Here is a 70742-nt window from a genome sequence, read left to right on the forward strand (position 1 = left end):
GCTATTGCTTCCAAATAAAGCTGTTGGACTATACGCTGGTGTTATGTGGTTTTTAAACATTGTCCACTCCAGTCCAACACCGGCTCCTCCACGTCATCATCCAAGATAGTCATCATGGAATTGTTAAGGGAAGGGAGTGTCGGATGAACTTGACTGATTTGCTTTAAAGGATAAAGAGAAGGAAGTGTTTGTGATGTAGACCAACCTGATGATAAGAAGAATACTGCATGTGTTTTGAAATAGTTGAGTTCCTCAAGGTTCAGAAACTGAACAGAAATTGCCGGAGAATCTGAGCAGTGTTGCACCTTCAGTGGGGAGAAAGCAGTGTTGCCATTTTGGGTTTGGTATGCCCCATTTGATGAAGTTTCGCAATTCTTTGATTTTTCCCCAGGCTTCAGTATTAGTCACCTGTTTGTCTGGTGTATCTATCACTGATGTGGAATTGGTGTCGGATATCAAATTTGCAGATGATAAACATTAGTCATTGGTTTTGGGGAAGCTGTCTGCAGACTGTGGAATGCAATTCCCAGTTTGTTTAAATGGACCATTGATTTATTAGTGAGGGACTGGGGGAGGTACGTATTGTGAAAAGCATTGAGATGGATCTTTGATTTACTGTTGCGTGGACAGGGGGATTATGGATTTATAAAGAAATGAGGGACAATTTTTTTACACATCGAGTGCTTGGTGCGTGCAATGAACTGTCAGAGAAAGTGGTGGACGCAGGTACAGTTACAACGTTGAAAAGACGCTTGGATAAGTTCACGAATAGGAAAGGTTTAGAGAGATATGACCAAATGCTCGCAAATGGGAAATGTTCAATTGCATGCAGTGGTTACAGTTGTGTTTGGGAAATGGTCAGCATAAACTGGCTGGACCTAAGGATCTGTTTCCATGCTGTATGACACTCTGATTGTAAAACTTTGAAAATCAGCCTGGTTTCTCTCCCTCCCAGCTGCGACTCCACCCTCCCCTCTTCTACAATGTAACAGAGAAAACTACAAATCGATCAAGAGAATGGAAGTGCGGATTAATACAGATTTCTCGAGAGATTTCTGCTTCGTGAACTGTTACCAGGAGTTTCCTCTTCTCCAGAATTACTGCAGCATGTACTCAGTCTAAGAGTTCCTTCTTTTTGCCTTTTTGTTTGTGGAAACCCTTCAGAAATGTTAAAAAGCGGAAAGTAGTACAGATGCGGTAAATCAGAAAGAAAAAAAAGTTGGTGGGAAAAGTGTATGAAGAGAAAGGCGAAAGTGGGTAGTGCCACTGGTGGAGATGAGAGTGGTGGTGGAAAAGCAGAGCAGGTCAGACAGCATCCGAGGAGCAGGAGAATGGATGTTTGGGGCAAAAGCGTTTGTGAGAAGTTGACAAGTTTTGATTGTGTGACAGATCCCGGGTTGCGGTGAGATTTTGTTGATATTTTAGCTGTGGATTTATCTGAGATGATGATAAATGCTGGTTTGTGTGCATGAGAAAGTGTGAATGAAAAGGCATAATGAGAAGTATGGAAGGAGTAAAAGTCAGTCTTTTATTAGTGGTGAATTGCAATATTTTCAGCGTAAAATTTGCAAGAAGACTGAATTTCGAGTGAAGAACTATTGGTCGAATTGCACATTAGCTGATGTGTGGAGGACACGTCCCAGTTGCGATGGTGGTATAGTGGTGAGCATAGCTGCCTTCCAAGCAGTTGACCCGGGTTCGATTCCCGGCCATCGCATGAGCTGTGGCTTTTAAACCGCTCAACACCAAAAAACCACTTTCCGCAGTGGAATGAAACACTTCGATATGCACAGAAGCTTGAGTCAGCCACACGAACGGCGCCAAACCTCTGCAGTGCGGTTTCCCACCACTTTGAATTGAGGAGGGACCCTAGAAGATTAGGAGTCAGGGCGATACCCGTTTCAAATAAACTGGCGTCTTGACAGAAATCCTGAGTTTTTCATTTTTATTTCTAGATTCCCTCCTTTCAACATTACTCGCAGTGTTTTTGTGAAATACAGCCTAATATCAAGTGAAAACTGTCTGGGCAGTCCATTGTTTATGGGCACAGCATTACTTATATCAGGTCGGTTATTTTATTTTTGAATCGAAATGTACACCAATCTGATTGTGTCGTGCACAGACAGAATCTGTTTGCTGACTTCATTCACCCTGACAGACTCTTGAGTATTTCTGCGGGTTGGTTTGCAATTCCCACTTGTGGTCAGTAGCGGTCACTAACTTGTGCAACAATGAAGTTCCCAGATCAGAGAGAAAAGAAAACAGACAATAATTGTTGCCCTTGTGTTGGACGGTGCAGGTCAGAAATAGGAGGAGTGGAGACCAGCTGCTTTTATATTTCCATTAATGAGCAAATGACTCGGTAAAACTCTGAGAGATGATAGAAATAACCACACGGTGAGTGAAAGTTCAATCCAAGATGAAGCTGAAAAGGAATCACACGTTGTTACCTGATGAAGGAGCAGCTATTGCTTCCAAATAAAGCTGTTGGACTATACGCTGGTGTTATGTGGTTTTTAACATTGTCCACTCCAGTCCAACACCGGCTCCTCCACGTCATCATCCAGATTGTCATCATGGAATTGTTAAGGGAAGATAGTGTCGGATGAACTTGACTGATTTGCTTTAAAGGATAAAGAAGAAGGAAGTGTTTGTGATGTAGACCAACCTGATGATAAGAAGAATACTGCATGTGTTTTGAAATAGTTGAGTTCCTCAAGGTTCAGAAACTGAACAGAAATTGCCGGAGAATCTGAGCAGTGTTGCACCTTCAGTGGGGAGAAAGCAGTGTTGCCATTTTGGGTTTGGTATGCCCCATTTGATGAAGTTTCGCAATTCTTTGATTTTAACCCCAGGCTTCAGTATTAGTCACCTGTTTGTCTGGTGTATCTATCACTGATGTGGAATTGGTGTCGGATATCAAATTTGCAGATGAAAAAACATTAGTCATTGGTTTTGGGGGGGAAGCTGTCTGCAGACTGTGGAATGCAATTCCCAGTTTGTTTAAATGGACCATTGATTTATTAGTGAGGGACTGGGGGAGGTACTTATTGTGAAAAGCATTGAGATGGATCTTTGATTTACTGTTGCGTGGACAGGGGGATTATGGATTTATAAGGAAATGAGGGACAATTTTTTTACACATCGAGTGCTTGGTGCGTGCAATGAACTGTCAGAGAAAGTGGTGGACGCAGGTACAGTTACAACGTTGAAAAGACGCTTGGATAAGTTCACGAATAGGAAAGGTTTAGAGAGATATGACCAAATGCTCGCAAATGGGAAATGTTCAATTGCATGCAGGTGGTTACAGTTGTGTTTGGGGAAATGGTCAGCATAAACTGGCTGGACCTAAGGATCTGTTTCCATGCTGTATGACACTCTGATTGTAAAACTTTGAAAATCAGCCTGGTTTCTCTCCCTCCCAGCTGCGACTCCACCCTCCCCCTCTTCTACAATGTAACAGAGAAAACTACAAATCGATCAAGAGAATGGAAGTGCGGATTAATACAGATTTCTCGAGAGATTTCTGCTTCGTGAACTGTTACCGGACAGTTTCCTCTTCTCCAGAATTACTGCAGCATGTACTCAGTCTAAGCTCCTCTTCTTTTTGCCTTTTTGTTTGTGGAAAACCCTTCAGAAATGTTAAAAGCGGAAAGTAGTACAGATGCGGTAAATCAGAAAGAAAAAGCAAAGTTGGTGGGAAAAAGTGTATGAAGAGAAAGGCGAAAGTGGGTAGTGCCACTGGTGGAGATGAGAGTGGTGGTGGAAAAGCAGAGCAGGTCAGACAGCATCCGAGGAGCAGGAGAATGGATGTTTGGGGCAAAAGCGTTTTGTGAGAAGTTGACAAGTTTTGATTGTGTGACAGATCCCGGGTTGCGGTGAGATTTTGTTGATATTTTAGCTGTGGATTTATCTGAGATGATGATAAATGCTGGTTTGTGTGCATGAGAAAGTGTGAATGAAAAGGTATAATGAGAAGTATGGACGGAGTAAAAGTCAGTCTTTTATTAGTGGTGAATTGCAATATTTCAGCGTAAAATTTGCAAGAAGACTGAAATTTCGAGTGAAGAACTATTGGTCGAATTGCACATTAGCTGATGTGTGGAGGCCATGTCCCAGTTGCGATGGTGGTATAGTGGTGAGCATAGCTGCCTTCCAAGCAGTTGACCCGGGTTCGATTCCCGGCCATCGCATGCTGTGGCTTTTAACCGCTCAACACCAAAAAGACCACTTTCCGCAGTGGGAATGAAACACTTCGATATGCACAGAAGCTTGAGTCAGCCACACGAACGGCGCCAAACACCTCTGCAGTGCGGTTTCCCACCACTTTGAAATTGAGGAGGGACCCTAGAAGATTAAGGAGTCAGGGCGATACCCGTTTCAATAAACTGGCGTCTTGACAGAAATCCTGAGTTTTTCATTTTATTTCTAGATTTCCTCCTTCAACATTACTCGCAGTGTTTTTGTGAAATACAGCCTAATATCAAGTGAAAACTGTCTGGGCAGTCCATTGTTTATGGGCACAGCATTACTTATGATATCAGGTCGGTTATTTTATTTTTGAATCGAAATGTACACCAATCTGATTGTGTCGTGCACAGACAGAATCTGTTTGCTGACTTCATTCACCCTGACAGACTCTTGAGTATTTCTGCGGGTTGGTTGCAATTCCCACTTGTGGTCAGTAGCGGTCACTAACTTGTGCAACAATGAAGTTCCCAGATCAGAGAGAATAAGAAAACAGACAATAATTGTTGCCCTTGTGTTGGACGGTGCAGGTCAGAAATAGGAGGAGTGGAGACCAGCTGCTTTTATATTTCCATTAATGAGCAAATGACTCGGTAAAACTCTGAGAGATGATAGAAATAACCACACGGTGAGTGAAAGTTCAATCCAAGATGAAGCTGAAAAGGAATCACACGTTGTTACCTGATGAAGGAGCAGCTATTGCTTCCAAATAAAGCTGTTGGACTATACGCTGGTGTTATGTGGTTTTTAACATTGTCCACTCCAGTCCAACACCGGCTCCTCCACGTCATCATCCAAGATAGTCATCATGGAATTGTTAAGGGAAGATAGTGTCGGATGAACTTGACTGATTTGCTTTAAAGGATAAAGAAGAAGGAAGTGTTTGTGATGTAGACCAACCTGATGATAAGAAGAATACTGCATGTGTTTTGAAATAGTTGAGTTCCTCAAGGTTCAGAAACTGAACAGAAATTGCCGGAGAATCTGAGCAGTGTTGCACCTTCAGTGGGGAGAAAGCAGTGTTGCCATTTTGGGTTTGGTATGCCCCATTTGATGAAGTTTCGCAATTCTTTGATTTTACCCCAGGCTTCAGTATTAGTCACCTGTTTGTCTGGTGTATCTATCACTGATGTGGAATTGGTGTCGGATATCAAATTTGCAGATGATAAAACATTAGTCATTGGTTTTGGGGAAGCTGTCTGCAGACTGTGGAATGCAATTCCCAGTTTGTTTAAATGGACCATTGATTTATTAGTGAGGGACTGGGGGAGGTACTTATTGTGAAAAGCATTGAGATGGATCTTTGATTTACTGTTGCGTGGACAGGGGGATTATGGATTTAAAAGGAAATGAGGGACAATTTTTTTACACATCGAGTGCTTGGTGCGTGCAATGAACTGTCAGAGAAAGTGGTGGACGCAGGTACAGTTACAACGTTGAAAAGACGCTTGGATAAGTTCACGAATAGGAAAGGTTTAGAGAGATATGACCAAATGCTCGCAAATGGGAAATGTTCAATTGCATGCAGGTGGTTACAGTTGTGTTTGGGGAAATGGTCAGCATAAACTGGCTGGACCTAAGGATCTGTTTCCATGCTGTATGACACTCTGATTGTAAAACTTTGAAAATCAGCCTGGTTTCTCTCCCTCCCAGCTGCGACTCCACCCTCCCCCTCTTCTACAATGTAACAGAGAAAACTACAAATCGATCAAGAGAATGGAAGTGCGGATTAATACAGATTTCTCGAGAGATTTCTGCTTCGTGAACTGTTACCAGGAGTTTCCTCTTCTCCAGAATTACTGCAGCATGTACTCAGTCAAGAGTTCCTTCTTTTGCCTTTTTGTTTGTGGAAAACCCTTCAGAAATGTTAAAAGCGGAAAGTAGTACAGATGCGGTAAATCAGAAAGAAAAAGCAAAGTTGGTGGGAAAAGTGTATGAAGAGAAAGGCGAAAGTGGGTAGTGCCACTGGTGGAGATGAGAGTGGTGGTGGAAAAGCAGAGCAGGTCAGACAGCATCCGAGGAGCAGGAGAATGGATGTTTGGGGCAAAAGCGTTTGTGAGAAGTTGACAAGTTTTGATTGTGTGACAGATCCCGGGTTGCGGTGAGATTTTGTTGATATTTTAGCTGTGGATTTATCTGAGATGATGATAAATGCTGGTTTGTGTGCATGAGAAAGTGTGAATGAAAAGGTATAATGAGAAGTATGGAAGAGTAAAAGTCAGTCTTTTATTAGTGGTGAATTGCAATATTTCAGCGTAAAATTTGCAAGAAGACTGAAATTTCGAGTGAAGAACTATTGGTCGAATTGCACATTAGCTGATGTGTGGAGGACATGTCCCAGTTGCGATGGTGGTATAGTGGTGAGCATAGCTGCCTTCCAAGCAGTTGACCCGGGTTCGATCCCGGCCATCGCATGCTGTGGCTTTTAAACCGCTCAACACCAAAAAGACCACTTTCCGCAGTGGGAATGAAACACTTCGATATGCACAGAAGCTTGAGTCAGCCACACGAACGGCGCCAAACCTCTGCAGTGCGGTTTCCCACCACTTTGAAATTGAGGAGGGACCCTAGAAGATTAAGGAGTCAGGGCGATACCCGTTTCAAATAAACTGGCGTCTTGACAGAAATCCTGAGTTTTTCATTTTATTTCTAGATTTCCCTCCTTTCAACATTACTCGCAGTGTTTTTGTGAAATACAGCCTAATATCAAGTGAAAACTGTCTGGGCAGTCCATTGTTTATGGGCACAGCATTACTTATGATATCAGGTCGGTTATTTTATTTTTGAATCGAAATGTACACCAATCTGATTGTGTCGTGCACAGACAGAATCTGTTTGCTGACTTCATTCACCCTGACAGACTCTTGAGTATTTCTGCGGGTTGGTTGCAATTCCCACTTGTGGTCAGTAGCGGTCACTAACTTGTGCAACAATGAAGTTCCCAGATCAGAGAGAATAAGAAAACAGACAATAATTGTTGCCCTTGTGTTGGACGGTGCAGGTCAGAAATAGGAGGAGTGGAGACCAGCTGCTTTTATATTTCCATTAATGAGCAAATGACTCGGTAAAACTCTGAGAGATGATAGAAATAACCACACGGTGAGTGAAAGTTCAATCCAAGATGAAGCTGAAAAGGAATCACACGTTGTTACCTGATGAAGGAGCAGCTATTGCTTCCAAATAAAGCTGTTGGACTATACGCTGGTGTTATGTGGTTTTTAACATTGTCCACTCCAGTCCAACACCGGCTCCTCCACGTCATCATCCAAGATAGTCATCATGGAATTGTTAAGGGAAGATAGTGTCGGATGAACTTGACTGATTTGCTTTAAAGGATAAAGAAGAAGGAAGTGTTTGTGATGTAGACCAACCTGATGATAAGAAGAATACTGCATGTGTTTTGAAATAGTTGAGTTCCTCAAGGTTCAGAAACTGAACAGAAATTGCCGGAGAATCTGAGCAGTGTTGCACCTTCAGTGGGGAGAAAGCAGTGTTGCCATTTTGGGTTTGGTATGCCCCATTTGATGAAGTTTCGCAATTCTTTGATTTTACCCCAGGCTTCAGTATTAGTCACCTGTTTGTCTGGTGTATCTATCACTGATGTGGAATTGGTGTCGGATATCAAATTTGCAGATGATAAAACATTAGTCATTGGTTTTGGGGAAGCTGTCTGCAGACTGTGGAATGCAATTCCCAGTTTGTTTAAATGGACCATTGATTTATTAGTGAGGGACTGGGGGAGGTACTTATTGTGAAAAGCATTGAGATGGATCTTTGATTTACTGTTGCGTGGACAGGGGGATTATGGATTTATAAAGGAAATGAGGGACAATTTTTTTACACATCGAGTGCTTGGTGCGTGCAATGAACTGTCAGAGAAAGTGGTGGACGCAGGTACAGTTACAACGTTGAAAAGACGCTTGGATAAGTTCACGAATAGGAAAGGTTTAGAGAGATATGACCAAATGCTCGCAAATGGGAAATGTTCAATTGCATGCAGGTGGTTACAGTTGTGTTTGGGGAAATGGTCAGCATAAACTGGCTGGACCTAAGGATCTGTTTCCATGCTGTATGACACTCTGATTGTAAAACTTTGAAAATCAGCCTGGTTTCTCTCCCTCCCAGCTGCGACTCCACCCTCCCCCTCTTCTACAATGTAACAGAGAAAACTACAAATCGATCAAGAGAATGGAAGTGCGGATTAATACAGATTTCTCGAGAGATTTCTGCTTCGTGAACTGTTACCAGGAGTTTCCTCTTCTCCAGAATTACTGCAGCATGTACTCAGTCTAAGAGTTCCTTCTTTTTGCCTTTTTGTTTGTGGAAAACCCTTCAGAAATGTTAAAAGCGGAAAGTAGTACAGATGCGGTAAATCAGAAAGAAAAAGCAAAGTTGGTGGGAAAAGTGTATGAAGAGAAAGGCGAAAGTGGGTAGTGCCACTGGTGGAGATGAGAGTGGTGGTGGAAAAGCAGAGCAGGTCAGACAGCATCCGAGGAGCAGGAGAATGGATGTTTGGGGCAAAAGCGTTTGTGAGAAGTTGACAAGTTTTGATTGTGTGACAGATCCCGGGTTGCGGTGAGATTTTGTTGATATTTTAGCTGTGGATTTATCTGAGATGATGATAAATGCTGGTTTGTGTGCATGAGAAAGTGTGAATGAAAAGGTATAATGAGAAGTATGGAAGGAGTAAAAGTCAGTCTTTTATTAGTGGTGAATTGCAATATTTCAGCGTAAAATTTGCAAGAAGACTGAAATTTCGAGTGAAGAACTATTGGTCGAATTGCACATTAGCTGATGTGTGGAGGACATGTCCCAGTTGCGATGGTGGTATAGTGGTGAGCATAGCTGCCTTCCAAGCAGTTGACCCGGTTTCGATTCCCGGCCATCGCATGCTGTGGCTTTTAAACCGCTCAACACCAAAAAGACCACTTTCCGCAGTGGGAATGAAACACTTCGATATGCACAGAAGCTTGAGTCAGCCACACGAACGGCGCCAAACCTCTGCAGTGCGGTTTCCCACCACTTTGAAATTGAGGAGGGACCCTAGAAGATTAAGGAGTCAGGGCGATACCCGTTTCAAATAAACTGGCGTCTTGACAGAAATCCTGAGTTTTTCATTTTATTTCTAGATTTCCCTCCTTTCAACATTACTCGCAGTGTTTTTGTGAAATACAGCCTAATATCAAGTGAAAACTGTCTGGGCAGTCCATTGTTTATGGGCACAGCATTACTTATGATATCAGGTCGGTTATTTTATTTTTGAATCGAAATGTACACCAATCTGATTGTGTCGTGCACAGACAGAATCTGTTTGCTGACTTCATTCACCCTGACAGACTCTTGAGTATTTCTGCGGGTTGGTTGCAATTCCCACTTGTGGTCAGTAGCGGTCACTAACTTGTGCAACAATGAAGTTCCCAGATCAGAGAGAATAAGAAAACAGACAATAATTGTTGCCCTTGTGTTGGACGGTGCAGGTCAGAAATAGGAGGAGTGGAGACCAGCTGCTTTTATATTTCCATTAATGAGCAAATGACTCGGTAAAACTCTGAGAGATGATAGAAATAACCACACGGTGAGTGAAAGTTCAATCCAAGATGAAGCTGAAAAGGAATCACACGTTGTTACCTGATGAAGGAGCAGCTATTGCTTCCAAATAAAGCTGTTGGACTATACGCTGGTGTTATGTGGTTTTTAACATTGTCCACTCCAGTCCAACACCGGCTCCTCCACGTCATCATCCAAGATAGTCATCATGGAATTGTTAAGGGAAGATAGTGTCGGATGAACTTGACTGATTTGCTTTAAAGGATAAAGAAGAAGGAAGTGTTTGTGATGTAGACCAACCTGATGATAAGAAGAATACTGCATGTGTTTTGAAATAGTTGAGTTCCTCAAGGTTCAGAAACTGAACAGAAATTGCCGGAGAATCTGAGCAGTGTTGCACCTTCAGTGGGGAGAAAGCAGTGTTGCCATTTTGGGTTTGGTATGCCCCATTTGATGAAGTTTCGCAATTCTTTGATTTTACCCCAGGCTTCAGTATTAGTCACCTGTTTGTCTGGTGTATCTATCACTGATGTGGAATTGGTGTCGGATATCAAATTTGCAGATGATAAAACATTAGTCATTGGTTTTGGGGAAGCTGTCTGCAGACTGTGGAATGCAATTCCCAGTTTGTTTAAATGGACCATTGATTTATTAGTGAGGGACTGGGGGAGGTACTTATTGTGAAAAGCATTGAGATGGATCTTTGATTTACTGTTGCGTGGACAGGGGGATTATGGATTTATAAAGGAAATGAGGGACAATTTTTTTACACATCGAGTGCTTGGTGCGTGCAATGAACTGTCAGAGAAAGTGGTGGACGCAGGTACAGTTACAACGTTGAAAAGACGCTTGGATAAGTTCACGAATAGGAAAGGTTTAGAGAGATATGACCAAATGCTCGCAAATGGGAAATGTTCAATTGCATGCAGGTGGTTACAGTTGTGTTTGGGGAAATGGTCAGCATAAACTGGCTGGACCTAAGGATCTGTTTCCATGCTGTATGACACTCTGATTGTAAAACTTTGAAAATCAGCCTGGTTTCTCTCCCTCCCAGCTGCGACTCCACCCTCCCCCTCTTCTACAATGTAACAGAGAAAACTACAAATCGATCAAGAGAATGGAAGTGCGGATTAATACAGATTTCTCGAGAGATTTCTGCTTCGTGAACTGTTACCAGGAGTTTCCTCTTCTCCAGAATTACTGCAGCATGTACTCAGTCTAACAGCTCCTTCTTTTTGCCTTTTTGTTTGTGGAAAACCCTTCAGAAATGTTAAAAGCGGAAAGTAGTACAGATGCGGTAAATCAGAAAGAAAAAGCAAAGTTGGTGGGAAAAGTGTATGAAGAGAAAGGCGAAAGTGGGTAGTGCCACTGGTGGAGATGAGAGTGGTGGTGGAAAAGCAGAGCAGGTCAGACAGCATCCGAGGAGCAGGAGAATGGATGTTTGGGGCAAAAGCGTTTGTGAGAAGTTGACAAGTTTTGATTGTGTGACAGATCCCGGGTTGCGGTGAGATTTTGTTGATACTTTAGCTGTGGATTTATCTGAGATGGTGATAAATGCTGGTTTGTGTGCATGAGAAAGTGTGAATGAAAAGGTATAATGAGAAGTATGGAAGGAGTAAAAGTCAGTCTTTTATTAGTGGTGAATTGCAATATTTCAGCGTAAAATTTGCAAGAAGACTGAAATTTCGAGTGAAGAACTATTGGTCGAATTGCACATTAGCTGATGTGTGGAGGACATGTCCCAGTTGCGATGGTGGTATAGTGGTGAGCATAGCTGCCTTCCAAGCAGTTGACCCGGGTTCGATTCCCGGCCATCGCATGCTGTGGCTTTTAAACCGCTCAACACCAAAAAGACCACTTTCCGCAGTGGGAATGAAACACTTCGATATGCACAGAAGCTTGAGTCAGCCACACGAACGGCGCCAAACCTCTGCAGTGCGGTTTCCCACCACTTTGAAATTGAGGAGGGACCCTAGAAGATTAAGGAGTCAGGGCGATACCCGTTTCAAATAAACTGGCGTCTTGACAGAAATCCTGAGTTTTTCATTTTATTTCTAGATTTCCCTCCTTTCAACATTACTCGCAGTGTTTTTGTGAAATACAGCCTAATATCAAGTGAAAACTGTCTGGGCAGTCCATTGTTTATGGGCACAGCATTACTTATGATATCAGGTCGGTTATTTTATTTTTGAATCGAAATGTACACCAATCTGATTGTGTCGTGCACAGACAGAATCTGTTTGCTGACTTCATTCACCCTGACAGACTCTTGAGTATTTCTGCGGGTTGGTTGCAATTCCCACTTGTGGTCAGTAGCGGTCACTAACTTGTGCAACAATGAAGTTCCCAGATCAGAGAGAATAAGAAAACAGACAATAATTGTTGCCCTTGTGTTGGACGGTGCAGGTCAGAAATAGGAGGAGTGGAGACCAGCTGCTTTTATATTTCCATTAATGAGCAAATGACTCGGTAAAACTCTGAGAGATGATAGAAATAACCACACGGTGAGTGAAAGTTCAATCCAAGATGAAGCTGAAAAGGAATCACACGTTGTTACCTGATGAAGGAGCAGCTATTGCTTCCAAATAAAGCTGTTGGACTATACGCTGGTGTTATGTGGTTTTTAACATTGTCCACTCCAGTCCAACACCGGCTCCTCCACGTCATCATCCAAGATAGTCATCATGGAATTGTTAAGGGAAGATAGTGTCGGATGAACTTGACTGATTTGCTTTAAAGGATAAAGAAGAAGGAAGTGTTTGTGATGTAGACCAACCTGATGATAAGAAGAATACTGCATGTGTTTTGAAATAGTTGAGTTCCTCAAGGTTCAGAAACTGAACAGAAATTGCCGGAGAATCTGAGCAGTGTTGCACCTTCAGTGGGGAGAAAGCAGTGTTGCCATTTTGGGTTTGGTATGCCCCATTTGATGAAGTTTCGCAATTCTTTGATTTTACCCCAGGCTTCAGTATTAGTCACCTGTTTGTCTGGTGTATCTATCACTGATGTGGAATTGGTGTCGGATATCAAATTTGCAGATGATAAAACATTAGTCATTGGTTTTGGGGAAGCTGTCTGCAGACTGTGGAATGCAATTCCCAGTTTGTTTAAATGGACCATTGATTTATTAGTGAGGGACTGGGGGAGGTACTTATTGTGAAAAGCATTGAGATGGATCTTTGATTTACTGTTGCGTGGACAGGGGGATTATGGATTTATAAAGGAAATGAGGGACAATTTTTTTACACATCGAGTGCTTGGTGCGTGCAATGAACTGTCAGAGAAAGTGGTGGACGCAGGTACAGTTACAACGTTGAAAAGACGCTTGGATAAGTTCACGAATAGGAAAGGTTTAGAGAGATATGACCAAATGCTCGCAAATGGGAAATGTTCAATTGCATGCAGGTGGTTACAGTTGTGTTTGGGGAAATGGTCAGCATAAACTGGCTGGACCTAAGGATCTGTTTCCATGCTGTATGACACTCTGATTGTAAAACTTTGAAAATCAGCCTGGTTTCTCTCCCTCCCAGCTGCGACTCCACCCTCCCCCTCTTCTACAATGTAACAGAGAAAACTACAAATCGATCAAGAGAATGGAAGTGCGGATTAATACAGATTTCTCGAGAGATTTCTGCTTCGTGAACTGTTACCAGGAGTTTCCTCTTCTCCAGAATTACTGCAGCATGTACTCAGTCTAAGAGTTCCTTCTTTTTGCCTTTTTGTTTGTGGAAAACCCTTCAGAAATGTTAAAAGCGGAAAGTAGTACAGATGCGGTAAATCAGAAAGAAAAAGCAAAGTTGGTGGGAAAAGTGTATGAAGAGAAAGGCGAAAGTGGGTAGTGCCACTGGTGGAGATGAGAGTGGTGGTGGAAAAGCAGAGCAGGTCAGACAGCATCCGAGGAGCAGGAGAATGGATGTTTGGGGCAAAAGCGTTTGTGAGAAGTTGACAAGTTTTGATTGTGTGACAGATCCCGGGTTGCGGTGAGATTTTGTTGATATTTTAGCTGTGGATTTATCTGAGATGATGATAAATGCTGGTTTGTGTGCATGAGAAAGTGTGAATGAAAAGGCATAATGAGAAGTATGGAACGAGTAAAAGTCAGTCTTTTATTAGTGGTGAATTGCAATATTTCAGCGTAAAATTTGCAAGAAGACTGAAATTTCGAATGAAGAACTATTGGTCGAATTGCACATTAGCTGATGTGTGGAGGACATGTCCCAGTTGCGATGGTGGTATAGTGGTGAGCATAGCTGCCTTCCAAGCAGTTGACCCGGGTTCGATTCCCGGCCATCGCATGCTGCGGCTTTTAAACCGCTCAACACCAAAAAGACCACTTTCCGCAGTGGGAATGAAACACTTCGATATGCACAGAAGCTTGAGTCAGCCACACGAACGGCGCCAAACCTCTGCAGTGCGGTTTCCCACCACTTTGAAATTGAGGAGGGACCCTAGAAGATTAAGGAGTCAGGGCGATACCCGTTTCAAATAAACTGGCGTCTTGACAGAAATCCTGAGTTTTTCATTTTATTTCTAGATTTCCCTCCTTTCAACATTACTCGCAGTGTTTTTGTGAAATACAGCCTAATATCAAGTGAAAACTGTCTGGGCAGTCCATTGTTTATGGGCACAGCATTACTTATGATATCAGGTCGGTTATTTTATTTTTGAATCGAAATGTACACCAATCTGATTGTGTCGTGCACAGACAGAATCTGTTTGCTGACTTCATTCACCCTGACAGACTCTTGAGTATTTCTGCGGGTTGGTTGCAATTCCCACTTGTGGTCAGTAGCGGTCACTAACTTGTGCAACAATGAAGTTCCCAGATCAGAGAGAATAAGAAAACAGACAATAATTGTTGCCCTTGTGTTGGACGGTGCAGGTCAGAAATAGGAGGAGTGGAGACCAGCTGCTTTTATATTTCCATTAATGAGCAAATGACTCGGTAAAACTCTGAGAGATGATAGAAATAACCACACGGTGAGTGAAAGTTCAATCCAAGATGAAGCTGAAAAGGAATCACACATTGTTACCTGATGAAGGAGCAGCTATTGCTTCCAAATAAAGCTGTTGGACTATACGCTGGTGTTATGTGGTTTTTAACATTGTCCACTCCAGTCCAACACCGGCTCCTCCACGTCATCATCCAAGATAGTCATCATGGAATTGTTAAGGGAAGATAGTGTCGGATGAACTTGACTGATTTGCTTTAAAGGATAAAGAAGAAGGAAGTGTTTGTGATGTAGACCAACCTGATGATAAGAAGAATACTGCATGTGTTTTGAAATAGTTGAGTTCCTCAAGGTTCAGAAACTGAACAGAAATTGCCGGAGAATCTGAGCAGTGTTGCACCTTCAGTGGGGAGAAAGCAGTGTTGCCATTTTGGGTTTGGTATGCCCCATTTGATGAAGTTTCGCAATTCTTTGATTTTTCCCCAGGCTTCAGTATTAGTCACCTGTTTGTCTGGTGTATCTATCACTGATGTGGAATTGGTGTCGGATATCAAATTTGCAGATGATAAAACATTAGTCATTGGTTTTGGGGAAGCTGTCTGCAGACTGTGGAATGCAATTCCCAGTTTGTTTAAATGGACCATTGATTTATTAGTGAGGGACTGGGGGAGGTACTTATTGTGAAAAGCATTGAGATGGATCTTTGATTTACTGTTGCGTGGACAGGGGGATTATGGATTTATAAAGGAAATGAGGGACAATTTTTTTACACATCGAGTGCTTGGTGCGTGCAATGAACTGTCAGAGAAAGTGGTGGACGCAGGTACAGTTACAACGTTGAAAAGACGCTTGGATAAGTTCACGAATAGGAAAGGTTTAGAGAGATATGACCAAATGCTCGCAAATGGGAAATGTTCAATTGCATGCAGGTGGTTACAGTTGTGTTTGGGGAAATGGTCAGCATAAACTGGCTGGACCTAAGGATCTGTTTCCATGCTGTATGACACTCTGATTCTAAAACTTTGAAAATCAGCCTGGTTTCTCTCCCTCCCAGCTGCGACTCCACCCTCCCCCTCTTCTACAATGTAACAGAGAAAACTACAAATCGATCAAGAGAATGGAAGTGCGGATTAATACAGATTTCTCGAGAGATTTCTGCTTCGTGAACTGTTACCAGGAGTTTCCTCTTCTCCAGAATTACTGCAGCATGTACTCAGTCTAAGAGTTCCTTCTTTTTGCCTTTTTGTTTGTGGAAAACCCTTCAGAAATGTTAAAAGCGGAAAGTAGTACAGATGCGGTAAATCAGAAAGAAAAAGCAAAGTTGGTGGGAAAAGTGTATGAAGAGAAAGGCGAAAGTGGGTACTGCCACTGGTGGAGATGAGAGTGGTGGTGGAAAAGCAGAGCAGGTCAGACAGCATCCGAGGAGCAGGAGAATGGATGTTTGGGGCAAAAGCGTTTGTGAGAAGTTGACAAGTTTTGATTGTGTGACAGATCCCGGGTTGCGGTGAGATTTTGTTGATATTTTAGCTGTGGATTTATCTGAGATGATGATAAATGCTGGTTTGTGTGCATGAGAAAGTGTGAATGAAAAGGTATAATGAGAAGTATGGAAGGAGTAAAAGTCAGTCTTTTATTAGTGGTGAATTGCAATATTTCAGCGTAAAATTTGCAAGAAGACTGAAATTTCGAATGAAGAACTATTGGTCGAATTGCACATTAGCTGATGTGTGGAGGACATGTCCCAGTTGCGATGGTGGTATAGTGGTGAGCATAGCTGCCTTCCAAGCAGTTGACCCGGGTTCGATTCCCGGCCATCGCATGCTGTGGCTTTTAAACCGCTCAACACCAAAAAGACCACTTTCCGCAGTGGGAATGAAACACTTCGATATGCACAGAAGCTTGAGTCAGCCACACGAACGGCGCCAAACCTCTGCAGTGCGGTTTCCCACCACTTTGAAATTGAGGAGGGACCCTAGAAGATTAAGGAGTCAGGGCGATACCCGTTTCAAATAAACTGGCGTCTTGACAGAAATCCTGAGTTTTTCATTTTATTTCTAGATTTCCCTCCTTTCAACATTACTCGCAGTGTTTTTGTGAAATACAGCCTAATATCAAGTGAAAACTGTCTGGGCAGTCCATTGTTTATGGGCACAGCATTACTTATGATATCAGGTCGGTTATTTTATTTTTGAATCGAAATGTACACCAATCTGATTGTGTCGTGCACAGACAGAATCTGTTTGCTGACTTCATTCACCCTGACAGACTCTTGAGTATTTCTGCGGGTTGGTTGCAATTCCCACTTGTGGTCAGTAGCGGTCACTAACTTGTGCAACAATGAAGTTCCCAGATCAGAGAGAATAAGAAAACAGACAATAATTGTTGCCCTTGTGTTGGACGGTGCAGGTCAGAAATAGGAGGAGTGGAGACCAGCTGCTTTTATATTTCCATTAATGAGCAAATGACTCGGTAAAACTCTGAGAGATGATAGAAATAACCACACGGTGAGTGAAAGTTCAATCCAAGATGAAGCTGAAAAGGAATCACACGTTGTTACCTGATGAAGGAGCAGCTATTGCTTCCAAATAAAGCTGTTGGACTATACGCTGGTGTTATGTGGTTTTTAACATTGTCCACTCCAGTCCAACACCGGCTCCTCCACGTCATCATCCAAGATAGTCATCATGGAATTGTTAAGGGAAGATAGTGTCGGATGAACTTGACTGATTTGCTTTAAAGGATAAAGAAGAAGGAAGTGTTTGTGATGTAGACCAACCTGATGATAAGAAGAATACTGCATGTGTTTTGAAATAGTTGAGTTCCTCAAGGTTCAGAAACTGAACAGAAATTGCCGGAGAATCTGAGCAGTGTTGCACCTTCAGTGGGGAGAAAGCAGTGTTGCCATTTTGGGTTTGGTATGCCCCATTTGATGAAGTTTCGCAATTCTTTGATTTTACCCCAGGCTTCAGTATTAGTCACCTGTTTGTCTGGTGTATCTATCACTGATGTGGAATTGGTGTCGGATATCAAATTTGCAGATGATAAAACATTAGTCATTGGTTTTGGGGAAGCTGTCTGCAGACTGTGGAATGCAATTCCCAGTTTGTTTAAATGGACCATTGATTTATTAGTGAGGGACTGGGGGAGGTACTTATTGTGAAAAGCATTGAGATGGATCTTTGATTTACTGTTGCGTGGACAGGGGGATTATGGATTTATAAAGGAAATGAGGGACAATTTTTTTACACATCGAGTGCTTGGTGCGTGCAATGAACTGTCAGAGAAAGTGGTGGACGCAGGTACAGTTACAACGTTGAAAAGACGCTTGGATAAGTTCACGAATAGGAAAGGTTTAGAGAGATATGACCAAATGCTCGCAAATGGGAAATGTTCAATTGCATGCAGGTGGTTACAGTTGTGTTTGGGGAAATGGTCAGCATAAACTGGCTGGACCTAAGGATCTGTTTCCATGCTGTATGACACTCTGATTCTAAAACTTTGAAAATCAGCCTGGTTTCTCTCCCTCCCAGCTGCGACTCCACCCTCCCCCTCTTCTACAATGTAACAGAGAAAACTACAAATCGATCAAGAGAATGGAAGTGCGGATTAATACAGATTTCTCGAGAGATTTCTGCTTCGTGAACTGTTACCAGGAGTTTCCTCTTCTCCAGAATTACTGCAGCATGTACTCAGTCTAACAGCTCCTTCTTTTTGCCTTTTTGTTTGTGGAAAACCCTTCAGAAATGTTAAAAGCGGAAAGTAGTACAGATGCGGTAAATCAGAAAGAAAAAGCAAAGTTGGTGGGAAAAGTGTATGAAGAGAAAGGCGAAAGTGGGTACTGCCACTGGTGGAGATGAGAGTGGTGGTGGAAAAGCAGAGCAGGTCAGACAGCATCCGAGGAGCAGGAGAATGGATGTTTGGGGCAAAAGCGTTTGTGAGAAGTTGACAAGTTTTGATTGTGTGACAGATCCCGGGTTGCGGTGAGATTTTGTTGATACTTTAGCTGTGGATTTATCTGAGATGGTGATAAATGCTGGTTTGTGTGCATGAGAAAGTGTGAATGAAAAGGTATAATGAGAAGTATGGAACGAGTAAAAGTCAGTCTTTTATTAGTGGTGAATTGCAATATTTCAGCGTAAAATTTGCAAGAAGACTGAAATTTCGAATGAAGAACTATTGGTCGAATTGCACATTAGCTGATGTGTGGAGGACATGTCCCAGTTGCGATGGTGGTATAGTGGTGAGCATAGCTGCCTTCCAAGCAGTTGACCCGGGTTCGATTCCCGGCCATCGCATGCTGTGGCTTTTAAACCGCTCAACACCAAAAAGACCACTTTCCGCAGTGGGAACGAAACACTTCGATATGCACAGAAGCTTGAGTCAGCCACACGAACGGCGCCAAACCTCTGCAGTGCGGTTTCCCACCACTTTGAAATTGAGGAGGGACCCTAGAAGATTAAGGAGTCAGGGCGATACCCGTTTCAAATAAACTGGCGTCTTGACAGAAATCCTGAGTTTTTCATTTTATTTCTAGATTTCCCTCCTTTCAACATTACTCGCAGTGTTTTTGTGAAATACAGCCTAATATCAAGTGAAAACTGTCTGGGCAGTCCATTGTTTATGGGCACAGCATTACTTATGATATCAGGTCGGTTATTTTATTTTTGAATCGAAATGTACACCAATCTGATTGTGTCGTGCACAGACAGAATCTGTTTGCTGACTTCATTCACCCTGACAGACTCTTGAGTATTTCTGCGGGTTGGTTGCAATTCCCACTTGTGGTCAGTAGCGGTCACTAACTTGTGCAACAATGAAGTTCCCAGATCAGAGAGAATAAGAAAACAGACAATAATTGTTGCCCTTGTGTTGGACGGTGCAGGTCAGAAATAGGAGGAGTGGAGACCAGCTGCTTTTATATTTCCATTAATGAGCAAATGACTCGGTAAAACTCTGAGAGATGATAGAAATAACCACACGGTGAGTGAAAGTTCAATCCAAGATGAAGCTGAAAAGGAATCACACATTGTTACCTGATGAAGGAGCAGCTATTGCTTCCAAATAAAGCTGTTGGACTATACGCTGGTGTTATGTGGTTTTTAACATTGTCCACTCCAGTCCAACACCGGCTCCTCCACGTCATCATCCAAGATAGTCATCATGGAATTGTTAAGGGAAGATAGTGTCGGATGAACTTGACTGATTTGCTTTAAAGGATAAAGAAGAAGGAAGTGTTTGTGATGTAGACCAACCTGATGATAAGAAGAATACTGCATGTGTTTTGAAATAGTTGAGTTCCTCAAGGTTCAGAAACTGAACAGAAATTGCCGGAGAATCTGAGCAGTGTTGCACCTTCAGTGGGGAGAAAGCAGTGTTGCCATTTTGGGTTTGGTATGCCCCATTTGATGAAGTTTCGCAATTCTTTGATTTTACCCCAGGCTTCAGTATTAGTCACCTGTTTGTCTGGTGTATCTATCACTGATGTGGAATTGGTGTCGGATATCAAATTTGCAGATGATAAAACATTAGTCATTGGTTTTGGGGAAGCTGTCTGCAGACTGTGGAATGCAATTCCCAGTTTGTTTAAATGGACCATTGATTTATTAGTGAGGGACTGGGGGAGGTACTTATTGTGAAAAGCATTGAGATGGATCTTTGATTTACTGTTGCGTGGACAGGGGGATTATGGATTTATAAAGGAAATGAGGGACAATTTTTTTACACATCGAGTGCTTGGTGCGTGCAATGAACTGTCAGAGAAAGTGGTGGACGCAGGTACAGTTACAACGTTGAAAAGACGCTTGGATAAGTTCACGAATAGGAAAGGTTTAGAGAGATATGACCAAATGCTCGCAAATGGGAAATGTTCAATTGCATGCAGGTGGTTACAGTTGTGTTTGGGGAAATGGTCAGCATAAACTGGCTGGACCTAAGGATCTGTTTCCATGCTGTATGACACTCTGATTCTAAAACTTTGAAAATCAGCCTGGTTTCTCTCCCTCCCAGCTGCGACTCCACCCTCCCCCTCTTCTACAATGTAACAGAGAAAACTACAAATCGATCAAGAGAATGGAAGTGCGGATTAATACAGATTTCTCGAGAGATTTCTGCTTCGTGAACTGTTACCAGGAGTTTCCTCTTCTCCAGAATTACTGCAGCATGTACTCAGTCTAAGAGTTCCTTCTTTTTGCCTTTTTGTTTGTGGAAAACCCTTCAGAAATGTTAAAAGCGGAAAGTAGTACAGATGCGGTAAATCAGAAAGAAAAAGCAAAGTTGGTGGGAAAAGTGTATGAAGAAAAAGGCGAAAGTGGGTAGTGCCACTGGTGGAGATGAGAGTGGTGGTGGAAAAGCAGAGCAGGTCAGACAGCATCCGAGGAGCAGGAGAATGGATGTTTGGGGCAAAAGCGTTTGTGAGAAGTTGACAAGTTTTGATTGTGTGACAGATCCCGGGTTGCGGTGAGATTTTGTTGATATTTTAGCTGTGGATTTATCTGAGATGATGATAAATGCTGGTTTGTGTGCATGAGAAAGTGTGAATGAAAAGGTATAATGAGAAGTATGGAAGGAGTAAAAGTCAGTCTTTTATTAGTGGTGAATTGCAATATTTCAGCGTAAAATTTGCAAGAAGACTGAAATTTCGAATGAAGAACTATTGGTCGAATTGCACATTAGCTGATGTGTGGAGGACATGTCCCAGTTGCGATGGTGGTATAGTGGTGAGCATAGCTGCCTTCCAAGCAGTTGACCCGGGTTCGATTCCCGGCCATCGCATGCTGTGGCTTTTAAACCGCTCAACACCAAAAAGACCACTTTCCGCAGTGGGAATGAAACACTTCGATATGCACAGAAGCTTGAGTCAGCCACACGAACGGCGCCAAACCTCTGCAGTGCGGTTTCCCACCACTTTGAAATTGAGGAGGGACCCTAGAAGATTAAGGAGTCAGGGCGATACCCGTTTCAAATAAACTGGCGTCTTGACAGAAATCCTGAGTTTTTCATTTTATTTCTAGATTTCCCTCCTTTCAACATTACTCCCAGTGTTTTTGTGAAATACAGCCTAATATCAAGTGAAAACTGTCTGGGCAGTCCATTGTTTATGGGCACAGCATTACTTATGATATCAGGTCGGTTATTTTATTTTTGAATCGAAATGTACACCAATCTGATTGTGTCGTGCACAGACAGAATCTGTTTGCTGACTTCATTCACCCTGACAGACTCTTGAGTATTTCTGCGGGTTGGTTGCAATTCCCACTTGTGGTCAGTAGCGGTCACTAACTTGTGCAACAATGAAGTTCCCAGATCAGAGAGAATAAGAAAACAGACAATAATTGTTGCCCTTGTGTTGGACGGTGCAGGTCAGAAATAGGAGGAGTGGAGACCAGCTGCTTTTATATTTCCATTAATGAGCAAATGACTCGGTAAGACTCTGAGAGATGATAGAAATAACCACACGGTGAGTGAAAGTTCAATCCAAGATGAAGCTGAAAAGGAATCACACATTGTTACCTGATGAAGGAGCAGCTATTGCTTCCAAATAAAGCTGTTGGACTATACGCTGGTGTTATGTGGTTTTTAACATTGTCCACTCCAGTCCAACACCGGCTCCTCCACGTCATCATCCAAGATAGTCATCATGGAATTGTTAAGGGAAGATAGTGTCGGATGAACTTGACTGATTTGCTTTAAAGGATAAAGAAGAAGGAAGTGTTTGTGATGTAGACCAACCTGATGATAAGAAGAATACTGCATGTGTTTTGAAATAGTTCAGTTCCTCAAGGTTCAGAAACTGAACAGAAATTGCCGGAGAATCTGAGCAGTGTTGCACCTTCAGTGGGGAGAAAGCAGTGTTGCCATTTTGGGTTTGGTATGCCCCATTTGATGAAGTTTCGCAATTCTTTGATTTTTCCCCAGGCTTCAGTATTAGTCACCTGTTTGTCTGGTGTATCTATCACTGATGTGGAATTGGTGTCGGATATCAAATTTGCAGATGATAAAACATTAGTCATTGGTTTTGGGGAAGCTGTCTGCAGACTGTGGAATGCAATTCCCAGTTTGTTTAAATGGACCATTGATTTATTAGTGAGGGACTGGGGGAGGTACTTATTGTGAAAAGCATTGAGATGGATCTTTGATTTACTGTTGCGTGGACAGGGGGATTATGGATTTATAAAGGAAATGAGGGACAATTTTTTTACACATCGAGTGCTTGGTGCGTGCAATGAACTGTCAGAGAAAGTGGTGGACGCAGGTACAGTTACAACGTTGAAAAGACGCTTGGATAAGTTCACGAATAGGAAAGGTTTAGAGAGATATGACCAAATGCTCGCAAATGGGAAATGTTCAATTGCATGCAGGTGGTTACAGTTGTGTTTGGGGAAATGGTCAGCATAAACTGGCTGGACCTAAGGATCTGTTTCCATGCTGTATGACACTCTGATTCTAAAACTTTGAAAATCAGCCTGGTTTCTCTCCCTCCCAGCTGCGACTCCACCCTCCCCCTCTTCTACAATGTAACAGAGAAAACTACAAATCGATCAAGAGAATGGAAGTGCGGATTAATACAGATTTCTCGAGAGATTTCTGCTTCGTGAACTGTTACCAGGAGTTTCCTCTTCTCCAGAATTACTGCAGCATGTACTCAGTCTAAGAGTTCCTTCTTTTTGCCTTTTTGTTTGTGGAAAACCCTTCAGAAATGTTAAAAGCGGAAAGTAGTACAGATGCGGTAAATCAGAAAGAAAAAGCAAAGTTGGTGGGAAAAGTGTATGAAGAGAAAGGCGAAAGTGGGTACTGCCACTGGTGGAGATGAGAGTGGTGGTGGAAAAGCAGAGCAGGTCAGACAGCATCCGAGGAGCAGGAGAATGGATGTTTGGGGCAAAAGCGTTTGTGAGAAGTTGACAAGTTTTGATTGTGTGACAGATCCCGGGTTGCGGTGAGATTTTGTTGATATTTTAGCTGTGGATTTATCTGAGATGATGATAAATGCTGGTTTGTGTGCATGAGAAAGTGTGAATGAAAAGGTATAATGAGAAGTATGGAACGAGTAAAAGTCAGTCTTTTATTAGTGGTGAATTGCAATATTTCAGCGTAAAATTTGCAAGAAGACTGAAATTTCGAGTGAAGAACTATTGGTCGAATTGCACATTAGCTGATGTGTGGAGGCCTTGTCTCAGTTGCGATGGTGGTATAGTGGTGAGCATAGCTGCCTTCCAAGCAGTTGACCCGGGTTCGATTCCCGGCCATCGCATGCTGTGGCTTTTAAACCGCTCAACACCAAAAAGACCACTTTCCGCAGTGGGAATGAAACACTTCGATATGCACAGAAGCTTGAGTCAGCCACACGAACGGCGCCAAACCTCTGCAGTGCGGTTTCCCACCACTTTGAAATTGAGGAGGGACCCTAGAAGATTAAGGAGTCAGGGCGATACCCGTTTCAAATAAACTGGCGTCTTGACAGAAATCCTGAGTTTTTCATTTTATTTCTAGATTTCACTCCTTTCAACATTACTCGCAGTGTTTTTGTGAAATACAGCCTAATATCAAGTGAAAACTGTCTGGGCAGTCCATTGTTTATGGGCACAGCATTACTTATGATATCAGGTCGGTTATTTTATTTTTGAATCGAAATGTACACCAATCTGATTGTGTCGTGCACAGACAGAATCTGTTTGCTGACTTCATTCACCCTGACAGACTCTTGAGTATTTCTGCGGGTTGGTTGCAATTCCCACTTGTGGTCAGTAGCGGTCACTAACTTGTGCAACAATGAAGTTCCCAGATCAGAGAGAATAAGAAAACAGACAATAATTGTTGCCCTTGTGTTGGACGGTGCAGGTCAGAAATAGGAGGAGTGGAGACCAGCTGCTTTTATATTTCCATTAATGAGCAAATGACTCGGTAAAACTCTGAGAGATGATAGAAATAACCACACGGTGAGTGAAAGTTCAATCCAAGATGAAGCTGAAAAGGAATCACACGTTGTTACCTGATGAAGGAGCAGCTATTGCTTCCAAATAAAGCTGTTGGACTATACGCTGGTGTTATGTGGTTTTTAACATTGTCCACTCCAGTCCAACACCGGCTCCTCCACGTCATCATCCAAGATAGTCATCATGGAATTGTTAAGGGAAGATAGTGTCGGATGAACTTGACTGATTTGCTTTAAAGGATAAAGAAGAAGGAAGTGTTTGTGATGTAGACCAACCTGATGATAAGAAGAATACTGCATGTGTTTTGAAATAGTTGAGTTCCTCAAGGTTCAGAAACTGAACAGAAATTGCCGGAGAATCTGAGCAGTGTTGCACCTTCAGTGGGGAGAAAGCAGTGTTGCCATTTTGGGTTTGGTATGCCCCATTTGATGAAGTTTCGCAATTCTTTGATTTTTCCCCAGGCTTCAGTATTAGTCACCTGTTTGTCTGGTGTATCTATCACTGATGTGGAATTGGTGTCGGATATCAAATTTGCAGATGATAAAACATTAGTCATTGGTTTTGGGGAAGCTGTCTGCAGACTGTGGAATGCAATTCCCAGTTTGTTTAAATGGACCATTGATTTATTAGTGAGGGACTGGGGGAGGTACTTATTGTGAAAAGCATTGAGATGGATCTTTGATTTACTGTTGCGTGGACAGGGGGATTATGGATTTAAAAAGGAAATGAGGGACAATTTTTTTACACATCGAGTGCTTGGTGCGTGCAATGAACTGTCAGAGAAAGTGGTGGACGCAGGTACAGTTACAACGTTGAAAAGACGCTTGGATAAGTTCACGAATAGGAAAGGTTTAGAGAGATATGACCAAATGCTCGCAAATGGGAAATGTTCAATTGCATGCAGGTGGTTACAGTTGTGTTTGGGGAAATGGTCAGCATAAACTGGCTGGACCTAAGGATCTGTTTCCATGCTGTATGACACTCTGATTGTAAAACTTTGAAAATAAGCCTGGTTTCTCTCCCTCCCAGCTGCGACTCCACCCTCCCCCTCTTCTACAATGTAACAGAGAAAACTACAAATCGATCAAGAGAATGGAAGTGCGGATTAATACAGATTTCTCGAGAGATTTCTGCTTCGTGAACTGTTACCAGGAGTTTCCTCTTCTCCAGAATTACTGCAGCATGTACTCAGTCTAACAGCTCCTTCTTTTTGCCTTTTTGTTTGTGGAAAACCCTTCAGAAATGTTAAAAGCGGAAAGTAGTACAGATGCGGTAAATCAGAAAGAAAAAGCAAAGTTGGTGGGAAAAGTGTATGAAGAGAAAGGCGAAAGTGGGTAGTGCCACTGGTGGAGATGAGAGTGGTGGTGGAAAAGCAGAGCAGGTCAGACAGCATCCGAGGAGCAGGAGAATGGATGTTTGGGGCAAAAGCGTTTGTGAGAAGTTGACAAGTTTTGATTGTGTGACAGATCCCGGGTTGCGGTGAGATTTTGTTGATATTTTAGCTGTGGATTTATCTGAGATGATGATAAATGCTGGTTTGTGTGCATGAGAAAGTGTGAATGAAAAGGTATAATGAGAAGTATGGAACGAGTAAAAGTCAGTCTTTTATTAGTGGTGAATTGCAATATTTCAGCGTAAAATTTGCAAGAAGACTGAAATTTCGAATGAAGAACTATTGGTCGAATTGCACATTAGCTGATGTGTGGAGGACATGTCCCAGTTGCGATGGTGGTATAGTGGTGAGCATAGCTGCCTTCCAAGCAGTTGACCCGGGTTCGATTCCCGGCCATCGCATGCTGTGGCTTTTAAACCGCTCAACACCAAAAAGACCACTTTCCGCAGTGGGAATGAAACACTTCGATATGCACAGAAGCTTGAGTCAGCCACACGAACGGCGCCAAACCTCTGCAGTGCGGTTTCCCACCACTTTGAAATTGAGGAGGGACCCTAGAAGATTAAGGAGTCAGGGCGATACCCGTTTCAAATAAACTGGCGTCTTGACAGAAATCCTGAGTTTTTCATTTTATTTCTAGATTTCACTCCTTTCAACATTACTCGCAGTGTTTTTGTGAAATACAGCCTAATATCAAGTGAAAACTGTCTGGGCAGTCCATTGTTTATGGGCACAGCATTACTTATGATATCAGGTCGGTTATTTTATTTTTGAATCGAAATGTACACCAATCTGATTGTGTCGTGCACAGACAGAATCTGTTTGCTGACTTCATTCACCCTGACAGACTCTTGAGTATTTCTGCGGGTTGGTTGCAATTCCCACTTGTGGTCAGTAGCGGTCACTAACTTGTGCAACAATGAAGTTCCCAGATCAGAGAGAATAAGAAAACAGACAATAATTGTTGCCCTTGTGTTGGACGGTGCAGGTCAGAAATAGGAGGAGTGGAGACCAGCTGCTTTTATATTTCCATTAATGAGCAAATGACTCGGTCAAACTCTGAGAGATGATAGAAATAACCACACGGTGAGTGAAAGTTCAATCCAAGATGAAGCTGAAAAGGAATCACACATTGTTACCTGATGAAGGAGCAGCTATTGCTTCCAAATAAAGCTGTTGGACTATACGCTGGTGTTATGTGGTTTTTAACATTGTCCACTCCAGTCCAACACCGGCCTCTCCACGTCATCATCCAAGATAGTCATCATGGAATTGTTAAGGGAAGATAGTGTCGGATGAACTTGACTGATTTGCTTTAAAGGATAAAGAAGAAGGAAGTGTTTGTGATGTAGACCAACCTGATGATAAGAAGAATACTGCATGTGTTTTGAAATAGTTGAGTTCCTCAAGGTTCAGAAACTGAACAGAAATTGCCGGAGAATCTGAGCAGTGTTGCACCTTCAGTGGGGAGAAAGCAGTGTTGCCATTTTGGGTTTGGTATGTCCCCATTTGATGAAGTTTCGCAATTCTTTGATTTTTCCCCAGGCTTCAGTATTAGTCACCTGTTTGTCTGGTGTATCTATCACTGATGTGGAATTGGTGTCGGATATCAAATTTGCAGATGATAAAACATTAGTCATTGGTTTTGGGGAAGCTGTCTGCAGACTGTGGAATGCAATTCCCAGTTTGTTTAAATGGACCATTGATTTATTAGTGAGGGACTGGGGGAGGTACTTATTGTGAAAAGCATTGAGATGGATCTTTGATTTACTGTTGCGTGGACAGGGGGATTATGGATTTAAAAAGGAAATGAGGGACAATTTTTTTACACATCGAGTGCTTGGTGCGTGCAATGAACTGTCAGAGAAAGTGGTGGACGCAGGTACAGTTACAACGTTGAAAAGACGCTTGGATAAGTTCACGAATAGGAAAGGTTTAGAGAGATATGACCAAATGCTAGCAAATGGGAAATGTTCAATTGCATGCAGGTGGTTACAGTTGTGTTTGGGGAAATGGTCAGCATAAACTGGCTGGACCTAAGGATCTGTTTCCATGCTGTATGACACTCTGATTCTAAAACTTTGAAAATCAGCCTGGTTTCTCTCCCTCCCAGCTGCGACTCCACCCTCCCCCTCTTCTACAATGTAACAGAGAAAACTACAAATCGATCAAGAGAATGGAAGTGCGGATTAATACAGATTTCTCGAGAGATTTCTGCTTCGTGAACTGTTACCAGGAGTTTCCTCTTCTCCAGAATTACTGCAGCATGTACTCAGTCTAAGAGTTCCTTCTTTTTGCCTTTTTGTTTGTGGAAAACCCTTCAGAAATGTTAAAAGCGGAAAGTAGTACAGATGCGGTAAATCAGAAAGAAAAAGCAAAGTTGGTGGGAAAAGTGTATGAAGAGAAAGGCGAAAGTGGGTACTGCCACTGGTGGAGATGAGAGTGGTGGTGGAAAAGCAGAGCAGGTCAGACAGCATCCGAGGAGCAGGAGAATGGATGTTTGGGGCAAAAGCGTTTGTGAGAAGTTGACAAGTTTTGATTGTGCGACAGATCCCGGGTTGCGGTGAGATTTTGTTGATATTTTAGCTGTGGATTTATCTGAGATGATGATAAATGCTGGTTTGTGTGCATGAGAAAGTGTGAATGAAAAGGTATAATGAGAAGTATGGAACGAGTAAAAGTCAGTCTTTTATTAGTGGTGAATTGCAATATTTCAGCGTAAAATTTGCAAGAAGACTGAAATTTCGAATGAAGAACTATTGGTCGAATTGCACATTAGCTGATGTGTGGAGGACATGTCCCAGTTGCGATGGTGGTACAGTGGTGAGCATATCTGACTTCCAAGCCGTTGACCCGGGTTCGATTCCCGGCCATCGCATGCGGCGGCTTTTAAACCGCTCAACACCAAAAAGACCACTTTCCGCAGTGGGAATGAAACACTTCGATATGCACAGAAGCTTGAGTCAGCCACACGAACGGCGCCAAACCTCTGCAGTGCGGTTTCCCACCACTTTGAAATTGAGGAGGGACCCTAGAAGATTAAGGAGTCAGGGCGATACCCGTTTCAAATAAACTGGCGTCTTGACAGAAATCCTGAGTTTTTCATTTTATTTCTAGATTTCCCTCCTTTCAACATTACTCGCAGTGTTTTTGTGAAATACAGCCTAATATCAAGTGAAAACTGTCTGGGCAGTCAATTGTTTATGGGCACAGCATTACTTATGATATCAGGTCGGTTATTTTATTTTTGAATCGAAATGTACACCAATCTGATTGTGTCGTGCACAGACAGAATCTGTTTGCTGACTTCATTCACCCTGACAGACTCTTGAGTATTTCTGCGGGTTGGTTGCAATTCCCACTTGTGGTCAGTAGCGGTCACTAACTTGTGCAACAATGAAGTTCCCAGATCAGAGAGAATAAGAAAACAGACAATAATTGTTGCCCTTGTGTTGGACGGTGCAGGTCAGAAATAGGAGGAGTGGAGACCAGCTGCTTTTATATTTCCATTAATGAGCAAATGACTCGGTAAAACTCTGAGAGATGATAGAAATAACCACACGGTGAGTGAAAGTTCAATCCAAGATGAAGCTGAAAAGGAATCACACGTTGTTACCTGATGAAGGAGCAGCTATTGCTTCCAAATAAAGCTGTTGGACTATACGCTGGTGTTATGTGGTTTTTAACATTGTCCACTCCAGTCCAACACCGGCTCCTCCACGTCATCATCCAAGATAGTCATCATGGAATTGTTAAGGGAAGATAGTGTCGGATGAACTTGACTGATTTGCTTTAAAGGATAAAGAAGAAGGAAGTGTTTGTGATGTAGACCAACCTGATGATAAGAAGAATACTGCATGTGTTTTGAAATAGTTGAGTTCCTCAAGGTTCAGAAACTGAACAGAAATTGCCGGAGAATCTGAGCAGTGTTGCACCTTCAGTGGGGAGAAAGCAGTGTTGCCATTTTGGGTTTGGTATGCCCCATTTGATGAAGTTTCGCAATTCTTTGATTTTTCCCCAGGCTTCAGTATTAGTCACCTGTTTGTCTGGTGTATCTATCACTGATGTGGAATTGGTGTCGGATATCAAATTTGCAGATGATAAAACATTAGTCATTGGTTTTGGGGAAGCTGTCTGCAGACTGTGGAATGCAATTCCCAGTTTGTTTAAATGGACCATTGATTTATTAGTGAGGGACTGGGGGAGGTACTTATTGTGAAAAGCATTGAGATGGATCTTTGATTTACTGTTGCGTGGACAGGGGGATTATGGATTTAAAAAGGAAATGAGGGACAATTTTTTTACACATCGAGTGCTTGGTGCGTGCAATGAACTGTCAGAGAAAGTGGTGGACGCAGGTACAGTTACAACGTTGAAAAGACGCTTGGATAAGTTCACGAATAGGAAAGGTTTAGAGAGATATGACCAAATGCTCGCAAATGGGAAATGTTCAATTGCATGCAGGTGGTTACAGTTGTGTTTGGGGAAATGGTCAGCATAAACTGGCTGGACCTAAGGATCTGTTTCCATGCTGTATGACACTCTGATTGTAAAACTTTGAAAATCAGCCTGGTTTCTCTCCCTCCCAGCTGCGACTCCACCCTCCCCCTCTTCTACAATGTAACAGAGAAAACTACAAATCGATCAAGAGAATGGAAGTGCGGATTAATACAGATTTCTCGAGAGATTTCTGCTTCGTGAACTGTTACCAGGAGTTTCCTCTTCTCCAGAATTACTGCAGCATGTACTCAGTCTAAGAGTTCCTTCTTTTTGCCTTTTTGTTTGTGGAAAACCCTTCAGAAATGTTAAAAGCGGAAAGTAGTACAGATGCGGTAAATCAGAAAGAAAAAGCAAAGTTGGTGGGAAAAGTGTATGAAGAGAAAGGCGAAAGTGGGTACTGCCACTGGTGGAGATGAGAGTGGTGGTGGAAAAGCAGAGCAGGTCAGACAGCATCCGAGGAGCAGGAGAATGGATGTTTGGGGCAAAAGCGTTTGTGAGAAGTTGACAAGTTTTGATTGTGTGACAGATCCCGGGTTGCGGTGAGATTTTGTTGATATTTTAGCTGTGGATTTATCTGAGATGATGATAAATGCTGGTTTGTGTGCATGAGAAAGTGTGAACGAAAAGGTATAATGAGAAGTATGGAACGAGTAAAAGTCAGTCTTTTATTAGTGGTGAATTGCAATATTTCAGCGTAAAATTTGCAAGAAGACTGAAATTTCGAATGAAGAACTATTGGTCGAATTGCACATTAGCTGATGTGTGGAGGACATGTCCCAGTTGCGATGGTGGTATAGTGGTGAGCATATCTGACTTCCAAGCCGTTGACCCGGGTTCGATTCCCGGCCATCGCATGCGGCGGCTTTTAAACCGCTCAACACCAAAAAGACCACTTTCCGCAGCGGGAATGAAACACTTCGATATGCACAGAAGCTTGAGTCAGCCACACGAACGGCGCCAAACCTCTGCAGTGCGGTTTCCCACCACTTTGAAATTGAGGAGGGACCCTAGAAGATTAAGGAGTCAGGGCGATACCCGTTTCAAATAAACTGGCGTCTTGACAGAAATCCTGAGTTTTTCATTTTATTTCTAGATTTCCCTCCTTTCAACATTACTCCCAGTGTTTTTGTGAAATACAGCCTAATATCAAGTGAAAACTGTCTGGGCAGTCAATTGTTTATGGGCACAGCATTACTTATGATATCAGGTCGGTTATTTTATTTTTGAATCGAAATGTACACCAATCTGATTGTGTCGTGCACAGACAGAATCTGTTTGCTGACTTCATTCACCCTGACAGACTCTTGAGTATTTCTGCGGGTTGGTTGCAATTCCCACTTGTGGTCAGTAGCGGTCACTAACTTGTGCAACAATGAAGTTCCCAGATCAGAGAGAATAAGAAAACAGACAATAATTGTTGCCCTTGTGTTGGACGGTGCAGGTCAGAAATAGGAGGAGTGGAGACCAGCTGCTTTTATATTTCCATTAATGAGCAAATGACTCGGTAAAACTCTGAGAGATGATAGAAATAACCACACGGTGAGTGAAAGTTCAATCCAAGATGAAGCTGAAAAGGAATCACACGTTGTTACCTGATGAAGGAGCAGCTATTGCTTCCAAATAAAGCTGTTGGACTATACGCTGGTGTTATGTGGTTTTTAACATTGTCCACTCCAGTCCAACACCGGCTCCTCCACGTCATCATCCAAGATAGTCATCATGGAATTGTTAAGGGAAGATAGTGTCGGATGAACTTGACTGATTTGCTTTAAAGGATAAAGAAGAAGGAAGTGTTTGTGATGTAGACCAACCTGATGATAAGAAGAATACTGCATGTGTTTTGAAATAGTTGAGTTCCTCAAGGTTCAGAAACTGAACAGAAATTGCCGGAGAATCTGAGCAGTGTTGCACCTTCAGTGGGGAGAAAGCAGTGTTGCCATTTTGGGTTTGGTATGCCCCATTTGATGAAGTTTCGCAATTCTTTGATTTTACCCCAGGCTTCAGTATTAGTCACCTGTTTGTCTGGTGTATCTATCACTGATGTGGAATTGGTGTCGGATATCAAATTTGCAGATGATAAAACATTAGTCATTGGTTTTGGGGAAGCTGTCTGCAGACTGTGGAATGCAATTCCCAGTTTGTTTAAATGGACCATTGATTTATTAGTGAGGGACTGGGGGAGGTACTTATTGTGAAAAGCATTGAGATGGATCTTTGATTTACTGTTGCGTGGACAGGGGGATTATGGATTTAAAAAGGAAATGAGGGACAATTTTTTTACACATCGAGTGCTTGGTGCGTGCAATGAACTGTCAGAGAAAGTGGTGGACGCAGGTACAGTTACAACGTTGAAAAGACGCTTGGATAAGTTCACGAATAGGAAAGGTTTAGAGAGATATGACCAAATGCTCGCAAATGGGAAATGTTCAATTGCATGCAGGTGGTTACAGTTGTGTTTGGGGAAATGGTCAGCATAAACTGGCTGGACCTAAGGATCTGTTTCCATGCTGTATGACACTCTGATTCTAAAACTTTGAAAATCAGCCTGGTTTCTCTCCCTCCCAGCTGCGACTCCACCCTCCCCCTCTTCTACAATGTAACAGAGAAAACTACAAATCGATCAAGAGAATGGAAGTGCGGATTAATACAGATTTCTCGAGAGATTTCTGCTTCGTGAACTGTTACCAGGAGTTTCCTCTTCTCCAGAATTACTGCAGCATGTACTCAGTCTAAGAGTTCCTTCTTTTTGCCTTTTTGTTTGTGGAAAACCCTTCAGAAATGTTAAAAGCGGAAAGTAGTACAGATGCGGTAAATCAGAAAGAAAAAGCAAAGTTGGTGGGAAAAGTGTATGAAGAGAAAGGCGAAAGTGGGTACTGCCACTGGTGGAGATGAGAGTGGTGGTGGAAAAGCAGAGCAGGTCAGACAGCATCCGAGGAGCAGGAGAATGGATGTTTGGGGCAAAAGCGTTTGTGAGAAGTTGACAAGTTTTGATTGTGTGACAGATCCCGGGTTGCGGTGAGATTTTGTTGATATTTTAGCTGTGGATTTATCTGAGATGATGATAAATGCTGGTTTGTGTGCATGAGAAAGTGTGAATGAAAAGGTATAATGAGAAGTATGGAACGAGTAAAAGTCAGTCTTTTATTAGTGGTGAATTGCAATATTTCAGCGTAAAATTTGCAAGAAGACTGAAATTTCGAATGAAGAACTATTGGTCGAATTGCACATTAGCTGATGTGTGGAGAACATCTCCCAGTTGCGATGGTGGTATAGTGGTGAGCATAGCTGCCTTCCAAGCAGTTGACCCGGGTTCGATTCCCGGCCATCGCATGCTGCGGCTTTTAAACCGCTCAACACCAAAAAGACCACTTTCCGCAGTGGGAATGAAACACTTCGATATGCACAGAAGCTTGAGTCAGCCACACGAACGGCGCCAAACCTCTGCAGTGCGGTTTCCCACCACTTTGAAATTGAGGAGGGACCCTAGAAGATTAAGGAGTCAGGGCGATATCCGTTTCAAATAAACTGGCGTCTTGACAGAAATCCTGAGTTTTTCATTTTATTTCTAGATTTCCCTCCTTTCAACATTACTCGCAGTGTTTTTGTGAAATACAGCCTAATATCAAGTGAAAACTGTCTGGGCAGTCCATTGTTTATGGGCACAGCATTACTTATGATATCAGGTCGGTTATTTTATTTTTGAATCGAAATGTACACCAATCTGATTGTGTCGTGCACAGACAGAATCTGTTTGCTGACTTCATTCACCCTGACAGACTCTTGAGTATTTCTGCGGGTTGGTTGCAATTCCCACTTGTGGTCAGTAGCGGTCACTAACTTGTGCAACAATGAAGTTCCCAGATCAGAGAGAATAAGAAAACAGACAATAATTGTTGCCCTTGTGTTGGACGGTGCAGGTCAGAAATAGGAGGAGTGGAGACCAGCTGCTTTTGTATTTGCATTAATGAGCAAATTACTCGGTAAAACTCTGAGAGATGATAGAAATAACCACACGGTGAGTGAAAGTTTAATCCACGATGAATTTGGAAAAAAACGCACATTGTTACCTGAAGAAGGAGCAACTATTGCTTCCAAATAAAGCTGTTGGACTATAAGCTGGTGTTACGTGGTTTTTAACATTGTCCACTACAGTCCAACACCAGCTCCTCCACGCCATCATCCAAGATAGTCATCATGGAATTGTTAAGGGTAGGCAGTGTCGGATGAACTTGACTGATTTTCTTTAAAGGATAAAGAATGAAGGAGGTGTTTGTGATGTAGACCAACCTGATGGTAAGAAGAATGCTGCATGTGTTTTGAAAAACTTCAGTTCCTCAAGGTTCAGAAACTGAACAGAAATTGCCGGAGAATCTGCGCAGTGTTGCACCTTCAGTGGGGAGAAAGCAGAGTTGACATTTTGAGTTTGGTACGTCCCCATTTGATGAAGTTTCGCAATTCTTTGATTTTTCCTCAGGCTTCAGTATTAGTCGCCTGTTTATCTGGTGTATCTATCACTGATGTGGAATTGGTGTCGGATATCAAATTTGCAGATGATAAAACATTAGTCATTGGTTTTGGGGAAGCTGTCTGCAGACTGTGGGGAGATTTACATCAGCTGGTGAGCTGCACAGAAAAGCTGTGAAAAAGGATTCGATCTGGAGAAGGTTGGGATTCAGTGAACGATCACTGGTTCCACATCTATCATCCTCTCTTCAGACTGGTCAACATGAACCGGCAGAGATCTTAACTGTCCCCGAAATCTTAGAACAAAGAACATTGAAAAATACAGCACAGTATAGTCTCTTCGGCCTTCGATGTTGCGCCGACCAAAGCCTACCTAACCTACACTAGCCCAATAACCTCCATATGCTTATCCAATGCCCGCTTGAATGACCATAAAGAGGGAAAGTCCACCACTGCTACTGGCAGGACATTCCATGAACTCACAACCCGCTGAGTAAAGAATCTACCCCTAACATCTGTCCTATACCTACCTCCCCTTAATTTAAAGCTGTGTCCCCTAGTAACAGCTGACTCCATTAGCGGAAAAAGGTTCTCAGTGTCAACCCTATCTAAATCCCTAATCATCTTGTACACCTCCAACAAATCTCCCCTAAACCTTCTTTTCTCCAACGAGAACAGCCCCAAGTGCCTCAGCCTTTCCTCATATGATCTTCCTACCATGCCAGGCAACATCCTGGTAAACCTCCTCTGCACTCGTTCCAATGCCTCCACATTCTTCCTATAGTTTGGCGACCAAAACTGCACATAATACTCCAGATGAGGCCGCACCAGAGTCTTATACAACTGCAATATGACCTCAGGACTCCAGAACTCAATTCCTCTACCAATAAAGCCCAGTACACAATATGCCTTCTTCACAGCATTATTTACCTGGGTGGCAACTTTCAGAGATCTGTGTACATGGACACCAAGACCCCTCTGCTCATCCACACTACCAAGTAGCCTACCATTAGCCCAGTAATCCAACTTCTTGTTACTCCTACCAAAGTGAATGACTTCACACTTAGCTACATTGAACTCCATTTGCCACCTTTCTGCCCAGCTCTGCAACTTATCTATATCCCGCTGTAACCTGGCACATCTTTCTTCGCTGTCCACAACTCCACCGACTTTTGTGTCATCCGCAAACTTGCTCACCCAGCTTTCAAGCCCCTCCTCTAGATCATTTATAAAGATGACAAACAGCAATGGTCCCAAAACAGATCCTTGTGGTACACCGCTAGTAACTGCACTCCAAGGTGAACTTATTCCATCAACTACTACCCTCTGTCTCCTTCCAGCCAGCCAATTCCTAATCCAAACCTCTAATGCAACCTCAATGCCATACCTCCGTAGTTTTTGCATTAGTCTCCCATGGGGTATCTTATCGAACGCCTTGCTAAAATCCATATACACCACATCTACTGCTTTACCCTCGTCCACCTCCTTAGCCACCTTCTCAAAGAACTCAATAAGGTTTGTGAGGCACGACCTGCCCTTCACAAAACCATGCTGACTATCCTTGATCACATTATTCCTATCCAGATGTTCATAAATCCTATCCCTTACAATTCTCTCTAAGACTTTGACCACAACAGAGGTAAGACTCACTGGCCTATAGTTACTCGGGCTATCCCTACTCCCCTTCTTGTACAAGGGAACCACATTCGCTATCCTCCAGTCTTCTGGCACTATTCCCGTAGATAATGACGACATAAAAATCAAGGCCAATGGTTCTGCTATCTCCTCCCTAGCTTCCCAGAGGATCCTAGGATAAATGCCATCAGGCCCAGGGGACTTATCTATTTTCATCCTTTCCGGTGTTCCCCAGACCTCTTCCCTACATACCTCAAGGCCATCCATTCTAATCACTTGTGACTCAATATTCACATCAGCAATAGTGTCCTGTTCCTAAGTGAATACTGACGAAAAGTATTGATTTAGTGTCTCTCCAATCTCCTCCGCCTCCACGCACAACTTCCCACTACTATCCTTGACTGGACCGATACCTACCCTAGTATTCCTTTTATTCCTGACATACCTATAGAAAGCCTTTGGGTTTTCCCTAATCCTACCAACTAAGGAGTTTTCATGTCCCCTTCTCGCTGCTCTTAGCTCTCTCTTTAGATCCTTCCTGGCTACCTTATAACTCTCAATCACCCCAACTGAACCTTCACGCCTCATCTTTACATAGGCCGCCCTCTTCCCTTTTGCAAGGGATTCCAATTCCTTATTAAACCACGGCTCCCTCACAGTTCCAACCTCCCTCTTGTTTATATGAAAGTAAATGTAAGTTTCAACAATTCTGTTACTGTACTCAATTTCAGCCAATACATGTCCTCACACTCAGGCCATTCACTTGCTCCAATTTAGAGGCAAAACAAAAAGAAAGAGAAAAGGTGGTTGGAACTGAATACTCAAATTCATCTCAAAATGGCAGAGGTGGAGATGAAAGTAGGAGTAGCGATGAGGACAGTGATGGACAGCAATCCCATTGTAGTCAAAGGCCTGGTAGGGAACTGTTCATATAGGTCCAAGCATTGCCAAAGTTTGACCAACAGAATGTAGAAGCCTTTTTCATTTCATTTAAGACAGTGGCTAAACAAAAATTATAGCCAGTGATTATGAGAGTATCTTTCTTTGATTCAAAGTTAGTGAGATATTTGCATCACTGTCAGAGGAGGTATCTGGGAGTATGAGGAGATGAAATGTGCTATCGTAAGCGCATATGAGCTCGTACCAGAAGCCAAGGGACAATGTAGTGGTTCTCTTCGCCGAGCTGGAAGTTTTTGTTGCAAACGTTTCGTCCCCTGGCTAGGAGACATCATCAGTGCTCTGGAGCCTCCTGCGAAGTGCTTCTTTGATGTTTCTTCCGGCATTTATAGTAGTCTGTCCTTGCCACTTCCGGGTGTCAGTTTCAGCTGTCTGCTGTAGTGATTGGTATATTGGGTTCAGGTCGATGTGTCTGTTGATGGAGTTTGTGGATGAATGCCATGCCTCTAGGAATTCCCTGGCTGTTCTCTGTCTGGCTTGCCCTATGATAGTAGTGTTTTCCCAGTCGAATTCATGTTGCTTGTTGTCTGAATGTGTGGCTGCTAGGGATAGCTGGTCGTGTCGTTTCGTGGCTAGTTGGTGTTCATGTATGCGGATTGTTAGCTGTCTTCCTGTTTGTCCTATATAGTGTTTTGTGCAGTCCTTGCATGGTATTTTATAAACTACATTAGTTTTGCTTATGTTGGGTATTGGCTCCTTTGTTCTAGTAAGTTGTTGTCTGAGCGTGGCTGTTGGTTTGTGTGCCATTATGAGTCCTAGGGGTCGCAGTAGTCTGGCTGTCAGTTCTGAAACGCTCCTGATGTATGATAGTGTGGCTAGTCCTTTTGGTTGTGGCATGTCCTCGTTCCGTGGTCTATCGCTTAGGCATCTGTTGATAAAGTTGCGCGGGTATCCGTTTTTGGCGAATACCTTGTATAGGTGTTCCTCTTCCTCTTTTCGCAGTTCTGGTGTACTGCAGTGTGTTGTAGCTCTTTTGAACAGTGTCCTGATGCAGCTTCGTTTGTGTGTGTTGGGGTGGTTACTTTCATAGTTTAGGACTTGGTCTGTGTGTGTTGTTTTCCTGTGTACCCTTGTGGTGTATTCTCCGTTCGGTGTTCTCTGTACTATCACGTCTAGGAATGGGAGTTGGCTATCCTTTTCTACTTCTCTCGTGAATCAGATTCCTGTGAATGTGGCGTTGATCGTCTGGTGTGTTTTTTCTATTTCCGTGTTTTTGATGATTACGAAAGTGTCATCGACATATCTGACCCAGAGTTTGGGTTGAATTTGTGGTAGGGCTGTTTGTTCTAACCTTTGCATAACTGCCTCTGCTATGAGTCCCGAGATTGGTGATCCCATGGGTGTTCCGTTGATTTGTTCGTATATCTGATTGTTGAATGTAAAGTGTGTAGTGAGGCATAAGTCCAGTAGTTTAAGTATGCCGTCTTTGTTGATAGGTTCCGCCTCCTGGTTTCTGTTATGTATGTCCAGTAGGTTGGCTATTGTTTCTCTGGCTAGGGTTTTGTCAATCGAAGTGAACAGTGCTGTCATGTCGAATGAGATCATGGTTTCTTCTTTGTCTGTGTGTGTATTCCTGATGGCGTCCAAGAATTCCTGTGTTGATTGTATGGAGTGTTTGGATCCGCTGACCAGGTGTTTCAGTTTCTGTTGTTAGTTCTTTGGCCAGTTTGTATGCTGGTGTCCCTGGTAGTGATACTATGGGTCTGAGTGGGATGTCTGGTTTGTGTACTTTGGGTAGTCCATAGAATCTGGGGGTGTTGTTGCTTTCCGGTTTCATTCTTCGTAGGTCCGCTTTGGTTATCTGTCCGTTTTTTTTTATAGATTCCTTAGAGTGTTATTTATTCTATTGGTGAGTTGTGGCGTGGGGTCCGAATCCTTCATTTGGTAGGTGTTGGTGTCTGCTAGTCGGTGTTGTGCTTTTTTGATGTAGTCTGATTTATCTAGGATGACAGTCATTCTGCCTTTATCTGCTGGTAGTATGATTATGTTCTTATCATTTCTTAGTGCTTTCAGTGCTTCCCTCTCCTTGGTGTTGAGGTTATGTGTTTGTCTTTTTCTTATCATCATAGGTACGACCGTTTGTCTCACTGTTTGTTGTGTCTCTTCAGTCAGTCCATTGTTCCTGAGTGTGCATTCTAGTGCTGCTAGGAAGTCTGCTGTCTTGGCGTCCCTGTGGTTGTAGTTGAGTCCCTTGGTCAGTATAGTTCTTTCCATGTCAGTGAGCTGTTTGTGGGAGAAGTTTTTAACCCAGGTGTGTGTTGTAGTGTCCTCTTTTTTGTGTGTTAGTTTGGCCAGCTTTTCTTTTAATGCCGTTTTTTTGCGATGTGTTGTCCTGTTCTGTCCTATAGTGACAGCATGTTCTATGGCCCGGGTCCATTCATGATTAGCGGTCTTTGAAATTAACGACTTTTGGCGCGCAATTTCTTGTTTGTATTTGTGCAGTCGGTTGTGAGCGTCTGAGATCATTACCTGGATCATCCTGAGTCCGTTCTGCTTGGCTGTTTCCCTGCACAAATACAAACAAGAAATTGCGCGCCAAAAGTCCATGCAAGGACTGCACAAAACACTATATAGGACAAACAGGAAGACAGCTAACAATCCGCATACATGAACATCAACTAGCCATGAAACGACACGACCAGCTATCCCTAGCAGCCACACACTCAGACAACAAGCAACATGAATTCGACTGGGAAAACACTACTATCATAGGGCAAGCCAGACAGAGAACAGCCAGGGAATTCCTAGAGGCATGGCATTCATCCACAAACTCCATCAACAGACACATCGACCTGGACCCAATATACCAATCACTACAGCGGACAGCTGAAACTGACACCCGGAAGCGGCAAGGACAGACCACTATAAATGCCGGAAGAAACATCAAAGAAGCGCTTCGCAGGAGGCTCCAGAGCACTGATGATGTCTCCTAGCCAGGGGACGAAACGTTTGCAACATAAACTTCCAGATCGGCAAACAGAACCACTGCAACAAGCACCCGAGCTACAAATCTTCGGACAAACTTTGCCAAGGGACAATGTTTCAGTGCTAAGGACGGACCCTGGTCAAACACACATTGGGTTTGAAAATGTGAAGCAAAGTAATTTCGATAGATCGATAAAGGCATTGAAATAGATCAAGGTATGATGCTCTTTGATGATTAGTTTGGAGGAGTTCAAATGTGGAAGAGCAAAGAATTCAGACTTCAAGATTAGGAACAGAAATGCCTATGAGTTAGTTCATAAATCAAAGTTGGTTTCTAATATCAATTTCAATCTTTGAGGGATAGAAATTGGGGAAAAGAGAAGTTTTCAGGTAGTGAGGTAAAGGGGGATCACGTTGAAGATACTTTATCACAGGGTGAAAACGTACCATGAGGGGAAACTGAAGTAAAAAATCTCAGGTGTTTTCATTGAAGTTGTAGTGTTGATAGTTTAGAAAAAGCACTGAGAATGCAGAGAGGAAACAGAATAAGCCAGCGAGTTTTGTTGAAGTGGTAAAGGAAAGCACAGTGGAAGCTAAAATGCTGCAAAAGAATGTACAGCCTGGTCAGGGGTTGGTTGAGAAGAATGTGCCAGATCTCTAAAGAATTTACTGGCATGGATAAAGTTTACTCCAATGTGCCAGAGGAGTATGTAAAGAAATTAAGATTTTAAGAGATACAGGAGCAAGTTGATCTTTGATGAGAGATGAGATATATACTTCAGAAAGAGTATTGCTAGAGAAGGTGGCAGTATGTGGAATTCATGGTGAGAAGAGCAGTGTTCCATGATATAAAGTGGGGGTGCAGGATCTGGTGAAAAATGGTGTCGAAGTGGTAGGGGTAATAGAGAGATTCTCAGTTCCAGAAATACAATTTATCTTTGGTGATGACATAGGTGCATCAAGGGGCAGGCTGGGAGAGTGATGCCTACTGTGGTTGAAAAGCTATTGGAAAATCAGGCAACTAGGTTTTACAGGAAGTATGTCCAGGTTTTTGTTTCTCTGGGAAAAGGTCACAAAGCCACAGGAGGAGAAATCAAAGAAAAGAGATAAGTTCAATTATCAGAAACTATGTTTGATCAAATAGTTGGGGGTGGGGTGGGGTGGGGGGATGGCAGGGGAAAAACAAGAACAGGTGGCGAATGAATTGGATATTTTTAGGTCAGAAAAATTAGCTGAGTTCCAGTGGAAAGATGAAAAACTAAAGCAGCTGTATCCAAAATCAATATAGAAGAAGAATCTGAGTGTATCCCAGACTGTTCATTTCCTCAGAGGAGAAAGTGAGGACTGCAGCTGCTGGAGATCAGAGCTGAAAATGTGGTGCTGGAAAAGCACAGCAGGTCAGGCAGCATCCAAGGAGCAGGAGAATCGACATTTCGGGCGTGAGCCTGAACCAACCACTTTATTCCTGAAGCAGGGCTCATGCCTGAAACGTCGATTCTCCTGCTCCTTGTTCATTTCCTCACCAAGATGTCATTTATCAGAAAGTGAGAGCAGATGAAAAATGGGCAGAAGTTCATCAGATCGTATGGAAAGGAAATGTTGCAGGTAGCAATGAATTACCAGCAGGAGGTCATTTGGGAGTAAGAAAAACTCAGTTCAAAAAGCAAACTTTTATTTTGGTCTGGACTGCGCAAGGATGTGCTTGCATTTGCCAGACACATCATACATTTCAGGCAATTGGGTAATCTCAGGCAGTGATAAAATCAACACTTTTAACACCCATTGCAGCATTTGAAGAGCCTTTTACAAGAGTTTTAATTGATTGTGTAGGACCCCTACCTTAAACAAAAAGTGGGAATCAATACTTGTTAACCATAATTGACGTATCTACTAAAATTCCAGAGGCCACAGTATCATGGCTAAAAAGATTGTAGAAGGGCTACTCAATTTTTTTTAATCAAATACAGACTACCCACAGAGATACAATCAGATTAAGGTAAAATTTTACATCAAAGATATTCAAGGAAATATTCAACAATAGTAGTTCTAAGACAATTCAAATCCACTGCATACCATCCAGAATTGCAGGAAGCATTGAATGGTGGCATCAAAATTTAAAGACCATGTTCAGGGGTTATAGTCAAGGTCCTCCAGAGGATTGGGATAAAGGAATTCCATTTGTACTCTGTGTAATTAAGTATGCACCTAGTGAATCAAGTAAATTCAGTTTATTTGAATTACTTTTCGGGCATGAGTTGATAATTAATTAAGGAGAAATTGGTGAGTCTGAGTTCAGAGACCAGATATTTGGATTATGTGTAAAATTTTAGGGAGCGATTAAATAGCATGGGTGAGTTGGTTAGACATTATTTGAAAGTAGCACAGCATGTAATGAAACAGGAGGCAGTCAAAATAATTTAGTCCTGGGCTCTAGTGGCACAGGGGGCAGTGTCTCTGCTTCTGGGTCACAAGGCTCATGTTTGAATGTCACCCCAGAAGGCGTGTTGTAGGATTTTCAAGCAGGTTGATAAAACATGAATAAAACACCCTGCTAAGCCTCATTTTGGCTGCTGGGTCCCCAAATGGACAAGCCTATTCTACGTGATCACTTTCTCCTCATTCTGCTCAGCCCTTAGCCTGTTCCCATTTCCGATGTAAAGTTCTTGTTTGAGATCAGAAGCTTTTTTCCAGGTCAAAAATTCTATGCAAGTACCTGCATCCATTTCCACTCTTGAAGATACCAAATTTTCTCTCCTGTTCAAACCTTTAGCCATGGTGGTGTTACACCTTCCCAAATAATAATACTCTGGAACAAAAAATTGGAGTGTTTTTGAATACATTAAATTGCCCATTAAACCTTTCTCTGTGTCAATACAATTGCTGTTAGCTTGGGAACTGTACATTTACAATTTGCCAGCATTTGGCCCATATCTTTGTAAACCTTTCTCAACCATGTCCTTGTCCAAATGTCTTTTAAATGTTATAATTGTACCCACCTCTACATACAGTATCCTGTGTGAAAAAGTTGCCTCTCAGGTCCCTTTTAAACCTATGCCCTCTAGGTTTGGAAACCACCAACCTGGGGTAAAGACCTTTGTTATTAACCTTAGCCATCCCCTTCATGATTTGATAAACCTCTATAAGGTCACCCCTTGCACCCCAGGAAAAGAAATCACAGCCTAACCAGCCTGTTGTTATAACTCAAATATTCTCATCTTTGTAACATCCCAGTAAGTCTTTTTTGCACTCTTCCAAGTTAATAACATTCTTCCTCTAGCAGGGCGACCTAAATTATAGGCAGTAGTCCACACATGGCTTTGGTCCTGACCAATTAAGGCAAGTGTTCCAAACACTTCCTTCAGCACTCTGTCTTCCATTTTCAACGAACTTAGAACATAGAACAATACAACGCAGAACAGGCCCTTCAGCCCTCGATGTTGTGCTGATCTGTGAACTAAGTTAAGCCCATCCTCCTACACTATCCCATCATTATCCATTATTTGGAGATGCTGGTGTTGGACTGGAGTGTCCAAAGTTAACAATCACAAAACACCAGGTCATAATCCAACAGGTTTAATTGGAAAGCTAATGTGCTTCCAGTTACACCTGTTGGACTATGACCTGGTGTTGTGTGATTTTCAACTCCATCATTATCCATGCGCTTATCCAAGGATTGTTTAAATCACTCTAATGTGGCTGAGCTAACTACATTCTGGATTAGTGGGACTGGAAAAGCACAGCACTTCAGGCGGCATCCGTGGAGTAGTAAAAGCGACATTTCGGGCAAAAGCCATTGGCAGGCAGGGCATTCCACACCCTTATCACTCTCTGAGTAAAGAACCTGTCTCTGACATCAGTCTTAAGCCCCTCAATTTGTTGCTATGCCCCCTCGTACAAACTGGTGTCATCATCCTAGGAAAACGACTTTCACTATCTACCCTATCAAATCTTCTGATCATCTTGTATGCCTCTACCAAATCCTCTCTTAGCTTTCTTCTTTCCAATGAGAACTGACCCAAGTCTCTCAGCCTTTACTCATAAGAGCATCCCTCCAAACCAGGCAACATCCTGGTAAATCTCCTCTGCACCTTTTCCAATGCTTCCACATCCTTCCTGTAATGGGGCGACCAGAACTGTACACAATATTCCAAGTACGGCCGCACCAGCGTTTTGTATAGTACGTGCACCTCAAGGTCTCTGCTTGTCAGCAATCCCCAGGGCCCTACCATTTGCCGTGTAAGTCCTCTCCTTTTTTTTATATAGTGTGAGGCAATGCCAGTATACTGCATCAGCACAACTTTAGCAGCTGCAAAGAAATGACAGACATTAAACTGCACATGAGGCATCTGATGGAGATTGGCTTCCCAGGTCACACAGTATCTAATCTCACTGGCTCCAACCCCCCACCTCCCCCTGCTGCCATCTAAGTGCGTCTGGTCTCACTGGCTCCAACTGCCCACCCACCACACAGGGTCACATAACGTCTGATCTCACACCTTCGCCAGGTCGTAGAGTCATAGAGATTTATAGCCACCGAAACAGACCCTTTCTATCAAACTCGTCCATGCTGACCAGATTAATCTGGTCCCATTTGCCAGCATTTGACCTATATCCCTCTAAATCCTTTCTATTCATATACCCATCCAGATTACTTTTAAATGTTTTTCATTGTACCAGCCTCCACCACTTCCTCTGGCAGCTCATTACAGATCTCAATAAAAACATGGAATCAAGATGAACCCACTCCACTTACTATTGTAGATTTATAGAACAAAATAGGAAGGTTACAATTTAAAAGTAGCTGCTTAATTGTCCCTTTGCTGGGAGCTCCACACTCTCTGATCTCTCTATCTCCATTCTCCCTGGGTCACACACTGCCTGCTCAGTGATAGGAGCTCCATGCTCCTCAAGACGGGAGTTTCTATATTTTTCCCCCCATGTGGAAACTGCAGTTGGACTTCCCGGAACAATCTGTGCTTGTAGTAACACTACAGTATGACTACATATCCTCACTATAATCTTCCACTAGCAGAAAGAACACCAATCCCATTTCTCACCGTCTTCACAAACCAACCAGCAACTTCCCTCCGACTGCAGCCAACACCAGCTTCCGGGTGCATGAAACGGCTACATTGTTATGGGGCGGGGCTTAGATCCTGGTCTGTCCGATTCGATCGCGAGGCTGTCATTTTTCCGGTTCTAGCCAATGGGAGGCTGGAGAGGACCAGTCTACTGAAGTTCTTATGATCCGATTGGTCAGCTTTGTTGGAATGGATTAGTGGTGCTGGAAGAGCACAGCAGTTCAGGCAGTATCTAAAGTGCAGCGAAATCGACGTTTCAGGCAAAAGTCCTTCATCAGGAATAAAGGCAGAGAGCCTGAAGCGTGGAGAGATAAGCCAGAGGCGTGTGGGGGTGGGGAGAAAGTAGCATAGAGTACAATGGATGGGCGGGGGAGGGGGGGCAATGAAGGTGATAGGTCAGGGAGGAGACGGTGGAGTGGATAGGTGGAAAAGGAGGTAGGCAGGTAGGACAAGCCTGGACAATCATGGGGACAGTGCTGAGCTGGAAGTTTCGAACTAGGGTGAGGTGGGGGAAGGGGAAATGAGGAAACTGTTGAAGTCCACATTGATGCCTGAGTTTGAAGTGTTTCGAGGCGGAAGATGAGGCATTCTTCCTCCAGGCATCTGGTGGCGAGGGAGCGGCGGTGAAGGAGGCCCAGGACTTCCATGTCCTCGGCAGAGTGGCAGGAGGAGTTGAAATGTTGGGCCACGGGCCGGTGTGGTTGATTGGTGCGGGTGTCCCGGAGATGTTCCCTAAAGCGCTCTGGTAGGAGATGCCCAGTCTCCCCAATGTATCGGAGACCGCATCGGGAACAACGGATACAATAAATGATATTAGTGGATGTGCAGGTAGAACTTTGATGGATGTGGAAGGCTCCTTTAGGGCCTTGGATAGAGGTGAGGTAGAAGGTTCCTGCGGTGGCAGGGGAAAGTGCCAGGAGGGGAGGGTGGGTTGTAGGGAGGCGTGGACCTTACCAGGTAGTCACGGAGGGACCGGTCTTTGCGGAAGGCGGAAAGGGGTGGGGAGGGAAATATATCCCTGGTGGTGGGGTCTGTTTGGAGGTGGCAGAAACGTCAGCAGATTATTTGGTTTATGCGAAGGTTTGTAGGGTGGAAGGTGAGCACCGGGGCGTTCTGTCCTTGTTACGGTTGGTGAAAAACCAACACATTCCAGTCGGTGGGTTTGTAAAAAATGTCAGTGTCAAGTCGGTCGTCATTAATGCAGATGGAGAGGTCCAGGAAGGGGAGGGAGGTGTCGGAGATGGTCCAGGTAAATTTAAGGTCAGGGTGGAATGTGTTGGTGAAGTTGACGAATTGCTCAACCTCCTTGCGGGAGCACGAGGTGGCGCTAATGCAGTCATCAATGTAGCGGAGGAAGAGGTGGGGAGTGGTGCTGGTGTAATTACGGAAGATCAACTGTTCTATGTAGCCAACAAAGAGACAGGCATAACTGGGGCCCATACGTGTACCCAGGGCTACGCCTTTGGTCTGGAGGAAGTGGGAGGATTCGAAGGAGAAATTGTTAAGGGTGAGGACCAGTTCGGCCAAACGAATGAGAGTGGTGGAAGGGTACTGTTGGGGACATCTGGAGAGGAAAATTCGGAGGGCTTGGAGGCTCTGGTCATGGCGGATGGAGGTGTAGAGGGATTGGATATCCATGGTGAAGATGAGGCATTGGGGGCGGGGAAACGGAAGTCTTAGAGGAGGTGGAGGGCATGGTTGGTGTCTCGAATGTATGTGGGGAGTTCCTGGACTAGGGAATATAGGACAGTGTCGAGGTAGGTAGAGATGAGTTCAGTGGAGCAGGAGCATGCTGAGACAATGGGTCGGCCAGGGTGGTCAGGCTTGTGGATCTTGGGAAGGAGTTAGAACCGGGCAGTGCGGGGTTCCTGGACTATGAGTTTGGAAGCTGTGGGTGGCAGACCTCCTGAGTTGATGAGGTGCTGTATGGTCTGGGAGATGATGGTTTGGTGATGGGGGGGTTGGGTCATTGTCGAGGGGGCAGTAGGAAGAGGTGTCCTCGAGTTGGCGTTTGGCTTCAGCGGTGTAGAGGTCAGTGTCCCAGACTACCACTGCGCCCCCTTTATCCACTGGCTTGATAGTGAGGTTGGGATTGGAGCAGAGGGATTGGAGGGCTGCGCGTTGTGAGGGTGAGAGGTTGGAGTAGGGGAGGGGGGTAGACAGGTTGAGGCGGTTAATGTCTGGGCGGCAGTTGGAAATGAGGAGGTCGAGGACAGGGAATAGGCCAGCGCGGGGTGTCCAGGTGGATGCAGTATGTTGGAGGTGGGCGAAGGGGTCCTCGAAAGGTGGTCGGGAATCCTGTTTGTGAAAGTAAGCTCGGAGGCAGAGGCGACAGAAGAATTTTCGACGTCATGGCGTGGATTAAATTCATTGATGCGTGGACGGAGGGGAGTCCTTTGCTGAGGACTGATCGTTCATCCTCAGTGAGGGGGAGGTTTGTGGGGATAGTGAAAACTCAGCAGGGCTGGGAGCTGGGATCTGGTGTGGGTGTGGAGCTGGGAGTGGGGGCGGAACCTGTAACTGGAGTGGGTGTGATGGTGGGGGAATGGGGGTGGAGTCATGAGCAGGGGTAGTGTTCCCCTCAGGGTTCTGGCGGGTGGGGATAGTGACAGTGGGATCCGTGGGGGGTGTGTCAGCAGAATGCAGGTGAGTGGCGCTGGTGGGGGCATAAGTAGTGTCACGTGTGATGCATGAGGAATTGTGAGGGGCGGAAGTGATTGTGGGAGTGGCCATGATGAGGGCGGAAGTGACATCATCAATCAGCGTGCGGGTGGTAGCTGCATCAGCTGGATGGTTAATGGCGTCTGAGTCATTTCTGAGGCCGGGGAATCTGCTGGAATGTTTGAGGAGCACTGGTTATGGAGGTGGGTAGATATAAGTTTGTTGTACTTACAGTTTTTGATGTTTGAAATGGAATTGAAATACTGTTTGTTGAGAATATGAATTCTCCTGAGGATGTAGTACAGAGTGGGTCCTTTGCAATTCTGAGAGAGTGTGGCCCTCAGCTGAGGCAGGGCTGACTGTAGAGAGGTTAGGTGCCGGCGCATTGCTGCGAGCGTGGAGCGGAGGATCTTGAAGGAGAGCTGTTGCTGGTGTTTTTGAATCTGTAGACTGTACCATTTGTCCTGTTCGGGTCTGAACACTGCTGGTTTAAAGGTGGTCCGGAGTCCGTGTGGGATGAGTGGGAATGGGGCAGGGATTGGTTTGAGGTTGGAATAAGGGAAGTGGGTGTGTTCATGGAAAAAGTTCAGAAGAAGGATCACTGCATGGGCATGATGATACTTTCCAGCAATTTCTTACTTTTCTTCTGATTTCCAAGGTCCACAGTTCCTTTAGTTGAGAATTCAGTGTAATCCAGAGAATGGAGGCGGAACCTAGAGAGAGAGAGAGAGAGAGAGAGAGAGAGAAGGACAAAGAGATTGACTTCGTAGTTAGAAAGTGGGAGATGGAGTCATGGAATTTCTTTTTACAGCACAGAAAAGTGACCATTGCCCAATCACATTTGTGCCAGTTACCTAATATCCGTCTATTCCTAATCCCATTTTCCAGTACTTGACCCATAGCTTTCTATATTTAATCTCTAAATGTTTCTCAAATGGTTTTGATGGTTCCCGTCTTAAGACCACCCTGCATTTATATATCACCCCTTTTTTTTGCCACTGTCAGAGTGAACACAACCTCTGACAATTCTGTTTTTTTCCCCAACACTATCACCTGACAGCGATTGTGCTTATTTTTCCCCAGCACCCATGTCGTGTGTGTGCAGGTGTTGGTCACAGTGAAAACAACTAGTCTGTACTTTATTTAAATTCCACCACCAGAAAGAAAGGAAACACCTGAGTGGCCAGTCACAAGCAGTGCCCTTCTCAAAGGGCAATGCAGCATGATCAAACAGTGAAGGGGAGGGCACAGAATCTCCACGTTGAGTTACCAAGATAGAACATTGACTGATCGGGCCACAGCCGGTGGGAGGGCTTCACCCCCTAACATTAAAGGTCAATATTACATTTGAGTACTTAATTACTTAATGCACATGTATGCTACTTTTTCTGTGATTCATGTACAACAACAGCCAGATCCCTCTCCTGCTGAATTCTGCAGTCTGTCTCCTTCCACTGCTTTCTATTATTCCTGTCAATAAGATACCACTATGCTGTGGCCACATTATACTTTTTCTTCCCATTTGCTCAACCGAATCCAGTAGTTTAATGCAATTTGTAAATATTTGAGATCACAGCATTGATCCCTGTGGCATTCCACTAGTTACCAGTTTGAAATGGAACTGTTTATTCTGAGTCTCTGCTTCCTGTTAGTCAGGCTTTCATCTTCTATCCTGCTTCTATATCATCACTGCAATTATAAGGATGATGTGATTGCACTGGAGGGGCTGCAGAGGAGATTCGCCAGGATGGTTCTGGGATGGAGTATTTCAGCAATGAAGAGAGATTGGATAAGCTCAGCTTGTTTTCTTCGGAGCAGAGAGGGGCGTATTCAAAGAGGTATAAAATATTTTGAAGGGCATAGATAGCAGCTGTTCACTTCAGATGAAGGGTCAATAACAAGGAGATATAACTTTAAAGTGAAAGGCAGGAGGTTTAAGAGGGGATTTGCCGAAAACATGTTCAACCAAAGGAAGTTGGGGCTCTGGATCTCACTGTCGGGGGAGAGTCTTTGAGATGGAAAACCTCAAAATGTTTTTTAAAGCACTTTGATGAGCATTCAGACATCATAATATTCAAAGCTGTGGGCCTAGTGCTGTAATGTAGGATTGGTGTAAGTAATACTGTATTTTTGGAAAGTACAGACTTGATGGGCCAAAGGGCCTCTTCAGTACAGCATGATTCTATCATCCTGTATGAGAACACTTTGATATCCATTGAGGAATAGTCAGAATTCACAGACTCTGTTCAAGGCACAGGTGGGAATGCATCACACAGGAGATCGACAAAGAAACTTCACAACGAACCTGGATGGTCTAAAATGCCACCTCATTATCACATCTAAATATGCTTTAACCAACGCTTATTTAATGATAGATTCCAGATTTGCAGCTGAACCCTTCACATTTAAAATGCCAGTTTGTGATACAATTTGAGCAGTGGTTCAGGAACAGAGAGTCTTGAAGAATTGCATTCACAGATTTTAAAAGAAAACAGGATATGTTGAGACAATTCTTTAATGAGGACAGTATAGTTAATCTTTTCAAATTATTGGTTTAGACCTGACAAACACACTGCATCTAATTGTAGGTCTCACGCTTCAGGAACTAGAAAAGATGCAGAGCCGAATTACCAAAACAATGCCACAGACAAGACATATTACAAGGTGGACGACAGCACCTCAGCTAGTGACTCAGCATCACATTCTGAAAAAGAATTAACAATGGGCAAAAAGTGCTGATACTGCCAGCAACATTGAGGCAGAAGGCAGAGAGTGGGATAGGGGTCTTTTTCAGGTGGCAGTTGGTTACTAGTTGAATTTCGCATGTGTCAGTTTAGGGACAACAACTGTTCATGTTATACATTAATGATCTGGATGAAGGGATTGAGGGCACTGTTGCTAGTTTGCAGGTGAAATAAAAATAAGTGATTGAGAACATTGAATCTGTACTGATTGGAGGTTAGAAGGATGAGAGAAGATTTCATTGAAACTTACTGAATACTGAGAGGCCTAGACAGAGTGGATGTGAAGCAGACCTTTCCACTGTTGACTAGGATCTGGGGCACCCAGCCTCAGAGTGAAGGGAACGACTCTTTAGAAATGAAACAATGAGGAATTTCTTCAACCAGAGGGTGGTAAATCTGAGGAATTCACTGCTGCAGAGGGCTATGGAGGCCAAATCATTAAGGGTATGTAATACTCAGATAGGTAAGACCTTGATTGGTAAGGGGATTGAGGATTATGGAGAGAAGGCAGGAGAATGGGGTTAAAAACCATATCAGCTGTGGGATATGGTAAATTAATGTTGCTTCTGCAATTCTAATACATTATATAAAAAATAACTGAACGCACATCAGTGTGTAATTGTTTTAGCCAGGAGCTGAGTCAACAAGAATGGGAGTTATGTGGAGGAAATGCATAATTGTTTTTTTTGTGTTAGCTAAAAATGTATGCAAGAAAGAAAAGGGACTACACAACAATGGTAACCCCAATTAAAGGGGCTTCGTGATAAGATGCTGTGAAGACAGACAGTTAAACTCAATATGCCTGTATAAACAATAGGTATAAACATCTGTTTCCCACTTTTACAGAAACACAGGAACAAACCCCAATTAAACGAGTCTTAATGATAAGATGCTGAGAGGGGCGGCACAGATGGAGGGAGTAATTAATGGTAAGGCCAGGATGTGCCCACAGCAGGAAGAGGTCAAATGGCCTTGAGAACAGGAATGAGCATGTTTTTTCACAGACAAGACCGGATAAGACACGAGATAAACAGGAGTAATGGGTACCGGTCTTAGGGAGTGGAGGATGTAAACAGGGGGGAAGCAATGAAATAAGAAAAAATATGTAGGAACCAAATTATATAAATATCGAGTATTTGTTGAATTCAGTGTGTTTTGTCCCTGCCTTGTGGACATCACACCCACTTGCAAGTGTGAAATAAAGGGCACTACTGATTCAGATCTTGTCTCGGACTGAAATTATTGCAGTGAGTGAGCTTTGTGTCTCACATCAGCCATGATTGAATGGCAAAGCAGACTCAGTGAGCTGCTCCTATATGTTATGGTCTGTCCACAACCCACAAACAACAAAAAATACTTCACTGATGCGAAGAGTCAGTGATAAGAAGTTGATTTGTTCACCTAAACAATGAAATGGTGATTGGACAAAGGAGTTGAAAGTGAAATCAATTTCCGTAATAAGGAACAATGTGCTTCCACTGGTAAACAAAAATACTGGAAATATCGAAAAACAGAATTATGATCCTCTAATTGATAAAGGAGTTCACAGTGAAATACATTTGCATAATGAAAAACAAAGTGTTTACATTACCAAGAAAGAATGAGAAAAATCAGAAAATGGAATTGCGATATTTGATAGTAGTAAACATTGTTACAGGAGATGTGTTTTGTTTTCGAACAGCTGGTTGTTATGAGCTGGATCGATCTATCTGAAAGGGAAAGGTTGATGATTCCATGCACCAAGATGTTCCGCACTTATGTTCTGATGAGGGCTCTGATGGTTATTGATCATTTAAAACATTGGGAATGGCCACACTGATTCCTTCCCATTCGGAGTACTCTTCAGCAGTCTGGGACATTCAGCCTTGGTCATTTGGGTGACCATCCTTCAAGGCGGACTTTGGCGCAGGCAACAACGCAAAGTGACCGAGCAGAAGCTGATGGTTAAGTTCGGTAGCCATGGGGCTGACCTCAACAGGAACCTTGAGTTCATGTCACACTACAGGTGACCCCACTGCACTTTACACACTCTCTCTCTCTCTCTCACACACACACACAAACACACACACACACACACGCACACACACTCCATACTCATGCAGGCCCTCTCTCATATGCAAGCTCTCTCTCATAAGCTCAAACACACATTCCCCACAGTCACACTCACGCATGCGCCCTCTCACAGTCTGATACACCATACACTCAGACACATACACCCACACACACTCTCTGACAGGCACTCACACCTCTCACTGCACACACACACTCGGTCTCCCCATCACGCACACACCTATAAGTTTGTGGGGTGAATTTGTACTTACAGAATTATATTTTATTTTGGTCAAAAACTGCATAAATCCATGCAAGAATCTGTACACTGGGACCCAGACAAACTTTAACCTCACACCTTCAATGCATTATCTGAGCTGAGGTGGCACCTATTGTTAAAGATATCTTGAGAAGATAACTTCTAAAAAAGTTCTGGGATTTACATATGAAAGAACTGAAACTAACATGGTCATTCTAAAGGATGAGATACTTAATCTAAATATATTTAATATTACATTCCATGATACCTGCAATCCTGTTGCTATAAATTCTGTGTCTAATAGTTCATCTCCACAACCACCTGATGAAGAGACAGCGTTTGGAAAGGTTATACTTCCAAAGAAACCTGCTGGACTATACCCCGGTGTAGTGTGATTGTTAACGTTGTCCACCACAGTCCAACACCGGCACCTTCGAATCATGAGTTGGAAAGGTCTAGAGGGATATGACGAAATACTGGCAAATGGGAAATGTTCAAGCACATGCGGGTGGTTCAAGTTGAGTTTGGGAACATGGTCAGTGTGATCTGGTGAGACCCAAGGATCTGTTTCCATGCTGTATAACACTCTGATTCTAAAATATTGGAAATGAGCCTGGTTTCTCTCCCTCCCCGCGGCGACTCCACCCTCCCCCTCTTCTACAAAGCAAAAGAAGAATCTGCAAATCGATCAACGGATTCCAACTGTGCATTAGTGCACATTTCTCGAGAGGTTTTTCCTACTCTACAAAATTACTGCAGCATCTGCTCAGTCTGTCCAACAGTTCCTGTTTTTTGGTGCCGTTTTGGTTTCCAAAAAGCCTTCCCAAGTTTTAAAACCCGAAAGAATTGCGGATGCTGTAAATCAGAAACCAAAACCGAAGTCGGGGGGAAAGCTGTATGAAGAGAAATCCGAGTTCACATTTCGGTCGGGTGACCCTTTCTGAGAACTTCACAAGTTTGAATTGTGTGATGGTTTCACTGTTGCCCTTTGATTTCCTTGGTTCTTTTGTTATTGATTGATTTCAGATCATGAGAAATCCGAAATACTGCTTTGTGTGTATTAAAAAGTGAGGCGGGGCATAATGAGATCTATCCACACAGTAACACTCTTTCTGTTGTGACTTCTCAATTCGAACATTTCACTGCAACATTTCTAATAAAAGAAGACCGAAATTTAGAATCAACAACTATTGCTTGAATTGCACATCAGCGGATTTCTCCAATACTTGCATTGTGCAGCAAAGGGGGTGCAGTGGTGAGCATAGCTGCCTTCCAAGCAGTTGACCCGGGTTCGATTCCCGGCCATCGCATGCGGCGGCTTTTAAACCGCTCAACACCAAAAAGACCACTTTCCGCAATGGGAATGAAACACTTCGATATGCACAGAAGCTTGAGTCAGCCACACGAACGGCGCCAAACCTCTGCAGTGCGGCTTCCCACCACTTTGAAATTGAGGAGGGACCCTAGAAGATTAAAGAGTCAGGGCGATACCCGTTTCAAATAAACTGGCGTCTTGACAGAAATCCTGAGTTTTTCATTTTATTTCTAGATTTCCCTCCTTTCAACATTACTCGCAGTGTTTTTGTGAAATACAGCCTAATATCAAGTGAAAACTGTCTGGGCAGTCCATTGTTTATGGGCACAGCATTACTTATGATATCAGGTCGGTTATTTTATTTTTGAATCGAAATGTACACCAATCTGATTGTGTCGTGCACAGACAGAATCTGTTTGCTGACTTCATTCACCCTGACAGACTCTTGAGTATTTCTGCGGGTTGGTTTCAATTCCCACTTGTGGTCAGTAGCGGTCACTAACTTGTGCAACAATGAAGTTCCCAGATCAGAGAGAATAAGAAAACGGACAATAATTGTTGCCCTTGTGTTGGACGGTGCAGGTCAGAAATAGGAGGAGTGGAGACCAGCTGCTTTTATATTTCCATTAATGAGCAAATGACTCGGTAAAACTCTGAGAGGTGATAGAAATAACCACACGGTGAGTGAAAGTTCAATCCAAGATGAAGCTGAAAAGAAATCACACATTGTTACCTGATGAAGGAGCAGCTATTGCTTCCAAATAAAGCTGTTGGACTATAAGCTGGTGTTATGTGGTTTTTAACATTGTCCACTCCAGTCCAACACCGGCTCCTCCACGTCATCATCCAAGATAGTCATCATGGAATTGTTAAGGGAAGATAGTGTCGGATGAACTTGACTGATTTGTTTTAAAGGATAAAGAAGAAGGAAGTGTTTGTGATGTAGACCAACCTGATGATAAGAAGAATACTGCATGTGTTTTGAAATAGTTCAGTTCCTCAAGGTTCAGAAACTGAACAGAAATTGCCGGAGAATCTGAGCAGTGTTGCACCTTCAGTGGGGAGAAAGCAGTGTTGCCATTTTGGTTTGGTATGTCCCCATTTGATGAAGTTTCGCAATTCTTTGATTTTTCCTCAGGCTTCAGTATTAGTCACCTGTTTGTCTGGTGTATCTATCACTGATGTGGAATTGGTGTCGGATATCAAATTTGCAGATGATAAAACATTAGTCATTGGTTTTGGGGAAGCTGTCTGCAGACTGTGGAATGCAATTCCCAGTTTGTTTAAATGCACCATTGATTTATTAGTGAGGGACTGGGGGAGGTACTTATTGTGAAAAGCATTGGGATGGATCTTTGATTTACTGTTGCGTGGACAGGGGGATTATGGATTTAAAAAGGAAATGAGGGACAATTTTTTTACACATCGAGTGCTTGGTGCGTGCAATGAACTGTCAGAGAAAGTGGTGGACGCAGGTACAGTTACAACGTTGAAAAGACGCTTGGATAAGTTCACGAATAGGAAAGGTTTAGAGAGATATGACCAAATGCGAGCAAATGGGAATTGTTCAATTGCATGCAGGTGGTTACGGTTGTGTTTGGGGACATGGTCAGCATAAACTGGCTGGACCTAAGGATCTGTTTCCATGCTGTATGACACTCTGATCGTAAAACTTTGAAAATCAGCCTGGTTTCTCTCCCTCCCAGCTGCGACTCCACCCTCCCCCTCTTCTACAATGTAACAGAGAAAACTACGAATCGATCAAGAGAATGGAAGTGCGGATTAATACAGATTTCTCGAGAGATTTCTGCTTCGTGAACTGTTACCAGGAGTTTCCTCTTCTCCAGAATTACTGCAGCATGTACTCAGTCTAACAGTTCCTTCTTTTTGCCTTTTTGTTTGTGGAAAACCCTTCAGAAATGTTAAAAGCGGAAAGTAGTACAGATGCGGTAAATCAGAAAGAAAAAGCAAAGTTGGTGGGAAAAGTGTATGAAGAGAAAGGCGAAAGTGGGTACTGCCACTGGTGGAGATGAGAGTGGTGGTGGAAAAGCAGAGCAGGTCAGACAGCATCCGAGGAGCAGGAGAATGGATGTTTGGGGAAAAAGCGTTTGTGAGAAGTTGACAAGTTTTGATTGTGTGACAGACTCCGGGTTGCGGTGAGATTTTGTTGATATTTTAGCTGTGGATTTATCTGAGATGATGATAAATGCTGGTTTGTGTGCATGAGAAAGTGTGAAAGAAAAGGTATAATGAGAAGTATGGAACGAGTAAAAGTCAGTCTTTTATTACCGGCGAATTGCAATATTTCAGCGTAAAATTTGCAAGAAGACTGAAATTTCGAATGAAGAACTATTGGTCGAATTGCACATTAGCTGATGTGTGGAGGGCATGTCCCAGTTGCGGTGGTGGTATAGTGGTGCGCATAGCTGCTTTCCAAGCAGTTGACCCGGGCTCGATTCCTGGCCATCGCATGCGGCAGCTTTTAAACCGCTCAACACCAAAAAGACCACTTTCCGCAGTGGGAATGAAACACTTCGATATGCACAGAAGCTTGAGTCAGCCACACGAACGGCCCCAAACCTCTGCAGTGCGGTTTCCCACCACTTTGAAATTGCGGAGGGACCCTAGAAGATTAAGGTGTCAGGGCGAAACCCGTTTCAAATAAACTGGCGTCTTGACAGAAATCCTGAGTTTTTCATTTTATTTCTAGATTTCCCTCCTTTCAACATTACTCCCAGTGTTTTTGTGAAATACAGCCTAATATCAAGTGAAAACTGTCTGGGCAGTCCATTGTTTATGGGCACAGCATTACTTATGATATCAGGTCGGTTATTTTATTTTTGAATCGAAATGTACACCAATCTGATTGTGTCGTGCACAGACAGAATCTGTTTGCTGACTTCATTCACCCTGACAGACTCTTGAGTATTTCTGCGGGTTGGTTGCAATTCCCACTTGTGGTCAGTAGCGGTCACTAACTTGTGCAACAATGAAGTTCCCAGATCAGAGAGAATAAGAAAACAGACAATAATTGTTGCCCTTGTGTTGGACGGTGCAGGTCAGAAATAGGAGGAGTGGAGACCAGCTGCTTTTATATTTCCATTAATGAGCAAATGACTCGGTAAAACTCTGAGAGATGATAGAAATAACCACACGGTGAGTGAAAGTTCAATCCAAGATGAAGCTGAAAAGGAAAAACGCATTGTTACCTGATGAAGGAGCAGCTATTGCTTCCAAATAAAGCTGTTGGACTATACGCTGGTGTTATGTGGTTTTTAACATTGTCCACTCCAGTCCAACACCGGCTCCTCCACGTCATCATCCAAGATAGTCATCATGGAATTGTTAAGGGAAGGTAGTGTCGGATGAACTTGACTGATTTGCTTTAAAGGATAAAGAAGAAGGAAGTGTTTGAGATTAAGACCAACCTGATGATAAGAAGAATACTGCATGTGTTTTGAAATAGTTGAGTTCCTCAAGGTTCAGAAACTGAACAGAAATTGCCGGAGAATCTGAGCAGTGTTGCACCTTCAGTGGGGAGAAAGCAGTGTTGCCATTTTGGGTTTGGTATGTCCCCATTTGATGAAGTTTCGCAATTCTTTGATTTTTCCCCAGGCTTCAGTATTAGTCACCTGTTTGTCTGGTGTATCTATCACTGATGTGGAATTGGTGTCGGATATCAAATTTGCAGATGATAAAACATTAGTCATTGGTTTTGGGGAAGCTGTCTGCAGACTGTGGAATGCAATTCCCAGTTTGTTTAAATGGACCATTGATTTATTAGTGAGGGACTGGGGGAGGTACTTATTGTGAAAAGCATTGAGATGGATCTTTGATTTACTGTTGCGTGGACAGGGGGATTATGGATTTAAAAAGGAAATGAGGGATAATTTTTTTACACATCGAGTGCTTGGTGCGTGCAATGAACTGTCAGAGAAAGTGGTGGACGCAGGTACAGTTACAACGTTGAAAAGACGCTTGGATAAGTTCACGAATAGGAAAGGTTTAGAGAGATATGACCAAATGCTAGCAAATGGGAATTGTTCAATTGCATGCAGGTGGTCACAGTTGTGTTTTGGGACATGGTCAGCATAAACTGGCTGGACCTAAGGATCTGTTTCCATGCTGTATGACACTCTGATTCTAAAACTTTGAAAATCAGCCTGGTTTCTCTCCCTCCCAGCTGCGACTCCACCCTCCCCCTCTTCTACAATGTAACAGAGAAAACTACAAATCGATCAACAGAATGGAAGTGCGGATTAATACAGATTTCTCGAGAGATTTCTGCTTCGTGAACTGTTACCAGGAGTTTCCTCTTCTCCAGAATTACTGCAGCATGTAGTCAGTCTAACAGTTCCTTCTTTTTGCCTTTTTGTTTGTGGAAAACCCTTCACAAATGTTAAAAGCGGAAAGTAGTACAGATGCGGTAAATCAGAAAGAAAAAGCAAAGTTGGTGGGAAAAGTGTATGAAGAGAAAGGCGAAAGTGGGTACTGCCACTGGTGGAGATGAGAGTGGTGGTGGAAAAGCAGAGCAGGTCAGACAGCATCCGAGGAGCAGGAGAATGGATGTTTGGGGCAAAAGCGTTTGTGAGAAGTTGACAAGTTTTGATTGTGTGACAGATCCCGGGTTGCGGTGAGATTTTGTTGATATTTTAGCTGTGGATTTATCTGAGATGATGATAAATGCTGGTTTGTGTGCATGAGAAAGTGTGAATGAAAAGGTATAATGAGAAGTATGGAACGAGTAAAAGTCAGTCTTTTATTACTGGTGAATTGCAATATTTCAGCGTAAAATTTGCAAGAAGACTGAAATTTCGAATGAAGAACTATTGGTCGAATTGCACATTAGCTGATGTGTGGCGGGCGTGTTCCACTTGCGATGGTGATATAGTGGTGAGCATGGCTGCCTTCCCAGCAGTTGACCCGGGTTCGATTCCCGGCCATCGCATGCGGTGGCTTTTAAACCGCTCAACACCAAAAAGACCACTTTCCGCAGTGGGAATGAAACACTTCGATATGCGAAGAAGCTTGAGTCAGCCACACGAACGGCGCCAAACCTCTGCAGTGCGGTTTCCCACCACTTTGAAATTGAGGAGGGACCCTAGAAGATTAAGGAGTCAGGGCGATACCCGTTTCAAATAAACTGGCGTCTTGACAGAAATCCTGAGTTTTTCATTTTATTTCTAGATTTCCCTCCTTTCAACATTACTCCCAGTGTTTTTGTGAAATACAGCCTAATATCAAGTGAAAACTGTCTGGGCAGTCCATTGTTTATGGGCACAGCATTACTTATGATATCAGGTCGGTTATTTTATTTTTGAATCGAAATGTACACCAATCTGATTGTGTCGTGCACAGACAGAATCTGTTTGCTGACTTCATTCACCCTGACAGACTCTTGAGTATTTCTGCGGGTTGGTTGCAATTCCCACTTGTGGTCAGTAGCGGTCACTAACTTGTGCAACAATGAAGTTACCAGATCCGAGAGAATAAGAAAACAGACAATAATTGTTGCCCTTGTGTTGGACGGTGCAGGTCAGAAATAGGAGGAGTGGAGACCAGCTGCTTTTATATTTCCATTAATGAGCAAATGACTCGGTAAAACTCTGAGAGATGATAGAAATAACCACTCGGTGAGTGAAAGTTCAATCCAAGATGAAGCTGAAAAGAAATCACACATTGTTACCTGATGAAGGAGCAGCTATTGCTTTTAAATAAAGCTGTTGGTCTATAAGCTGGTGTTATGTGGTTTTTAACATTTTCCACTCCAGTCCAACACCGGCTCCTCCACGTCATCATCCAAGATAGTCATCATGGAATTGTTAAGGGAAGGTAGTGTCGGATGAACTTGACTGATTTGCTTTAAAGGATAAAGAAGAAGGAAGTGTTTGTGATGTAGACCAACCTGATGATAAGAAGAATACTGCATGTGTTTTGAAATAGTTGAGTTCCTCAAGGTTCAGAAACTGAACAGAAATTGCCGGAGAATCTGAGCAGTGTTGCACCTTCAGTGGGGAGAAAGCAGTGTTGCCATTTTGGGTTTGGTATGTCCCCATTTGATGAAGTTTCGCAATTCTTTGATTTTTCCCCAGGCTTCAGTATTAGTCACCTGTTTGTCTGGTGTATCTATCACTGATGTGGAATTGGTGTCGGATATCAAATTTGCAGATGATAAAACATTAGTCATTGGTTTTGGGGAAGCTGTCTGCAGACTGTGGAATGCAATTCCCAGTTTGTTTAAATGGACCATTGATTTATTAGTGAGGGACTGGGGGAGGTACTTATTGTGAAAAGCATTGAGATGGATCTTTGATTTACTGTTGCGTGGACAGGGGGATTATGGATTTAAAAAGGAAATGAGGGACATTTTTTTTACACATCGAGTGCTTGGTGCGTGCAATGAACTGTCAGAGAAAGTGGTGGACGCAGGTACAGTTACAACGTTGAAAAGACGCTTGGATAAGTTCACGAATAGGAAAGGTTTAGAGAGATATGACCAAATGCTAGCAAATGGGAAATGTTCAATTGCATGCAGGTGGTTACAGTTGTGTTTGGGGAAATGGTCAGCATAAACTGGCTGGACCTAAGGATCTGTTTCCATGCTGTATGACACTCTGATTCTAAAACTTTGAAAATCAGCCTGGTTTCTCTCCCTCCCAGCTGCGACTCCACCCTCCCCCTCTTCTACAATGTAACAGAGAAAACTACAAATCGATCAAGAGAATGGAAGTGCGGATTAATACAGATTTCTCGAGAGATTTCTGCTTCGTGAACTGTTACCAGGAGTTTCCTCCTCTCCAGAATTACTGCAGCATGTACTCAGTCTAACAGTTCCTTCTTTTTGCCTTTTTGTTTGTGGAAAACCCTTCAGAAATGTTAAAAGCGGAAAGTAGTACAGATGCGGTAAATCAGAAAGAAAAAGCAAAGTTGGTGGGAAAAGTGTATGAAGAGAAAGGCGAAAGTGGGTACTGCCACTGGTGGAGATGAGAGTGGTGGTGGAAAAGCAGAGCAGGTCAGACAGCATCCGAGGAGCAGGAGAATGGATGTTTGGGGCAAAAGCGTTTGTGAGAAGTTGACAAGTTTTGATTGTGTGACAGATCCCGGGTTGCGGTGAGATTTTGTTGATATTTTAGCTGTGGATTTATCTGAGATGATGATAAATGCTGGTTTGTGTGCATGAGAAAGTGTGAAAGAAAAGGTATGGAACTAGTAAAAGTCAGTCTTTTATTAGTGGTGAATTGCAATATTTCAGCGTAAAATTTGCAAGAAGACTGAAATTTCGAATGAAGAACTATTGGTCGAATTGCACATTAGCTGATGTGTGGAGGACATGCCCCAGTTGCGATGGTGGTATAGTGGTGAGCATAGCTGCGTTCCAAACAGTTGACCCAGGTTCGATTCCCGACCATCGCAATCTGCGGCTTTTAAACCGCTCAACACCAAAAAGACCACTTTCCGCAGTGGGAATGAAACACTTCGATATGCACAGAAGCTTGAGTCAGCCACACGAACGGCGCCAAACCTCTGCAGTGCGGTTTCCCACCACTTTGAAATTGAGGAGGGACCCTAGAAGATTAAGGAGTCAGGGCGATACCCGTTTCAAATAAACTGGCGTCTTGACAGAAATCCTGAGTTTTTCATTTTATTTCTAGATTTCCCTCCTTTCAACATTACTCGCAGTGTTTTTGTGAAATACAGCCTAATATCAAGTGAAAACTGTCTGGGCAGTCCATTGTTTATGGGCACAGCATTACTTATTATATCAGGTCGGTTATTTTATTTTTGAATCGAAATGTACACCAATCTGATTGTGTCGTGCACAGACAGAATCTGTTTGCTGACTTCATTCACCCTGACAGACTCTTGAGTATTTCTGCGGGTTGGTTGCAATTCCCACTTGTGGTCAGTAGCGGTCACTAACTTGTGCAACAATGAAGTTCCCAGATCAGAGAGAATAAGAAAACGGACAATAATTGTTGCCCTTGTGTTGGACGGTGCAGGTCAGAAATAGGAGGAGTGGAGACCAGCTGCTTTTATATTTCCATTAATGAGCAAATGACTCGGTAAAACTCTGAGAGATGATAGAAATAACCACACGGTGAGTGAAAGTTCAATCCAAGATGAAGCTGAAAAGAAATCACACATTGTTACCTGATGAAGGAGCAGCTATTGCTTCCAAATAAAGCTGTTGGACTATACGCTGGTGTTATGTGGTTTTTAACATTGTCCACTCCAGTCCAACACCGGCTCCTCCACGTCATCATCCAAGATAGTCATCATGGAATTGTTAAGGGAAGGTAGTGTCGGATGAACTTGACTGATTTGCTTTAAAGGATAAAGAAGAAGGAAGTGTTTGTGATGTAGACCAACCTGATGATAAGAAGAATACTGCATGTGTTTTGAAATAGTTGAGTTCCTCAAGGTTCAGAAACTGAACAGAAATTGCCGGAGAATCTGAGCAGTGTTGCACCTTCAGTGGGGAGAAAGCTGTGTTGCCATTTTGGGTTTGGTATGTCCCCATTTGATGAAGTTTCGCAATTTCTTTGATTTTTCCCCAGGCTTCAGTATTAGTCACCTGTTTGTCTGGTGTATCTATCACTGATGTGGAATTGGTGTCGGATATCAAATTTGCAGATGATAAAACATTAGTCATTGGTTTTGGGGAAGCTGTCTGCAGACTGTGGAATGCAATTCCCAGTTTGTTTAAATGGACCATTGATTTATTAGTGAGGGACTGGGGGAGGTACTTATTGTGAAAAGCATTGAGATGGATCTTTGATTTACTGTTGCGTGGACAGGGGGATTATGGATTTAAAAAGGAAATGAGGGACAATTTTTTTACACATCGAGTGCTTGGTGCGTGCAATGAACTGTCAGAGAAAGTGGTGGACGCAGGTACAGTTACAACGTTGAAAAGACGCTTGGATAAGTTCACGAATAGGAAAGGTTTAGAGAGATATGACCAAATGCTAGCAAATGGGAAATGTTCAATTGCATGCAGGTGGTTACGGTTGTGTTTGGGGAAATGGTCAGCATAAACTGGCTGGACCTAAGGATCTGTTTCCATGCTGTATGACACTCTGATCGTAAAACTTTGAAAATCAGCCTGGTTTCTCTCCCTCCCAGCTGCGACTCCACCCTCCCCCTCTTCTACAATGTAACAGAGAAAACTACAAATCGATCAAGAGAATGGAAGTGCGGATTAATACAGATTTCTCGAGAGATTTCTGCTTCGTGAACTGTTACCAGGAGTTTCCTCTTCTCCAGAATTACTGCAGCATGTACTCAGTCTAACAGTTCCTTCTTTTTGCCTTTTTGTTTGTGGAAAACCCTTCAGAAATGTTAAAAGCGGAAAGTAGTACAGATGCGGTAAATCAGAAAGAAAAAGCAAAGTTGGTGGGAAAAGTGTATGAAGAGAAAGGCGAAAGTGGGTACTGCCACTGGTGGAGATGAGAGTGGTGGTGGAAAAGCAGAGCAGGTCAGACAGCATCCGAGGAGCAGGAGAATGGATGTTTGGGGCAAAAGCGTTTGTGAGAAGTTGACAAGTTTTGATTGTGTGACAGATCCCGGGTTGCGGTGAGATTTTGTTGATATTTTAGCTGTGGATTTATCTGAGATGATGATAAATGCTGGTTTGTGTGCATGAGAAAGTGTGAAAGAAAAGGTATGGAACGAGTAAAAGTCAGTCTTTTATTAGTGGTGAATTGCAATATTTCAGCGTAAAATTTGCAAGAAGACTGAAATTTCGAATGAAGAACTATTGGTCGAATTGCACATTAGCTGATGTGTGGAGAACATGTCCCAGTTGCGATGGTGGTATAGTGGTGAGCATAGCTGCCTTCCAAGCAGTTGACCCGGGTTCGATTCCCGGCCATCGCATGTGGCGGCTTTTAAACCGCTCAACACCAAAAAGACCACTTTCCGCAGTGGGAATGAAACACTTCGATAAGCACAGAAGCTTGAGTCAGCCACACGAACGGCGCCAAACCTCTGCAGTGCGGTTTCCCACCACTTTGAAATTGAGGAGGGACCCTAGAAGATTAAGGAGTCAGGGCGATACCCGTTTCAAATAAACTGGCGTCTTGACAGAAATCCTGAGTTTTTCATTTTATTTCTAGATTTCCCTCCTTTCAACATTACTCGCAGTGTTTTTGTGAAATACAGCCTAATATCAAGTGAAAACTGTCTGGGCAGTCCATTGTTTATGGGCACAGCATTACTTATGATATCAGGTCGGTTATTTTATTTTTGAATCGAAATGTACACCAATCTGATTGTGTCGTGCACAGACAGAATCTGTTTGCTGACTTCATTCACCCTGACAGACTCTTGAGTATTTCTGCGGGTTGGTTGCAATTCCCACTTGTGGTCAGTAGCGGTCACTAACTTGTGCAACAATGAAGTTCCCAGATCAGAGAGAATAAGAAAACGGACAATAATTGTTGCCCTTGTGTTGGACGGTGCAGGTCAGAAATAGGAGGAGTGGAGACCAGCTGCTTTTATATTTCCATTAATGAGCAAATGACTCGGTAAAACTCTGAGAGATGATAGAAATAACCACACGGTGAGTGAAAGTTCAATCCAAGATGAAGCTGAAAAGAAATCACACATTGTTACCTGATGAAGGAGCAGCTATTGCTTCCAAATAAAGCTGTTGGACTATAAGCTGGTGTTATGTGGTTTTTAACATTGTCCACTCCAGTCCAACACCGGCTCCTCCACGTCATCATCCAAGATAGTCATCATGGAATTGTTAAGGGAAGATAGTGTCGGATGAACTTGACTGATTTGCTTTAAAGGATAAAGAAGAAGGAAGTGTTTGTGATGTAGACCAACCTGATGATAAGAAGAATACTGCATGTGTTTTGAAATAGTTGAGTTCCTCAAGGTTCAGAAACTGAACAGAAATTGCCGGAGAATCTGAGCAGTGTTGCACCTTCAGTGGGGAGAAAGCTGTGTTGCCATTTTGGGTTTGGTATGTCCCCATTTGATGAAGTTTCGCAATTTCTTTGATTTTTCCTCAGGCTTCAGTATTAGTCACCTGTTTGTCTGGTGTATCTATCACTGATGTGGAATTGGTGTCGGATATCAAATTTGCAGATGATAAAACATTAGTCATTGGTTTTGGGGAAGCTGTCTGCAGACTGTGGAATGCAATTCCCAGTTTGTTTAAATGGACCATTGATTTATTAGTGAGGGACTGGGGGAGGTACTTATTGTGAAAAGCATTGAGATGGATCTTTGATTTACTGTTGCGTGGACAGGGGGATTATGGATTTAAAAAGGAAATGAGGGACAATTTTTTTACACATCGAGTGCTTGGTGCGTGCAATGAACTGTCAGAGAAAGTGGTGGACGCAGGTACAGTTACAACGTTGAAAAGACGCTTGGATAAGTTCACGAATAGGAAAGGTTTAGAGAGATATGACCAAATGCTCGCAAATGGGAAATGTTCAATTGCATGCAGGTGGTTACAGTTGTGTTTGGGGACATGGTCAGCATAAACTGGCTGGACCTAAGGATCTGTTTCCATGCTGTATGACACTCTGATCGTAAAACTTTGAAAATCAGCCTGGTTTCTCTCCCTCCCAGCTGCGACTCCACCCTCCCCCTCTTCTACAATGTAACAGAGAAAACTACAAATCGATCAAGAGAATGGAAGTGCGGATTAATACAGATTTCTCGAGAGATTTCTGCTTCGTGAACTGTTACCAGGAGTTTCCTCTTCTCCAGAATTACTGCAGCATGTAGTCAGTCTAACAGTTCCTTCTTTTTGCCTTTTTGTTTGTGGAAAACCCTTCAGAAATGTTAAAAGCGGAAAGTAGTACAGATGCGGTAAATCAGAAAGAAAAAGCAAAGTTGGTGGGAAAAGTGTATGAAGAGAAAGGCGAAAGTGGGTACTGCCACTGGTGGAGATGAGAGTGGTGGTGGAAAAGCAGAGCAGGTCAGACAGCATCCGAGGAGCAGGAGAATGGATGTTTGGGGCAAAAGCGTTTGTGAGAAGTTGACAAGTTTTGATTGTGTGACAGATCCCGGGTTGCGGTGAGATTTTGTTGATATTTTAGCTGTGGATTTATCTGAGATGATGATAAATGCTGGTTTGTGTGCATGAGAAAGTGTGAATGAAAAGGTATAATGAGAAGTATGGAACGAGTAAAAGTCAGTCTTTTATTACTGGTGAATTGCAATATTTCAGCGTAAAATTTGCAAGAAGACTGAAATTTCGAATGAAGAACTATTGGTCGAATTGCACATTAGCTGATGTGTGGAGGACATGTCCCAGTTGCGATGGTGATATAGTGGTGAGCATAGCTGCCTTCCAAGCAGTTGACCCGTGTTCGATTCCCGGCCATCGCATGCGGCGGCTTTTAAACCGCTCAACACCAAAAAGACCACTTTTCGCAGTGTAAATGAAACACTTCGATATGCACAGAAGCTTGAGTCAGCCACACGAACGGCGCCAAACCTCTGCAGTGCGGTTTCCCACCACTTTGAAATTGAGGAGGGACCCTAGAAGATTAAGGAGTCAGGGCGATACCCGTTTCAAATAAACTGGCTTCTTGACAGAAATCCTGAGTTTTTCATTTTATTTCTAGATTTCCCTCCTTTCAACATTACTCCCAGTGTTTTTGTGAAATACAGCCTAATATCAAGTGAAAACTGTCTGGGCAGCCCATTGTTTATGGGCACAGCATTACTTATGATATCAGGTCGGTTATTTTATTTTTGAATCGAAATGTACACCAATCTGATTGTGTCGTGCACAGACAGAATCTGTTTGCTGACTTCTTTCACCCTGACAGACTCTTGAGTATTTCTGCGGTTTGGTTGCAATTCCCACTTGTGGTCAGTAGCGGTCACTAACTTGTGCAACAATGAAGTTCCCAGATCAGAGAGAATAAGAAAACAGACAATAATTGTTGCCCTTGTGTTGGACGGTGCAGGTCAGAAATAGGAGGAGTGGAGACCAGCTGCTTTTATATTTCCATTAATGAGCAAATGACTCGGTAAAACTCTGAGAGATGATAGAAATAACCACACGGTGAGTGAAAGTTCAATCCAAGATGAAGCTGAAAAGGAATCACACATTGTTACCTGATGAAGGAGCAGCTATTGCTTCCAAATAAAGCTGTTGGACTATAAGCTGGTGTTATGTGGTTTTTAACATTGTCCACTCCAGTCCAACACCGGCTCCTCCACGTCATCATCCAAGATAGTCATCATGGAATTGTTAAGGGAAGGTAGTGTCGGATGAACTTGACTGATTTGCTTTAAAGGATAAAGAAGAAGGAAGTGTTTGTGATGTAGACCAACCTGATGATAAGAAGAATACTGCATGTGTTTTGAAATAGTTGAGTTCCTCAAGGTTCAGAAACTGAACAGAAATTGCCGGAGAATCTGAGCAGTGTTGCACCTTCAGTGGGGAGAAAGCAGTGTTGCCATTTTGGGTTTGGTATGTCCCCATTTGATGAAGTTTCGCAATTCTTTGATTTTTCCTCAGGCTTCAGTATTAGTCACCTGTTTGTCTGGTGTATCTATCACTGATGTGGAATTGGTGTCGGATATCAAATTTGCAGATGATAAAACATTAGTCATTGGTTTTGGGGAAGCTGTCTGCAGACTGTGGAATGCAATTCCCAGTTTGTTTAAATGGACCATTGATTTATTAGTGAGGGACTGGGGGAGGTACTTATTGTGAAAAGCATTGAGATGGATCTTTGATTTACTGTTGCGTGGACAGGGGGATTATGGATTTAAAAAGGAAATGAGGGACAATTTTTTTACACATCGAGTGCTTGGTGCGTGCAATGAACTGTCAGAGAAAGTGGTGGACGCAGGTACAGTTACAACGTTGAAAAGACGCTTGGATAAGTTCACGAATAGGAAAGGTTTAGAGAGATATGACCAAATGCTAGCAAATGGGAAATGTTCAATTGCATGCAGGTGGTTACAGTTGTGTTTGGGGAAATGGTCAGCATAAACTGGCTGGACCTAAGGATCTGTTTCCATGCTGTATGACACTCTGATTCTAAAACTTTGAAAATCAGCCTGGTTTCTCTCCCTCCCAGCTGCGACTCCACCCTCCCCCTCTTCTACAATGTAACAGAGAAAACTACAAATCGATCAAGAGAATGGAAGTGCGGATTAATACAGATTTCTCGAGAGATTTCTGCTTCGTGAACTGTTACCAGGAGTTTCCTCTTCTCCAGAATTACTGCAGCATGTAGTCAGTCTAACAGTTCCTTCTTTTTGCCTTTTTGTTTGTGGAAAACCCTTCAGAAATGTTAAAAGCGGAAAGTAGTACAGATGCGGTAAATCAGAAAGAAAAAGCAAAGTTGGTGGGAAAAGTGTATGAAGAGAAAGGCGAAAGTGGGTACTGCCACTGGTGGAGATGAGAGTGGTGGTGGAAAAGCAGAGCAGGTCAGACAGCATCCGAGGAGCAGGAGAATGGATGTTTGGGGCAAAAGCGTTTGTGAGAAGTTGACAAGTTTTGATTGTGTGACAGATCCCGGGTTGCGGTGAGATTTTGTTGATATTTTAGCTGTGGATTTATCTGAGATGATGATAAATGCTGGTTTGTGTGCATGAGAAAGTGTGAATGAAAAGGTATAATGAGAAGTATGGAACGAGTAAAAGTCAGTCTTTTATTACTGGTGAATTGCAATATTTCAGCGTAAAATTTGCAAGAAGACTGAAATTTCGAATGAAGAACTATTGGTCGAATTGCACATTAGCTGATGTGTGGAGGACATGTCCTAGTTGCGATGGTGGTATAGTGGTGAGCATAGCTGCTGTTCAAGCAATTGACACGGGTTCGATTCCTGGCCATCGCATGCGGTGGCTTTTAAACCGCTCAACACCAAAAAGACCACTTTCCGCAGTGGGAATGAAACACTTCGATATGCACAGAAGCTTGAGTCAGCCACACGAACGGCGCCAAACCTCTGCAGTGCGGTTTCCCACCACTTTGAAATTGAGGAGGGACCCTAGAAGATTAAGGAGTCAGGGCGATACCCGTTTCAAATAAACTGGCTTCTTGACAGAAATCCTGAGTTTTTCATTTTATTTCTAGATTTCCCTCCTTTCAACATTACTCCCAGTGTTTTTGTGAAATACAGCCTAATATCAAGTGAAAACTGTCTGGGCAGCCCATTGTTTATGGGCACAGCATTACTTATGATATCAGGTCGGTTATTTTATTTTTGAATCGAAATGTACACCAATCTGATTGTGTCGTGCACAGACAGAATCTGTTTGCTGACTTCTTTCACCCTGACAGACTCTTGAGTATTTCTGCGGTTTGGTTGCAATTCCCACTTGTGGTCAGTAGCGGTCACTAACTTGTGCAACAATGAAGTTCCCAGATCAGAGAGAATAAGAAAACAGACAATAATTGTTGCCCTTGTGTTGGACGGTGCAGGTCAGAAATAGGAGGAGTGGAGACCAGCTGCTTTTATATTTCCATTAATGAGCAAATGACTCGGTAAAACTCTGAGAGATGATAGAAATAACCACACGGTGAGTGAAAGTTCAATCCAAGATGAAGCTGAAAAGGAATCACACGTTGTTACCTGATGAAGGAGCAGCTATTGCTTCCAAATAAAGCTGTTGGACTATACGCTGGTGTTATGTGGTTTTTAACATTGTCCACTCCAGTCCAACACCGGCTCCTCCACGTCATCATCCAAGATAGTCATCATGGAATTGTTAAGGGAAGGTAGTGTCGGATGAACTTGACTGATTTGCTTTAAAGAATAAAGAAGAAGGAAGTGTTTGTGATGTAGACCAACCTGATGATAAGAAGAATACTGCATGTGTTTTGAAATAGTTGAGTTCCTCAAGGTTCAGAAACTGAACAGAAATTGCCGGAGAATCTGAGCAGTGTTGCACCTTCAGTGGGGAGAAAGCAGTGTTGCCATTTTGGGTTTGGTATGTCCCCATTTGATGAAGTTTCGCAATTCTTTGATTTTTCCCCGGGCTTCAGTATTAGTCACCTGTTTGTCTGGTGTATCTATCACTGATGTGGAATTGGTGTCGGATATCAAATTTGCAGATGATAAAACATTAGTCATTGGTTTTGGG

General features: G+C 43.1%; 16 non-coding genes across 16 annotated transcripts; all 16 read left to right on the top strand.

Annotated features, from left to right (window-relative positions):
• Positions 1-1645: 1645 nt before the first annotated feature.
• trnag-ucc (transfer RNA glycine (anticodon UCC)) lies at positions 1646-1717 on the top strand. The gene has a single exon. It is a non-coding gene; the product is annotated as a tRNA-Gly (tRNA).
• A 2404-nt stretch (positions 1718-4121) lies between these two features.
• On the top strand, positions 4122-4193 carry trnag-ucc (transfer RNA glycine (anticodon UCC)). Its single transcript has one exon. It is a non-coding gene; the product is annotated as a tRNA-Gly (tRNA).
• A 2398-nt stretch (positions 4194-6591) lies between these two features.
• trnag-ucc (transfer RNA glycine (anticodon UCC)) lies at positions 6592-6662 on the top strand. The gene has a single exon. It is a non-coding gene; the product is annotated as a tRNA-Gly (tRNA).
• A 2404-nt stretch (positions 6663-9066) lies between these two features.
• Positions 9067-9138, top strand: trnag-ucc (transfer RNA glycine (anticodon UCC)). The gene has a single exon. It is a non-coding gene; the product is annotated as a tRNA-Gly (tRNA).
• Positions 9139-11542: 2404 nt separating this feature from the next.
• trnag-ucc (transfer RNA glycine (anticodon UCC)) lies at positions 11543-11614 on the top strand. The gene has a single exon. It is a non-coding gene; the product is annotated as a tRNA-Gly (tRNA).
• Positions 11615-14018: 2404 nt separating this feature from the next.
• trnag-ucc (transfer RNA glycine (anticodon UCC)) lies at positions 14019-14090 on the top strand. The gene has a single exon. It is a non-coding gene; the product is annotated as a tRNA-Gly (tRNA).
• Positions 14091-16494: 2404 nt separating this feature from the next.
• Positions 16495-16566, top strand: trnag-ucc (transfer RNA glycine (anticodon UCC)). Its single transcript has one exon. It is a non-coding gene; the product is annotated as a tRNA-Gly (tRNA).
• A 2404-nt stretch (positions 16567-18970) lies between these two features.
• trnag-ucc (transfer RNA glycine (anticodon UCC)) lies at positions 18971-19042 on the top strand. Its single transcript has one exon. It is a non-coding gene; the product is annotated as a tRNA-Gly (tRNA).
• A 2404-nt stretch (positions 19043-21446) lies between these two features.
• Positions 21447-21518, top strand: trnag-ucc (transfer RNA glycine (anticodon UCC)). Its single transcript has one exon. It is a non-coding gene; the product is annotated as a tRNA-Gly (tRNA).
• A 2404-nt stretch (positions 21519-23922) lies between these two features.
• Positions 23923-23994, top strand: trnag-ucc (transfer RNA glycine (anticodon UCC)). The gene has a single exon. It is a non-coding gene; the product is annotated as a tRNA-Gly (tRNA).
• Positions 23995-26398: 2404 nt separating this feature from the next.
• Positions 26399-26470, top strand: trnag-ucc (transfer RNA glycine (anticodon UCC)). Its single transcript has one exon. It is a non-coding gene; the product is annotated as a tRNA-Gly (tRNA).
• Positions 26471-33827: 7357 nt separating this feature from the next.
• Positions 33828-33899, top strand: trnag-ucc (transfer RNA glycine (anticodon UCC)). The gene has a single exon. It is a non-coding gene; the product is annotated as a tRNA-Gly (tRNA).
• Positions 33900-54582: 20683 nt separating this feature from the next.
• trnag-ucc (transfer RNA glycine (anticodon UCC)) lies at positions 54583-54654 on the top strand. Its single transcript has one exon. It is a non-coding gene; the product is annotated as a tRNA-Gly (tRNA).
• A 4881-nt stretch (positions 54655-59535) lies between these two features.
• trnag-ucc (transfer RNA glycine (anticodon UCC)) lies at positions 59536-59607 on the top strand. Its single transcript has one exon. It is a non-coding gene; the product is annotated as a tRNA-Gly (tRNA).
• A 4859-nt stretch (positions 59608-64466) lies between these two features.
• Positions 64467-64538, top strand: trnag-ucc (transfer RNA glycine (anticodon UCC)). Its single transcript has one exon. It is a non-coding gene; the product is annotated as a tRNA-Gly (tRNA).
• A 2406-nt stretch (positions 64539-66944) lies between these two features.
• trnag-ucc (transfer RNA glycine (anticodon UCC)) lies at positions 66945-67016 on the top strand. The gene has a single exon. It is a non-coding gene; the product is annotated as a tRNA-Gly (tRNA).
• The last annotated feature ends 3726 nt before the right edge of the window (positions 67017-70742 follow it).

The sequence above is a fragment of the Hemiscyllium ocellatum genome, unplaced genomic scaffold, assembly GCF_020745735.1.
Source record: "Hemiscyllium ocellatum isolate sHemOce1 unplaced genomic scaffold, sHemOce1.pat.X.cur. scaffold_1309_pat_ctg1, whole genome shotgun sequence".
In the NCBI taxonomy this organism is placed as follows: domain Eukaryota; kingdom Metazoa; phylum Chordata; class Chondrichthyes; order Orectolobiformes; family Hemiscylliidae; genus Hemiscyllium; species Hemiscyllium ocellatum.